Source organism: Bombus vancouverensis, chromosome 13, assembly GCF_051014615.1.
Source record: "Bombus vancouverensis nearcticus chromosome 13, iyBomVanc1_principal, whole genome shotgun sequence".
NCBI classification, from domain to species: Eukaryota; Metazoa; Arthropoda; class Insecta; order Hymenoptera; family Apidae; genus Bombus; species Bombus vancouverensis.
In genome coordinates, this window is record NC_134923.1 from 3151246 (window position 1) to 3212193 (window position 60948).

Genomic DNA, 60948 nt, shown 5'->3' on the forward strand with positions numbered 1-60948 from the left:
TGAAACATACTACATAAACAAAGCTACAAACATGTCAAATCCAAGTCAATCACTAAACGAAGAACAGGAGTGATCAGCTATAAATGAAATAGAAATGGAAACAATACAAAATAATGACGAAAATAAAAATAACAACCAACTAACCCACCAGGATGAAAGTTGGAAGGTGGCAATTTACAACAAAAAACGTAAAATAACACCAAACACAAACGTTAGGAAAGCTATAGAAGCAGAAAAGCAACAATGGCTAAAAGAAATTAGTCTCCGAAAATCTTTCAGCGCACTGCCAGAAGAGAAAGAAACAGACCCAGGCGAAAAACCAATAACCCAGATCGCCAAACCACCACCTATTTACATAGAAACCCAAATAATAGACCCCCTCATTGAACTACTGAACAACAAGGCAGGAAAAGAAAATTACAGTATAAAACAATTAAAACTAGACCAAGTAAACTTTTAAAGAAATAATCGAGAGCAAAATCAACTGCAGCATCCCATTAAAGACACCTGAACACATCGAACAGGCAGTAACAACACTGACAGAAACTATCCAAGAAGTAGCATAGGCAACCACTATACCTGAACCAACCAACAGACAAACAAAAATAATTCCGCCAGACATACTTGAAAAAATTAGAGAAAGGAGAAAAGCGAAAGCAAAAACATAAAACACGAGAAAACAAAAAACATCAAAACGAATTTGCAAAGAGAATAAAAAAGAAAATTAAAGAGCAAAACAATAATGAATTTACGAAATTCATAGACACTCTATGCACACGAGAACTCCAAATACTCCCTATGGAAAGCCACGAAAGAAATAAAGAAGCCAATAAAACTAGGCCCAGCAATCAGAAAAGCAGACAAAATATGGGCAAGAAGTAACGAAGACCAAGCTGAAGAATTTTCCAACCACCTTCGCAACACATTTACACCACATAATATCAACAACAGCAACCCCAAATACATTACGGACCAGGATGCGCAAATCAGTAGTACCTCAACTGACAAACACTACACCGTAAAATCTCGAAAAACCTTCTGCCAAAAGCGATAAGTCTAATGACAATAATATTCAATGTAATACTAAGAATCCAATACTTTCCTAAACTATGGAAACTAGCACAGATCATAATGTTACATAAACCAGGCAAAGACCAATATCAAACTACATCTTACAGACCAATAACACTACTTCCTGTGTTTTCCAAAATACCTCCTCTTTTCTTGTACGTGGAGAAATCCACATGGACTATCCGTTGTTGCTAATAATCGGGTAACAGCAGAGTAGTGTCGGACTCCTACCGACTAAAACTCCACGATGACCATCCTACGCGTATGACAGGAGTGTTCCAGGAACCTCTTATGAATTAATTTCTGTTGCACCCCCTTCCTGCGTCCTCTTGTTTGAGCCAGTCCTAATAATTCCTGACTATTGAATTCGCGTTGGGGGGGGGGGGGGGGGGGGAATTGGCCCTACCGCTCTCGCTCCTTCTAGTCGTGGTCCGTTAGAACGGCGATGGAGCGGCTCTTGGTCGCCTGACTGCCATCCTCCTCCATAGTCTTATCCTACAAGGGTGAGAGTTTTTCTTTCTCTCTATTTCTGCTCGCTACTTGGTGAGCATAACTCGCTCGCAGAAGAGGCGGACGGCCTCGTATTCCTGTGACCCTCTCAACATCACTTCTACAATCGCTGAGGGGGTCAATCCTTCTCCTGCGGCGTGCCGTAGAGTGTAGCGGGACAGCTCCCACGCCGGACAGAGCACCAACGGGTGCTGAGCTGTGTCCCTGCCCTCTTCGCAGTGGTGACAAATGTCTGTCGTCTCCCGTCCGATTTTCCTCGGGTACTCGCCGAACACGCCGTGTCCAGTGAGCACCTGGGTCATCCTGTATGTGAGCGGGAGGCCGCGGCGGCTGCTCCATGTCTCCCAGTTTGGGAGGACCGCCTGCGCGCCTTGATGTTCGCCTCCCTCGTTGATCAGCTGTGACCGCCACTGGTCCCACGCTTCCTCCTCGGCGGTTCATAGGTCGTCTGGGGCCGCTTGCTCGGTCAGATGTTCTCCCGGATCCGATACTCTCCAGCGGGCGTATCTCCTTTCGAGCGCCAGCGCCCGAAGCTCCCACGGGGGGGAACGCGGCTAGAGCGGTCGCCGACGCGTGGGACACCGTCCAGTATCCCCTGATGATTCTGATGGCGGATACCCTGTGCAGCCTCCTCAGGAGCAGGATGCTGCGACGACTGGCCATCAGATCGTCCACCCATACCGGGGCCCCGTACATCACGCGGGACCGAATGACGCCCTCGTATAGTCGGCGCACCGCAACTCCCGCCCCGCCGATGTTCGGCAGCAGGCCGCACAAGGCATTGGCGGTCGCCGACACCTTCGGAATCAGGGAGTCGAAGTGCGGCTCGAACGTCCACTGGCTGTCGATGACGATACCCAGGTATTTCATCTGCGATCCCAGCCCGACGGTTTCACCTGCCATGTTTATGATCAGACCGGGCGGTGGGGTCCCTCGCCTTTTCTTGTCGTAAAATCAGATGACTTCCGACTTCGCAGGGAAGACCCTCAGGCCCAGTCTGCGTACAGCACGAGTCGCGCAGGCCGTTGCGATGTTACCGATGCACAGCGTCTCGTGGCACCTACGACCCCCTACCGGGACCAGAGCGTCGTCCGCATGCACACCATGGCCGCGCTCGGGGGCAGCGGACATAGCAGTACCTCGTCGTACACGATGTTCCACAGGATCGGTCCCAACACCGAGCCCTGCGGAACACCGCTCTTGACGGGCCGCCTTCCTTCCCCTTCCTTGCTGGAGTAGCATACCCACCTGTCGTCGAGGTATGCTCCGATCAGCCGGACGAGGTATTCTCATCTTTGGTTTCGGGTACTTTCCTGAGCAATAATTTTGCGCTTATACAGTACCCGGGCATCCCATAGGGCCATAGATGTTGGGGTTACGCCCAACCAGCGCACATGCACCTAGTGCCTTGCTACCTGGATCAGCTAAGCCTGGCAGGGGATGACGCTCGTCTCAGGTCGAGCGGGGCGCTTTCTAAACCCTTCCGTCTCTCCAGGACGGTTCCGGAGAAGGTGGGACGCTGCTCACCCGCCGAAGGCCATTCGGGGCAAGCCATTACTCCTTAAGTCGGCTCTCTTGCCAGCATCGTGGCCATCAACCACTGCCACTACGTGTCCAATCCCATAATTGGCCGAGCAGAGGGGTCGCTACTCCCTCCGGGCTTACACTCGACCCCCGTGGTACTATCCTAAGTCATTGATGGGACTATCGTGTCGATGTACGGCCACGTCACTGCCGGCCGGCGACCTGCTAACCGTGCTCGGCAGTGCCAGGTGGGATTCACGTAAGCGGAGGCCTCAAGATACAAAGTACCCGGGAACTTATCCCGACGGTCCCATCCTTGGCATCAGGATCGTGGGTGCGCTACTACCTAAGGCCACGTAGAGAGAGTGTAACTGTACTTAAACGCCTTACACTCCCGGCGACCTTCCCTGCGGTGTAAATAGAGGACTCTCGTAAGCGGGACGCTTGTCCCTACGGTCTTCCCTGGCTGCGGGAATGTGGGTTTGCCAGCCCCCATAGACTTACATAAGCAAGTCCTCCAGGGACGCTACTATCCTGTCCCACGGCATGGAGTTGCACGCGCTGACGATGTCCACAGAGACTGCCAGCGCCACGCCACTCCGGGAAACCATGTCCTCCGTAACAGCCCGCACGCGTCTGATCGCGTCAATCATCGAGCGTCCCTTCCTTGAGCCGTACTAGCTTTAGTGCCAACCCGGTACCCGCCCTGACATGTGTCGCTCCTGACGGGCGGTGACCACTCTCTCGAGGAGCTTGCCGACCTCGTCCAGCAGGCACATCGGCCGGTACGCCGACGGCGAAGTCGTCGGTCGGCCCTCTTTACGGAGTAAGGCCAGCCTCGCCGTCCGCCATGCCCGGGAGTAAGCTCCCTCTCTCAGGCATCTTGTGTAGAAGCGCCAAAGTTTGGTAGCCATGACCCCCATCACTGACCCCGAGATTCCGTCCGGACTCGGCTCCACGTCGCGGGAGGCCATTCTTCTGGTCATCTCTCCATTCTATCGGCCGTGTTGTTTCCCGCGACTGTTCTGCCGCACTGCCTTCTGGTGGGGGGGGGGAGTGTCCCGATGATCTGCAGCAGCAGCGCAAGTTCCATCTCCATCGTTGCCAGGCGAAGTTTCGTGCGAAGGCGTTCGTACGAAGTTTTCGCGTCACCGTCCTGTATGGCCTTCCCCATGGGCCAGACTTAAGTGCTTCAACTAGTTCAGATCTGGCACGGTCCTTCGTGTTCTTGATCTTCTTTCGTAACGAGCGCCGTAGCACGCGGTAGGCCCGGTAGAGCAAGGAGACTTCTTCTTCGTCGCGTCGTCGCCAGCAGCGGGCCCTCAGGTACCGTTTTCTGGCCCGGACGCATCTCGCCACCAGTAGACTGCTCTGCTTCGCAGCGTGCCCGGAATGACTCGTGGTATGGATGCCTCGCAAAATGCTGTCATTGCTCGACGTAGGTTCTCAGCCTCCTCTTCCACGCCTGTTTCGGTCGTCGTCGTCGAGGTCTCCCAGCTCCAAGCTGTCGCTATAGGGGCCGCCCGGAGTAGATCTTCGTTCCTCTCCTTTACTTCCCATCTTGGCGCTGGGCGCGCGCATCCTCTTCTCGGCGGGCCGCGACCACCGCCCGCCCTCGCCGTTCCAGGTGTGTCTTTCACCTCCATAAATATGTAGAGGCCACTCTCCAGCCTGAAATCTGCCTGAGTGCATTGGGGGAGACCCATGTGTTTACGACGGAGCTCCCTCTCCACGCCACGCAGGTACTGGTCGAGCACCTGTTCACCGACAGGAGTCGAAGTACCGCGGCCCAGTCTGACAGCGCGCGGCCGCGCGCATTGGTCCTGGGGTTTCCCCATTTGGTGGAGTGCGCGTTGTGGTCTCCCAGGACGAGCACTTGCCGTGGAAGTCGTCGCCTGACGCAGTCGCCAACCCCCTCCAGGGACTCCTCGAACGCTGCCCATCCGCTGTCGGGTGACACGTACACACCCACCATCCCTGCCCACTCGACCGCGACGTATCCGTTGCCGTGCTCCAGCGGGACTCCGCGAGCGAACGCCCCCGGAGTTGATGTCCAGGTAACAACAACCATTTCGTCCTTATCTCCGGCCCATTCCGAAGCATCCAGAACTCTGTATGGTTCGGCCACCACCGCTAGTGTGACCGTGCTCTCCCAGATGGTTTGGTAGAGCAGGTCTTGCGCTCGTCTTGACTTTTCCAAGTTAGTCCGGGGATGCGCATTTTTTCAATCACGTAGTGTCATCGTTTCCATGGCTTCCTCCGTGCCAGCTTTCTTGTTCACAGGCTTAAGGTCGCCTTGCGACGGCGAGCCTTTTTCGTTGCCACTCGTGGCTGTGGATCCGCGGGTGGTTCCTCTTGTTCCTTTCTTCGGGAGGGGGGGGGCGCAGGCGTCTTAGGACCAATACTATACACAATATACACGGCCAACATACTAACAACTACCAATAACAAAATACTGGCATTCGCGGAGGACACAGCTGTACTAGTCAGGCACACTAACCCAGAAACAGCAGTCAAATTACTACAAGAACATATCACAAAAACAGAAAAGTGGCTGCAAGATAAACAAGTAAAAGCAAACCCCAATAAATGCAACCATATTACTTTTCACACTGCGAAAACAGACATCACCAAAGATCCTACTGAACGGCACGCACATACCGCAAACAAGGCAAGTGAAATAGCTACGACTCCACATAGATACACAACTCACATGGAAACAGCATACTAAATCAATAATAGACAAAATACAGACAACAAGGAGACAAATGCAATGGCTAACAAGTTGGAAATCTAAATTAAGCATAGAAAATAAATTAAAAATGTACAAAACGATCATATAACCAATCTGGACGTACGGAATACCACTATGGGGGACAGCAGCAATGAGCCATATAAACAAATTAGAGACAGTACAAGCTAAAATTCTTAGAACAATAGTAAACGCCCCATGGTACGTTAGAAACGAGGACATACGGAAGGACCTGGTAATACCAACGGTCAAAGAGGAAATTGGCAGATACGCAGGAAAATACAAAGTAAGAATAGGAACACACCCAAACCGGCTAGCTGCAAAAACGATCAACACCTCAAACATGGATAAAAAACTGAAAAGGAAACACCCAGCAGACCTCACAAAGGACACAACCTAACAAACACGAAGATGATATCCCGCTGTGGGTAGTGACCCACATGAAAATCAAACAGTTAAAAAATTCTACCAAATGTCCAAATTGGACAAATTGTGAATGAAAAGAATTAAGTAAAAAAAAAGTATTACTAAACTAACTCTTTGTTAAAACGTAAGATATTCACCGAGCGTAAAGACGCTATGTAACTCGCTAATGAGATGATGACGCAGAGGAAAACTATGATGGGGTGTGTGTAAGGACACGAGATCATCGGATTCGTCGAGGAAAGCCTTCGTTCGGAAAGTGAGGGAACTGGACGTTCCTGTTAATTGGATAATTTCTATGTTCTGGTGGTTGAAGAAGGATGCTAACCTTGACGTGGGTGGCGTCGTCCGTGAGAAAAATAGATTTCCCCTATCTTCCCTTAGTTGGGACAAAGACTTTGTCTGTTTGAAGGACTTTAGTTAACTAAATCTTAAAATTTGTAATTTGTCCTCTGGTTAGCTCAACATGTACTGTAGAGATGCATCGACATCTCGTAATCATTTTGCCCGAAGAATAGGGTCTGTGTGTGGCGAGCCACGAGACAGAAACCGTTGGAATGTTTACTGTCGAGTGTCGCTGCAACTATTTTTTTTTAAGGAGTGCTATACGATTACTCTACGCCTCTATTAGGTAAAAACGTTCATCCCGTAACCGCGGCTATGTTCGGCGACTAGTTGTCGCCCCGAGCCTAAGCTCACCATTACAAAATCTCGGATAATTATAATCAAGTTAAATTATACAGGCTAAAGTATTGGGGATTTTCCGAAGAATTCCAAGGGGAAGGCCCCGGTGTCCTTTCATCTCCGACATATACAGGGTGGTTGGTAACTGGCGGTACAAGCGGAAAGGGGGTGATTCTACGCGAGAAAAGTCGAAAATATAAAATACAAATTTTTTTTAATTTTTTTTTTTTAATTTTTCCATTGAGACAACGATCTACAGTGAGATCCGTTATAACGTACCGCACGCGTACTGAGCGAAAATTCAAAGTTGATTTTCTCGAAAACAAACCCTCAAACGAAAAATTTTTATTCTATATTTTCGACTTTTTTTTCGCGTAGAATAACCCCCTTTCCGCTTGTACCACCAGTTACCAACCACCCTGCATATATTATATATGTATATATATAGAGAGAAATAATAATAATAAATAATAATACATATAAATAATAATAATAATAATAATAATAAAAATAATAATAAAAGAAAAAAACTATGTAAATACCATACAGTGTTAAAAGAGCACGTTAACAAATTTTTCAAATAAATTCATTGACAACTTTCTTCTCAATTTCGGGTAACTAGTCATTCTTAGTTATTGGGGATTCCATTAATAACTTAAGAAATAGTAATTTAACAACTTTATGACTTAATCCGATTTGACAGATGCGAGGAGCGGATTAGGACAGAATGTCATTTTCTAGATCAAATTTCCGTCAGTCATTTATTTCTTTCTTTTATTTTCAACTATTTGCATTCGTCGGCGTCAGTTTCAGTGGGCGTTCTATTAAACCAGCGTAAGAATTACAAATGCTCTAAATTTTATCGGTCGCGAATCTTTTTTCCATTACAGTGTAAGCAATGTTAAAAGATCTCTCACAATTCAAATATTAATAGACTTAGGCAAATACAGAAAACATGATTTTTCCGCAAAAAAAGGAAATGCTAAGAATAATTGGGAACTAAATCAAACTAGAATTTCTAATAGCAGTATTATGGACAAGCTTATGCATTATTTATATAATATATTTGAAAAGTGATTATTTGAATAACATGTTATCTTATTTAGCTATACATCATTTTGAACTAGTTGTGAATATGAAATGATCTTTTTCTACATTATTTCATTATTTTGTATTTGAATAAATTTTGATTTAAGTAATTTATTAAATAGTTTCTAATGCTTTTACATCAACATTTTACATTGCGGCAGAAATACAAGTTACATTACAGTGCCTCACGAACAGAAACAAATTTACCATAATATGGATATTTTTCAAGAACAATTCTGAGTATATTATTTTGAGAATCTGATATTGTAAAAATTCAAGTAGAAATTAGTACATCTAAATAAAATAGCAGATAATCTCACCACAACCTCCTTATGTCAGTTTCTACTTATGTTACTTTTTATATTATCTAAATGATTTAATTAATTTAAGTATGAAATCATTCCAAAATGATTTATTTGAATTTTACGCAAAATGAAGTTATAGTAAAATAATAGCAAAATAATTAATTATTTTACATTGTTACTTTTTATTTCATTCCAAATAAAATGTGCCTATGCCTGATTATGAATTTACATTACAGTTCTAATGCATTCGAATCTATAAATTATTATCTGGCCTATATGAGAATATATGTATAATTTATAGAATATATAAATCGTGAGAGTTACAGACATCCATAGAAATAGGGTAGTTGAAATTTCATTTTTTGCTAAACCATCCACTTTGATCGCTTTATTCACAAACTCTAAATTCATTAAACGATTCATTCCCAACCTAAAATCTCAATCGACCCGTAAATCCATTATTTGCCCCTTGTTACACGTTCCTTGTCCAAACTTGACTCACTCAACCTTTTTAGTTAACGGGACAAGATGGAACAAGAAAAGCAGCATTCGGAAAACAAACAACGAAGAAGCACGGAGCGGGAGCTAAATAACAGTGGCGAGAACTTGGTCGAAGGTGGAAAAATTCGTGGCACGTCGGGAGCTGAGGATTCGATAAATTCATGGGCTTTCGAGGAGGGTAAATGACGAGGCGTGCCAACAGCGCGATGCTGGAATCGCTTGGAGCCGCGTGCGTGCTCGACCCAACGATAAATTAATTCTTGCCAGTGAACGACGCGATGCCTTTTGAACACACGCCAGTGGCTTGGATCGATTCGAACCACCCCTTTAAGGAAACGCTTTGAACTCACCTTCTCGGTAGGGTACTAGACCATGGAGTGGACAGGTGTCAGATGTACATACAGTGTAGGACAAAATAATAAGAGGCTTTACATACGATGAGCCACTCAGAAGAGACATTGATCAACTCCAAAATTGGAAAATAAAGAAAGATGATTATATTGTAAAAATTATTCTTTAAACTTATCTTGGACTTTACTATCTATTATTTATATCATCTCCTTACAATGAATTTATGGAAGTAAGTCATTTGTTTTTTACGGATCGAACATCAATCGTGTGAATATCTTAACATCAACCGGTTGGACAATGAGATTGAGAAATTGATTTGAAATGGAGTTGACCAGTTGGTCTTCTGAGAAACTTATATGTAAAAACGAACACAATACGTTTACACTATGTAAAAGTATCGCGCTAACTAATATTGTTAAACCAATTAAAAAAAAATCGTGTCAGACTTTGTTGCTTTTGGAAAGTGTTTGCCAGTGTTTTTAATGAAATTAATGATTACTTTTATTGAGACAGAAACATGATTACATGCGATAGATCATAATTGTGGAACCTGTTATGAATATGTTATGCGTGTTATAGGAGACACATTGTTTCATTAGTACTGTGATAAGATTCGACTATCGTGATTATATCAGTAATATTTGAAACAAATAAGAAAATGTTCATGAAAGATACAAGATAATATATGTATTAATAGTATAAATGTATATTTCACTGAGGTCACAAAAGTACTTAAATAATCAATTATCCACTATACATCATTATCTTTAACGCTTATTATATGTTTAAGATGGTTACTCGCGGTGCATAATAATTTTTCATTAAATAAATATTTGCACAAAATTCATATAATGTTACATAATATGATCATAACAGCCATACACCTCCATTTCCTCTCCATTTTTACTTTTCATTCATTTTCATTCATTTTATGAACATTTCATAAAAATTTCATTCTTTTTTCCTTCATATTCAAGTACTCTTTAATTCTTTCTTTTCTGTGCGAACGTTTACTTCGTTGCAATTCGACGTAAAACGGACGTGATCTGTAGAATTCATAAAACGCGTAAAACAATTGAACGAAAAAATGTCGAATCGTTTGATGGAAGTTCTTGAAAGCGATTTTCAGTATTCATATCATAATGGATGAATACACCGAACCACGAGATCTGATGAAAGTTTATGAAATGTCGTTCCGGAACGACTGTCAGGCGGAAATTGATAAATCCTTGCTGGTAATTGCTATACTTAATCGTTGCGTGTTTACTCCATCAAAGATCGATACCGAATAGTTTAATCAACGATAAATTTGTTCTAAGTAGATGTAATTTAATTTGCTTTACGTAATTAGAAAAGTTGAAGCAAGTAAAGTGTTGTGGTTTTACCAAACACGAAAAAAGTGGAAAAATTATCTTCTTTGTAGAAATGGAATCTAACGCAAATAAATATCTGTATATTAATATGAGAATTCATTAATAAAATAAATTTTAAATACTTATTGTTTTACTTTACTAAATGATTTTCTTTCATTTCGTAAATTTTGATTTTCTTTAATAACGATTATTGTGCATTAGAATTAACGAGATAAATAAATATTATAATATTATTTTCTAATATTTGAAATATTTATCTCCTCTTTCTGAGATTATTAGAAATATAATTTTAATTTTCATTACTTCTCTGGAGGCTATGAATTTATAAGAAATTTATAGATTGCTACAAGTTCAGTGTGTGCGCGCGCACGCGCGTATCATATAAATACTTGTCATTCGATGTTTGTTGTAAGATTTCAATAGGAAATATATTAGAATAATTAGAAAAAAATTATCTAATCCAGGGCTACACATAGCAAAAAATCTAAAATACACATATTGCCTATTTTCATTCATGGTTCGCACACGAAATTTCAAACATAATGGATAAGAATCAATTAATATTTGACAAAGAAAATAAAAACATGTTTCTAAAGGTCAAATTTGATATATATTATTTAAACAGCTACTTCTTATCAAAAATTTACAGGATATCATTTTTCCACAAAAAATTTCAACAAAATTTTTTCCTACGATGAACATTTTTCAAGATATTTAAAAGATATCCTTTAATTTTTAACTTCGAAAGTTGTTTCTATTTCTTTAATATCGATGCTTGTAAATAAAGAAAAGAAAGTACCATTTTATTATTCATTGAACTCTGTGAGTAACGACTAACGGAACATTTCTCTTTGAATTAGCTCTCAAACAAATTTTGCTAAAATAGGTACGTGTGGACTGACTATATCCTCTCGTTAGAACTGAGTTATGTGATATACTAAGACATTTAATTTTTAGTAACTTACACAATTGATAAAAAATGTAAAGTATGAAACTGTATTATATTGGGTCGCTATTGGAAAGTTTGTGTCCATTTTCGGTAGGTGGCTTAGGAGGACAGGTCTGAATATATCAGAATGATCGAGAACAAATGATATGTGTACATATTCTAAAAGGTGATATTTTAGGCATCTTTAGAAAACAGTTTGATTAGGATACATTAACTTTTGTTAGTTTTATACGTTCTTAAATATGGAAGAAAACAAATTGCACTATAGGCATTTGATGCCGGAAAGGCAAAAATGCCACAAAAGTAGCCACTTCAAAAGCCGGTATTCATCAGAAAGTTATGCTCTGTGTCTGGTGGGACCGGAAGGAAATCCTGTATTATGAGCTTCTACAAAATAACCAGATGATAAATTTGGAAAAGTATTGCTCGCAATTAGACGAATTAAAGACAGCAATTGAACGAAAACGTTCAGAACTGGCGAATCGAAAGGGTGTCGTGATTCATCAGAACAATGCATAGCTTCGTGTGTCTTTGACTACCCGACAAAAGCTATTGGAGCTTGGTTGGGATGTGCTACCACACCCACCGTATTCACCAGACATTGTACTCTCAGATTTTCACTTATTTAGGTCATTACAAAATTCACTTAATAGCAAAAACTTTAATTCTTTGAACGACGTAAAAAAATCAGTGAAAAGTTTTTCTTCGAAAAAGCTGAAAGGTTCTGCAAAGAAGGACTCATCAAGTTACGTGAAAGATAGAGAAAGGTTGTAGGGCAAAATAGTACCTATATAATTCAATAAATAAATATCGGAATTTAAATGTGCTGCAATTAAATTTTCTTTAAAAATCGGAACGAACTTTCCGAGCGAGCCAATAGAAGAGCTCGTTCTCAGAAATTCATGGATTGCATGTTCCTTTGTTTTCTATCACGAAACAGGAGGTATTGTATAATAAGTGAAGCAGGAAAATGAAGCGGAAGATTTCAAAAGAGAACATTATTGACAGTCACTGCTCACAGAGTTTAATAACTAATAAAATGATATTTTCTTCCTTTTCTTTTAACATTATAATGCTAACACATGATTGGCTATAATGTTCAATGCAAAAGAGTTTATTCGCCTGAAAATAATGGATCACCGATTCTGTTACCTTCGACTCTTTCGAAATTATTGCCTTACAAATTATAAACGATCGAGAATAAAACTTAACAACTTCCAGTTCTCAAAACACTATCAAACTGTATATTTTGATAGAAAAAGAACATTTTAAACAATCTTTATTATTTTATATTATCTATGAATTTCATTTAGAGTTTATAAAGCCTAAACGATATAGATATTAATGGACTGTTAATGTAATTGCATAGGGTTGTGATTTTCGGAATACAAGAGGTGTATAGGGTGTCAGATTCATTTTATAAAACATTGTTAGGATATTCTGTAAGTAAAGATAAAAATAAAACGTTATAAACTTACACAGACTTTATGAAAAAGTTATAGTAAAAATACGCAATACTATCGGGCTTACTTTTTGTCCAATAAAACGTTGAGGTGTTGAAATATTTTTCTATATGTAAATTTCTGGTGGCGTAATATCTGGTGATCTTAGATACCAAAAAATCAAACCACCTCGACCTTTATCGTTGAGATTTATTCCGTTATAACTCAAAACCAATCTGTTAAAACAAATTTATTGTCATTTCGTATTTTTATTATAACTTTTTAATAAACCTCTTATGAGTCTATTTTAACATGACATTTTCTTCTTATTTTTATTTATAGAATATATTGACGTCATTTTGCGGGTAAAGAACACCTTGTAACGACTTAGGAAGTGAGCATAACGTTATTCGTAAAAGATAGGAAATGTTCACGCGCTTGTGAATTTATGTTATCGTCAAGATATGCAAATTCGTGTAACTTAAAAATTCGCAATGCGTTAAATATGTAAACTATACGCGTATCAAATATATAATAGCCATAAAAATACGTAAAATATTTTTTTCACAACATATTCCGGCTTATCTAAGTATTTATTTATATTCTTGTATATCTCTGCATAATTTTACGTAATTAAGCATATTTTAACGCACTACACATGGTTTGCTATATAGAATAAATTTTACAAAGAACCTATAAAAACCACTATCTTTTAACCATCCTACACAATAGGTGTTAAATCAAATCACATAAACTATGGTTTATCTTGATATGATATGGTTTATCTACTGTGATTAACTTATACATAGTTTTCTGTGCAGCTAATCTTAAGATTGCGATATTTTTAAAACGATTATAGGTAGAAACAAATGTTGAAGAAAAATTTAATGCTTCGAAATCAGCGTATCATAATAGTAATTATACATATATATGAATATATGAGCAATATGTGATATATGAATGAAGGATCATTGAACCATATCAATCAACAAATATCTTCATCTTCTATAAGTAATGAGGTACATATGCCAAAAATTACTAGTTTAAAATTTATTTAAAAAATTTATTAATAAAAAATATTTTATTAAAATTGATATAATAAAAATTGAAAAATTTATTACGACTTGTAATTTACGAAATTATTCTAGCACACTATGTTAGCAAATGTAAAGATGACAACAAATGGTTCAATTATCCTTCATTCCACGTTAGGCACGTTATTATCTTCTTTAGATTGTTGTATGGAAGATTTACTTTTATTTGTCACTACACCGAAATAATTCAATAAATTTCAAATTGTAATAACTTTTAAATTAACAATTTTAAGATACCTTATGTGTAGGTACCCTGATACCTGTTTTGCAGAGGAAATAAAAATGCATCAATCCAGTATATGTAAGAATATAATATCTATTGTATGTAGGAGGTCATGTTGTTTTTTTTAAATATTACGATGGACAAAAATACAAAAAATGTTCCAACAAAAATGTTTTATCATCAATCTTGTTATGCACGGGAATTTACTAGTATGAATTATTTGTAACTTATGGCTTTTTAAATTTCATTAGTAACAGTATTAGCTTAATTTTGCAAAAGGATACTGTACGCTTACCCATATTAATATTCGAACATGCACACTACGTCTGTATTTGTTGTTTTGTAGAATTGTACAATTAAACATTATTGTTAAAAAAAACATTATTTACCTAATTAAGCTACGATATATGAGTTATATCCTCGTAGAGCAGCAATACGATATTTAACTTATCCTCTCTTATACAAAGCAATAAATACAAAGATAATGCTATATCTGAATATTAACGTGAGTAAATGTACATACGTGAAACATTTAGTTTCATCCTATAATATTCCATGTCTCCATCTATTCGTGGGTACAATAGAGGGATAAAATAAAAAAAATATACATATCGGGCAGATCAAGCTGTCATATTTCTCTAGAATAAACGAGGTTCTTGAATAATTAGAGTCTATGAAAGAACAAAGAACCGTTTGGTAAGAAGCAAACGTCCTAGTCTACATATACGTGTCTTCATGCAAGTTTGCCGCCGCTTTCACGGGAAGTTCAACATTCTTAATTACATGGGCTGTAGAACTTTAAAGACGCCGTCGGAGGTAAGCCTATCCTCCATAGTTCGCCGAGAATCCTAATTCTCAGGTAGACACAATGATCGCGTTCGCGGCATTAATTTTATAGGGGAACTTTCGTAATTTGACGCAACAACGTCGGTGAGAATGCGATAGTATCATCATGCTACCACCATCCTCGAAACTTAATATTACACTCCGTATAAGTAATACCAAAATTTGTCATTAAGCGGGATCCTCAGCTTTCGTTTCACTTGGATTACGTACTATCGATTTATCGTATTTGAATTAGATTATTTTACAAGGTGAAACTTTCATCTTGAAATGGTATTTGATCTTCCGTAGACCGATTCACGATCCAAAGTCTGAACAAAATCTTACATTTAATTTTCTTTGAAAAAAATTTTTACTTCTTAACAATTTTACTTAACAAAATTTCAACAAAAAAGGAAAGGATTAATAATAGCAGTATGTAGTCAACATTACCTATATGTCACATATTAATATATTTAGAATATTGAATTGTTGATTATACATTAGGTTTAGTAGCTTGTATTTCGAACAATCGTAAACGAAAGGTTTTCTTAAATTTTTATAGAAATGCTGAATATCCGAAAAGACAGGCAGACATTATATCTTACATATAAACGTAAAGAACTGAGCCTAGAAAAATTCACAAACCGTTAGCGAAGATGAATGGATTACAGTTGAGGAAAAAAAGTGGGTCACACATGTAAGTAGTAAACAGAAGGAAAACAAAAGAAAAGTAGAGTATTCACGACACGTAAAGAAATGCTGACTTTGCGTCTGCCGATTACTTCTGCTTGGCTGAACACGGCCCGGAGCGTGGACACCGGTTAAAGAGCGATATAACCGATACATTTTTCAAGGGGATATGCTGTTTCCCGTTACGGAGCTGGAAAATGTTTCAGATGTAACTCTTTAACACGATGGCAGTCATGTGAATTTTTTAGATTTGCTTCCTCGCTTGTTCTTACATCACATACTGCAATGTTACTATTGGATTGGCAACTAGGTGATTGCAGATTTTGTCATTAGGAGGTATTGACAAAGTCCGCAATCACTTAGTTACCAACCTAATACAATGGTACAAGTTCATCCACTTCCAAATATAAAAAATTTAAAGAGTGAAACATACAACCTTTTAAAATAACTTAGTGTAAATAATAAACTGAATAATTAAGAGTTATTTATTTATAATATAATTTCATTATTATTTAAATTTTAAACGATAATTCTAGATTAAAATAACACAATTTGTGTAAACACATCAAGGAATTAAAAATTATCATTTAGTATTATTCTAAAATAATAACTTAAGCGACTTAAAAACATTTATTCATGATATGATTCCAGTGTAATTTGAATACTTATGAAATAATTATGAGGTAATCATTATAGTTCTATTTACACAAACCTGTCTTCAACTAAGAGAACATTGTCCAATAGAATTCCTCGTATTTATCATTTTTTTCTTTTTATATTTGCGTGTAAAATTTATTTCTTTAGTTTGCTGGTATTGCAATGATTATATCAGTTACTAACAATATCAAGTTTACCTTAATTTTAAGTCGTGTACTAGATTCATATTCGTGAACCAGGTCTATACGAATTTTTAAAGTGTTGAAGATTCAAAGAAATTATTATAATGATGCATATTCGAATAATTCTATAAATGTGAAATGCATGCTAAATGTAAGGAAAATATCTTCTTTCTGCCACGTTTCCTGTATTTTTGAACAGTACAATTAATTACAGAACGAATATAAATGCTTGTGCGGTAATGCGAAATTGAAATAAATTAGGAGCGTTAATGAGATTAATGATAATGTAGAAACAAAGCAAATTGAAAGAATTAATTAAAGCTCGGCCATAAATAAAATTCGAAGTGAAAGTCATAGAAGATTTGAATGTATTTATAAAAAGTAACAGCAGATAATTAATTTAAGAAAATGCATCTTGTTTCTTTTCTGAATATTTTAAATATTTTTAAATAGCAACTTCAGTACTGTTCAATAATATACTGTCCTGATATTTATTCTCTTTCTTTGTCAAAATTGAAATATAGAATAATAATTTAGAATAATTAATTTTCTATTATTGCAATGATGAAAAAGGTTGATAATAATATATTTTGTTTCATTCGTTTCAGATCCAACGGTGTAAAATTTCATATCTGCTCGCAAAAGAATTTTTCAAGGTGAGTCAAAAATGCAATTTAATTCGAAGTTTTTTATTTCAAATAATAGGATTATTTTACATTTTGATTTTTAAAGAAGTTAAATTAATTAATTAGGGGAACGAAACAAAATATCGAAAGCAATGAAACAAATCGATTATTTACTATAGGAAGCATTCTGTAACAGATTGCAGAAACCACAGAGCGTCTATTAAAATGTAATAAGATAATAATATAATTAAGGATAATAATGTACTCTAGACTTTGATCAAACAAAGTAATAAAAATAATTAATTTGCATTTCAGATATTAACGGAATATTAATCAATAATTCAAAAACAAGATGATATGTTAAGTAATTAACGTTTATACGTCATTTTGGACCGATTCAATCGACAAAATTAAAATTTGAATAGTTTAAAACCAAAAACGATGTGTGGTGATAGATCTATTTAGTATCTCGTTTGTGTTAAACTATATTAATATCTTAGCCGAAATTTGGTAAAGAAGTCGGTGAATAAATTAAAGTTTTTAAACCTTCAAGTTTTTGCATACTTTTTATATTTTACGCTTAAAGGAATGAGGATTGTGCTATAGTGTACTTATACTACATATGTACTACGCGTGTACTACATACTTAAAAATGAAAGGCCTATTTAATATAAGATTGATTATCGAACGGTAATGTTCCTTCATTTCTATTTTATGATTAATGCAACAAAACTTGACTTTTGTTAGTTCGAGAAAGATTGTTAGTTCATTTGGATCTATTAATAGATTGGTGAAAATTTTTATTCTTATTAAAGAATACAATTATTTGCAGATTTTGACTTTTAAAGGGAAATAATTGGTTTTCGTATGTCGTTTAAAATAACAGTAGGTTATTTCCTAGCTTTTATTTCTAAGGTATAAGAAAAGGAATATCAGAAACCTGGAAAGTGTAGTATTTCTAGCATCAAACAATTTCTTCTTATTTCATCAATCTTGAAAGAAATAGAGACACGAGAACAAAGAAACTTTGAACAGCAAACTCGTTATTAATAAAGGAAAAAGATTATACACTGTCGGCGTGTAGCATGAAATGTCTTGGATTAATGAAAGAAAATTTGAATATATTTTAGAAATACAACTGTATTAGAATGATTCATTAAATGCTTAAAAGTATAATAAGCTGAAAGACAATTGTAAGAGTTATCCTTTTTACTCTCGAAATCGATATTGTGTAAAGGGGAAATGTAAACTGTGTCCGATAAAACATAATATATAACATAACATACTATAACATAATATAAATATATAACAGCTTAAAATATAATACATTAGGTCTCTCTCACGAAGCCATTATAATTAATATCACACAAGAAATCATTTTTCTCAGAGAGTTAAAAGAATCGACCTTGAAAGGATTAAATAGCAAAGGCATAATAAAAATTCACGTAATAATGCTTCAAAGTATAATTAAATTTCACTTTATTTAAAATAACAACTAAGTTTTAAAACAATAATAAAGCATTAATTTTTTTTAGATTTTGAAAAGTTTAATATTTTACTTATATTGGAAAAAAGTCGAATAGAAAATAAAAAGGATAGAAAAGGCGTGTATATGAGAGAAATAGAAGGCTATTGAAAGAAACATAAAAGGAATGGGACGTAAAAATTTGGAGTCATGTTGCAATCAAAGTTCTATGTGCCATTGCAAGCAATATTGATTTACCATTCGTACCATTCTATGAGTATAAATATATTTATGGTTTGGATAAAGTCATCTATTGCATTCAATGTCTTTGTCAGCAAATTTATACTTATCCCGCAACTTATAGATTAATAAATTCAATTTTCAAATTATATACAGTTTAAATTAATCACAGTTTCTGGTACTTGCAATTTGTATTATAAATTCAATCTTTATAAGCTATACTATATCATAAGTAATACTATACTTTTTATAAATAACAATAATAACAAAAATTAATCTATTAATTGTACGATTAAAGTCACCAGCCATTATTTTAAACGAAACATTTTCCAATTTATATTTCCTTTTTACAAAAATAGCTTCATTCTCAGTTCTTTTTACTCGCTTATACATTTCGAAGAGACTGACGGAACATATAGATTTCGACGTAAAACTTGCGTCTCATATCGTCAATTACAGGCGTTGGGGGTAAATATAAAAGGGGCGCTTAATGAAATCGTTCCGCGACTCGAACGATCGCCTTCGCTATGTTATTTTTGTCAAAAGGTTGCACGAGGATTCGTTGCATCTGTTTGCAATATATCAGATCCGAAACAAAATACGTCCGCGAATCTTCTTTGGCGTCTTTTTGGACGACGGCCAACAAACGCAAGCCATTCCATTCGATACAGAGCCCGATAAGTGTTCTCGTTATTGAGACCGTACGACTGACAAACTCGAGACCAGGAATCGAGAATATCATAATTCGAAACTAACCGCTGAATACGTAGTTGAATCTACTATTATTTGAAATATTTGTACTACCTGATTGTTGCTAGACTGTGGGTTATTATGTATTTACAGAAAATTTAAAAGCACAACAACACATAGAATGCATATACAATAGTATGGAAAATATATAAGGTGTACGATATAAGGATCAGCATTTTTGTAGATACTTTTTTTTGTCCTATGAAGCGTTCAAGAGCCACATTAATCACTTCATAAGTTGAAAAGTACAGAAAAATAATGATGTTACAAACATTATTTTGTAAATTCATCTTGTCATTCATTATTATTTGTGTCACCCTTTTTTCACAGTGTTTATGAAAATAAGTTATTTGTCTCTTGAAAATTAAACATTAATCGTGTATTTGTATAGTGAAATTAAGAAATTAACAAAAGGTTAAGCTGATCAGTTTGACTCTTGAGAGCCTAACAAAAAATTTTTGCAATTCTAAATAATGCGCTGAACAAAAGAACGAAACTGAAAGATGAAAATGAAAGCCGAGTTTATTATCAATTACAATATGTTAATCTTGGACGAGAAGTTCGAGAATTTGTCAGAAATATTTTTTACGGATTGTTTAATTTACTAGTTTTCGATAAAATTATTGTATCGAATAGAAAATCATTTTCGTTTATTTTCTTGTATTACAATTTACAATGTCGGTACTTTCTGTTATTATCATTATTTCGTAGTATTGGCGTCGCAATTAATTTTTCTTTTCGATTAAAAAGCAAAAACTGAACGAGGATACGCTGAAACGAACCGTATAATTTGAATAAATTCGATGAAGAAATCCAACGATGGCAAATTACAATTACAAGCAAACAAGCAAATAATTGCTTGCAAGGTTTACGATTCAGCGGCGTTCAAAGTAACGGTATGTAGTTCCCTCAGTTTGAAACATTTTACGATTCGAAGTGTAGAAACTAGAGAAAATACAATAAAAATGAGGGGAATTGTTTACGTCATGTGTATTATCAACACTTCCACAGTATTTCTGCTACTTCTTGCTAGTTTATGCGCAAATGCTTTTAACACTTTACCGAATTTATTGCCGAAAGTTTCGTAAAGGTAAGATTGAGTTAATATATCTTTTTGTGCCAAAGGAGGCAGATAAGTAATTTAGGCCGCCACTAATTATATGTCCTTCTGGATGAAAGTTCAGTAAAATTTAGTGAAAAAGAAAGGAATAGAAAGAGATAGATATATTTTTTATTAAAATTGTATAAATACTGTTACAACGAAAGGAAGCACAAATAAAGAAAAAATTGAGTAATTTGGATCATAGAAAATAGAGAAATATTATTTTAATTAATATTCTACATTGAAATTGTTTCAAGCGTTTATAAAAAGTATAAGAATGGTAGAATCATATATTTTTAGCAATTTTTACGAAATAAAAAAATTAAATTATCGTTGGCCACGAGTAAGTAAATTGGAAGTGTAAAAGGCATGAAAAAATAATCCGAAAGAGTCAAGTTAAACAGTAACGTCTTTGCGGTTTATTTGAACCAATAATTACTATGTGTCCATTATACATACTTTTTTATAAACCAATCATCAGACTACGAATGTTTATGCATTTATAGGAAATCCGAAGATGCAGTAATACATATAATATATAAATATGTATAAAAATATCCGAAGTATAGTACTCATAATAATATCTAATGGGTGAAATAAATCTATTGAGTTCCGTTTCCTCAATTGTGTTCCTAAAACTATAAAACTGCATAAAAATCCGCAATCCATTATACAGAAATCCATTTCTATTTGCTTTAACTACAAAATGTCTTTAAAGATAGTTAAAAACACGTAATTTCTTGACCGAATCTGAATAAAGTACAAAAAAGGCGGGTTATCACCTCGTTCAAGATTCAAAATACGAAATACGACTAAAAGAAATCCTAATTGTAATAAAAATTAGAGAAAAACTATCAGGTTCTCGCTAGTTCTCTGTTAGACTCGATACGAAAGTTTTCTTGGATTTCTATTAGACTTTTGCCAGTGTTATCTTTAGCCACGATGGCACAGAATAGGCCTGTTAACCAGCATATGGCGGCAGAAAGCCACATGACTTTCGTGCCACCTAGGGAAATGATCATTTCGTCGAAAGTCAGCGTGGCCATCAGCGAGATTAACCATCCGAAAGCAACTGCAACGGAGACCACTGGTGTCTTCAGTTGTTCCGGAAGCGTGTCGCCTAACAGAGACCAGGAAATTGGTCCAAGACCTAGATTGAAGGAGGCAAAGATCAGAGTGATCCATGTGGGCGACATCCAGAAGTAAATGTCGTCATTTTCGGGGTCAGCATCGCGTAGGCTAAAGAACCAACCTGGAATAGACAGAAGAAAGGGTGTAAAAAGTAACGAGATATCGATTGGTAATTTAATGTTGATTGTAGATTGCTTGTTACGGTTCGTTCAATCAGGCTGAGCTAAATTAAATACATTTGATCGCTTTATATAACACAACTGTATATATACAAAAAGCAATTTATGTACACATAGTCTTATCTTCCACTGAACCGTTTCTTTACCACAACTTACATTTAATTTTTATGGTATTAATATTTTGTAATCATATGAAATTTAATATATAAAATTTAATATATGGTCGTAATTAATCAGTATATAAACCATATAAGAAATATAACGGTGTACAAATATATTTCTTAATCGCTGTATATACTGGCGGACAAAGGAAAGTTTGAAATTGACACGGTATAAATTTTAGTAATTTTTGTACTAAAAATTTGTTACCATATTGGGAACAGTCATCCATTTTACAGTAGGTACGTATTATATTTATTCATTAGCCATATTAAATATAAATTCATATTGTAAAATCATGGTGTTTATTTATACTTCCTGTTTTATAAACTTTCTTTTTTCCGCCATTATAGTATGCATAGTGTGGCAGAGCGCGTGATGCAATTAACCAAGAGATTATTTTAGATGTAAAAGTAAGTGGAAAATCTGAAATAAAAATGGTTCATTCGTTTTAAGATTTCAAACTGGAAAACTTGTCAAATACGTATGAGCTTTGTCGGATTTGATTGAACGCAATTCCACAATCGCAAAGAGGTTACTCTATGTGCAAAAATAATAAATCGAAGACAGAGAATAAAATTTTAGTATTTAAGTCTCATTTTCAAGAAAATCGAGCTCGAAAATTCTTCAAATACTAATTTCTATAAAGCGTGGCCAAGCTCGATTTTTCGAAAATAAAGCATCAACCAAAAAGAGTTTGTTCTACATTTTCTATTTATTTTTGAATGTACAATAATCCTTCTCCGATTATAACATATATCCTGTCATATCCTGTATGACACATCGTGAATTTAAAAAATGTATATAATACCAATACGTGTTTTAAATACTAAAATCTAGCTTGTTGATTGTTTTTTGTTGAATCGTATTGACAAGTTAAATTGAAAAGAAGTATCATTTAATTGCTTCATGATTTGCTATACTGTGAACATATTCTAAACTTATGATATACGTGTATTACAAGTATTTCTTTAAAATCAATGGCTTTCCTCCTACATGGATCTAAATTGTTGATTGTTGTTTATCGAGCGTTTATAAGTCTTCAATTAAGTGCAAATAATATTTCCATAATAAAACCAATATTTCATTTTTTATTTTTATAAAATTAATGGGCTTTTCCTTATATTGATTGTTGGGTATATTTATTATCTATTGAAATATGCAGGATGATGCCAGACAGTTGGTACAAATGGGCGACTCTACGTGAAAAAAGAAGTCGAAAATACTCGAAAATATAGAATACAATTTTTTCATATATTGTTTCGTCTTCAAGAAAATAGAGTTTGAAGATTTAACGAATAAACTTAAATTTGGCTAATTTCGGACTGAACAGGAGTAAATAATCAACATAATATTGTTGACTTATTTTTGTACGTAAATTCATCCACCTACTCGGTTGTACCACCGTCTGACATAATCCTGTACGTTTGGATTACGGAATTTGGAAATATGGTGATGTATAATGATTGAATTAAATGTAGACAACGTCGAATAAAAGATATTCCTTTTTGGAAAGAATGAATATTTTTATCCTGATTTTAAATTGTTGTAAGTTCTTTAACACGTTAATGAGTTGCGGTGAGGGTAAAAAATACAATATATGGCTATCCAAAGAATATTTTTTTTAAATGGATGTTTTCATCAGCATGTAGGTGTTTGATGGTATACTTTGTATACTTGAATTGTGTGTAAAGAATGGTCAATTAATCTTACAAAATTAATACAAATATTTAAGATTTTCGAAAATAATGTAATATTTTGTTTTCTAAATTTGTAATTGTGTTTAAGCAAAAAATTCTATTGTTTCCGATATTTAATTACAAAAGAGTACAACCTTGAACCATCACTTTAAATACCATTCCTGTTAAGAATTATTTTCATCTATTTAAATATTCTGAACAAATTTTATAGCATACACAAAATAAGAGCATAACACAAAAGGATGAAAACGTATAATAAATATATAATAGATACAAAAACAACACAGAATACAGTTGTTGTTCTATGTCAAAGAGTTGAAATACGTTTTTTTTTTTAATTTTCTATGAACGATTGAATCAACAATCGATACACGGTCTATTTTGATTTCTTAATACGCATTGTGTAGCTTGCTCCGGAAGTATTGCAGAAGAGGTCGTATTTTAAGCTGGACCGAAGCCAGCCAGCATCATAGATGCGACCATTGAACGAGTCAGTTTTTCTTAAGAAATTCCATCAGCTATGAATAAATAAAATCACACGGAACAATATTTATCAGTTGTATATTTATACCAAATAGACTAAAATGATTTAAACGAAATTGTACATGTACGTAATAAGCATCGATTATTCAAGGCAACTAATTAAATCACGCATCGGTCTAATTAATTTAGAACAAGTAATAATTATAGAATCGATCGGTGAAAATAACGTAGTGTGAAATTATAATTCATTCAAACTTATATTATTCAGAGTTCCATTCGTGTTTTGACATATATCGAAAATTTCTGAATTATTCAATGAAAAGAATGATATATTTGATTCAGTAATTTTAGATGATTCTTTCAGTTCGACATTTATTTACGATATAATATCATATTGATAAAGCGTAATGGCATCCAATGAAAATAAAACTAATACGTAAAATACCGTCGAAAATTCTACATCAAGGAGTAAGTATATACTGTGCAATAATTCATGGCACAGGTAAAGTTACGGAAATTCTATGCTTCAAAATAAGAATAGTAAGAATAATTAGAATATCAAAAATGACAAAATTGCGTTGGATGTTACGTTTTTGACAAAATCATGTTTCAAAGGCAATGTCACTTTACTACAGACAAATAAATAGATATCTTTTCTGAATCTCTCTCGAGTCAAAAATAAGAAGAAACAAATAAAAAATATACAGGGCATATAACTTTATCACCTGAAATATTTCCGTTGTAATACAACATTTGAAAAAATGTTTTCTAGAAAAGTTGCATAGTTTGACAGGCAGCAATGTATAGTAAAAATAGTTTTATTGTGTTGAAAAAAATTAATGAGAAAAAAAGATCAACTTAGTTTTTTTTAAATAGAATGTTACATTTCGTTTATTTGTAAATGATAGCCATTTTGAAGACAAATTCAACAACTTATGTGTAACACTAAGTACTTTAGTGTCAGCGAATGTTATATATCCAATTTATATTTAATTCCATATACATATAGTTTCTATTTAACTTGTGGCAGCAACGGTAGTCAGCAGTGGCAGTTCTACTACTTTAGGAGCGAGAAGGTTATACCAAAATGAAGTACATATTTATGAAACGCCGACTTTAATGCAATGTGCGTGGTGTGGCGAATATCTTTGTTTCAAATTCAAATAATTTTATGCGGAATATGATTACTGTAACAATTACAAAGAATGATTTTTATTATTTTTGTCGTTTGCTACCTACGTAACTCTTTGGTATGTAAAAATATACAAAAATAAAATGCAAATATTTATTCATTTCATTAATGGAATTGTTATTACTGTTATAATTAAACTTAATATTAATAATTTTCATGTAAATGAACTTCACGAAGTCATTTACAGATATGAAGAGAGAGCAGATAGAAGAGGGTAGATAGAAGTATTTCAGCATGTATAGCAAGAAAAATTTTTGTTAGGAGATGTTGGGGGAGATTAACTCGAAAATAATGGATGTTTCAAAATCTTTTTTTTTAATTTAGTAAATAGAAGAAAACAATGTAATTCCTGTTTAAACTCTCTTTAACTATCTTTCACCGTTTTTCAGATATTTCTCGAAAGATCGAAAGAAATTCAGAATTTCCTTTTTTGTAAAATACCTTAAGAATGGTGAAAGATATCTAAGGAGAGTTTAAGCAATTATTTTATTGTGTTTACTAAATTAAACGTAAGTAGTAAATTTCAAGTTACTTCAATAATTTATCTTATGTATAAAGATAATAAAAATATTATTTATCTAAGTGAAATAACAATTAAAATTAATTAATTACAACAAAAGAAGAATCAAAGTCCCGAAAAATTATCCCTCTGAATGAAATATCATGAATAAAATTACAATTATAAAGTAGTGCTAGTAGATTATGATATTTCGAGTAGCATGAATTACAAAACGCTGTTCTATCAAGGATATTTCCGATTTCGCTACATTATGCATTTGAGAATGGTATTTACCTAGCAGTATAAGGAACAATCCCATGAGAAGGGAGGAGAGGGTGAGGAGAATTCGTCGTCCAAGTACGTCGACGAGGAACGCAGCCAAGAGAGATACCAATATTTGAACGGTACCGACGACCAACGTCTGTTCGCTTCCGGTTAGTTCACCGGAACCGCTGGTGTCGAAGAGGATCAGGGCGTAGAAAATCATCATATTGACGCCACACAAGTGTTGGGCCAGGATTACTCCAAAGCAAGTTGCGATGGAACGAAGTACTCGGCGATTTCTTACCAACTTCAAGCTAAACTGATATATCGAAAAAATCAGGTAATAATTACTTAGTAATTAAGCACAGAATTTGGAAACAATTCAAATCTTAGCGTCGGAAATAGCGATTGGTGTTATGTTCGAGTATGTTTGGATATTAATTAACATGAATAAAATGATTCATTATTATTGACTGAATTGAAATTAAAAGATTGCAAAAAATATATGAATAACTGATCTAGGAATTTGGGAAAGCAAGATATTATAAAAATTGAGCCGCATAAATATATGGTTGATGTCTTATATAGATTAGAAAATCTTCAATTGTTTGAGATTAATATACAAAGTCAGTCTTAAAATATCAACTATTTGTGTGACATATCCAATAATCTAAGAAAAAAATATCTGACATAATAATTAATTAGCCGTGACTTGCATTTTCAATAAAAAGTTAAGATCAACCTGATTTTTTTAAATGGCACTGTGTATTTGCGAAATGGATAGGATTGTAGCTGACGCCAAGTGGAATTCATCGATCTACTACACTATGACTTTCATGTGACCTCGACTTCAGAAACTTTGGCTTAAATAAAATAATTTTCCATATTAGCGTCTCTAATCATTGAATTAAAGTTTCTGAAGTCAAGATCATGTGAAGGTCATAGCGCAGTACATCGTTGAATTCATCTTGGTGTTAGCTACAACTCTATCAAATCACAAATACATAGTACAATTTGCAAAAATCGAGATGACTGACTCTTTATTGGAAAAGGAAATTTTGGAAAACATTTTTTATTGTAACTTCTAACCAAGTCGAAGCTAATTAACTTTTCTTTCAGAGACATTTTTTTGTTAAATTATAGGAAATGCGATAAAAACCTGGTGTGTATTCTTTGACTGCCACATTGGTCATATATGACCGGCTATGGTTTCTTCTGTGACGTCATAGTGCTCATTAGTGGCCGGAGCGCTTGAACTTCTTACAATTGTAAAAATTGAATGAAAATCGAATATAACCGATAAACAGAAGATGCTTTGGAATAAAAAGTGTCCCATTGAACAATTAAACATTTTTATTAGAATATCAATAAAAAAAAAAATGAGAACAAATCTTGCATCTAGCAGTGCACTGTGTTAAAACACTTTAAATATAAATGTGGCTCATCAATACAATCTGGACAATAGGTGGTTACTTTTTTCCTCTGATTCTTAGCAATTTTTTATCCTAATTGGTTAACATTTTTTTATACCACTCTCTGCAAAATTTTCGTGCCAGGTACGCTTGCCCTTCTTTCTTCTGCATTTCGTGTCGCAATCCTTGCCAAATAAATATATTTGACGGCTCTGGTGAATGGCACTGTGTAAGGTGCACTGCGAGTGCCATTTTAAAAGCTGACACCTTGATTTTTGTTTTTGTTGCTTGTTTATACAGTCTCATTGCGTTTGAAATTGATGTATTCAACAATAACTCTAAAGCTAATTTTACATACCACTTGAGGATTTTTCTATATGATGTAGAATATGCTATCATTTGATCTGGTAAATTTATAGCACATTTTCCTCTGTTGTAATTTACCACTACCATTGGTTTATTACAAACATAATCTTTTTTGCGGACTTCTACAATATTATCCGAATGTTTCATCGAAATCGTAAAAATGTCACGCTTGTCTCTCCACCTTACTATTATATATAGAATGAACAAATACTGTTTACTAATATCTTCTAAACGTTATATCCTGGACGTTTTGCTTACGACTAAATAACGAATGCGAATGGTTTGTTGAAATAAACGAAGCCTTGTTATAATATGTAGCTATCAACTGTTACCAAGGCACCACGGTGGTCACCCGTGATCACCAATAAGATAAACGGTCCATTAGGGAAAAATGTTGTCTTACATTGTGAATTTATTATTATTTTGCCATTATATGCTTTGAATAATAAAAATATTCCCGTGGCATCCTGAGCGAAATATGTGATTTCGGCGTGGCAGTCAGAGTGACTGTATATCTTGTCAGAAATAAACAAGTGTTTGGTATATAATGTATATACAATAGTTAATCATGAAAGTATCTCACTTATCAAAGGAACTAAAAAGCTGCTGACGATAATTAATATCGTACTTATTGTATATATTTTCGACAATATTATGTATATTTACATATCAATACAATTATTATTAATATATGTATGAAAGCAATTGGACAAGCTAAAACATTTACCTCACAAAAACTTTACGATGAAACTACATCAGAAATGTTGTGTTGTAAAATATTTAATAGACTTTTACAATAAAAGTTATACATGTCCTGTCTTGCGGTTCCTTTAACGTATTAGGTTGTGATATTAAAAATTTGTACTTGTTTCAATTAACACCAAGGACATAGTAAGCACTATTGATATTGACCTACAATATATTAATTATAATATGAAGTTGCTTTGTATGAGTTCATGTAAATAGAACAGATGCAAGTAATATTTGTAACATTGTATTTTATATTCTTTTACTTCTTCGTTTTTAATATAAGTGATGATTAATATGCCAAACAAATTTGTACAACTGACGCTTTTATTATAATTTTCAATACTGTATATAGATTTTTAACTAATTGTATATACATTGTGATTTATGGAATCGCTAAAATAGTCGCAAATGTAATAAAGTCAAATAACAAAATATTTCTATCAAATAATGTTATTATATGTGTTAATAATATATTAAATTTTATTATTTCTAAAATAAAAAATTTAGATGAGGAACGGATTATGCCTATTTTCAACTTTCCACAAAAAATAGATCCCAATCTATTCCATTTGTTATTCCACAAAATGATTAGCTTACATAAGAAGAAATCGATTGTTTGTACCTTTTTCGAGCTAGTCGCAAGAATGAGACGCTTCGTTTCGCTGATTTCGTGCTGGACATCGTAAGTATCGCCGCGATACCATCTCAAGGACTTTTCTGCATTGATCTCGTCGTTCCTCGACAAATAGTAGAGCGGACTCTCAGGTAATAATTTTACTGGCGCGATCGAAAGACACGCGAGCCCACAAATTGCGCTGTACCTTTACGAGAAAAAGAATTAATTTACATGCAGTTCCCAGAGAAATCGAACCGCTCAGATCAACCTTCATTTAATAAAACATGTCCCGATTGAGAGGAAAAAATCTTGGATTGTTTGAAGGAGTAATTTGAAAGAAACAGGAAGAATTTATTTCTAATGTTTTTATTATTGTTCTTCTGAATATACAGTGGCTCGCAAAAGTATTTAAACATTGACAAAAACTTCTATGAATATATTACGTATGTTACACAAATCATTTTAAAATTTCACTAGCACTGTAATAAGATAGGACTATCATAATTATCGGTAAAATTTGAAACCAATGCGAACATGTATATTGAAGTTGTAAAATATTTATTAGAAGCGTACGCAATGCAGAAATTCTCGAAGTAGTTAAACAATCAATTATTCAATTAATTAATACGACACAATATTTAATGGAATCATCTGTAACACTTATTATGTGCTTAAGATGTCTGATGCATTTTCATGTGCTATACTAATTTTTTACTAAATATATGTTTGCAGTAAATATTTTATAACTTCTGTATACATTTTCAAATTTGAGCAATATACTTATGCTAGTTGTCTCATATTATAACGTTAAAAATGTTAAAAGTGTAGTTGCTAGTAACTGGAGATGTTGATGCAACTCTAAACCGACAATTAAAAAGAAACCTTAAAAATGTTTTATTTAAAACTCACAATTATATACATAAAAGTTTTGTATGTTAATTGTTCCAAATCTTTCTTGAGTCACTATATAAATTTGAACAAAATAGTTAGTGTAGTAGAATTATGGACACATTTCTAACAAAGTCACGTTTTAAGAAATGCGACATTGATTAATTAATTGATTCTTTCACAGGCAATTAGTATTTTAGTTTACAAAAATTATTATTACTGAAATATTTACTGTGCCAGATATATTGATTGTATTTCAACCAACAAAAAGACAATGTTAAAATGGATTGTTTGACGAATTAATCAATCCTAATAATTATTATCAGGAAACAGACAATTAACTACTCATTTTTAATAAAACGAGGTTAAGAAATTAGTTCTTCTTGTGCAATAACGTATATAAGTTTTTAACAAACCGATTTTGTTTAGTATTTTTAATATTTGAAATAATTGAAGAATAATTATTAACAGTTTTTTCTATTAATAGTATGCCAATTCTCTGATATTTATAATGAAATACAAAAATCTAGGTTAACTTCAACATGATTTCCTTGTTTATTTTCTCAATAAAAACAAGTTTCCGTAAAATAATTTATATATTTTTGTGATTTATAAATATCTTATATATTTTAACGAATCAGTTGATGTATAATATGTTATATTCCGAGCTAATAAAGTTATTCTTATGGTATTTTGCGACTAAATTGCATAAATCGTGAAAAATAATTTGCATGAATAAACTTTGAAACAAATAATAAAGAAAACAAGAAATCAATCAACATTTTTAAGCTCGTTCATCTTACAGTTATATATTTTTAAAGGTTTTTAAATATCAGATATTACGAAAATACTACACTTTCGAATCAACGTTGACCAGTAAAGCATAGCAAAATTCGCATAATCGTGCGTTATATAATCGTGCAATTTAAGCTTCGATTTAATTAAACTTTGTCAATTAAAATTGCGAATAAACTACTTAATTTTACTTATCGCAGTGTTAAATTGAGGCAAAATGAAATTGCATCAATGTTACACAACCAACTACGATGGAACGAGTTTTCATAAAATGGGCGAAAATAAACTTGTTGTAAAAAATATTGATATAAAAGGAATAAAATACTTTTGAATCATATAGTGTTACGTCGGGCGACACTCTACTTAAACCAGGCCACACACCGCGGGCAAGATGGGAACCAGATGTCCGCTCATCCTTACTGCGTACCCTCAGTAGTCTCAGGGACCCATCATAAATCGCATTAATTTGCTAGCTGAGGTCTTCAGACCGAACAAATATCTTTCTATCAAGGGCGGCTAAGACCCTTCCTAGTCCACCAACCTTCTTTTATCCCATCAGAAGCAATGTCTACTGCCCTCACTTTCCTAACCAAAAGTGTCATCAACAAATCCGATAATCCCGTGCGCTAGACACACACATCATTAGCTTTCCTCCGATACAGCATCGTCACTGTACTTTACTTATTCTTCATCGTTAGAATAGTCAACATGTCATTACCGGGATACTCTCCTTGAATACATACTCGACAGTGTACCCCATAAGTGTTGGAAATATAAAGTTTATAACCCTGTTAATCGCAGCGTTATACCACCTTAACCACCCCTATTATCTCAACGGAAATCAGGGGATCGATCTATTCGCGGCGTCGATTATTATAATTATAATCGTAACGGGAATTTACGACCCCGGTTAACGTGTTTCCTCGCGATTGCGTCTCCCTGCGATTGGTCGAAAATACATGGTCCTTCGAGCCGGATCACGTGCCAGTGAAAGGTGCACTTACCAGTGACCATACAGTGCCACGTGTTTACATCAAACCAGCAACGGAACCGTTATCACTCCATCGAAGTCAGTAACGTCAGGAACGTTATCTTCGAAGAGGCATAACCCATCGGTCGAGACACGCTTCCAGGCAGCGTCCCGCCGTAGCTGGACATTCAATAAGTAAAAGGTTAGAATAACTACAATCTAACTACATTAATGATCATGCCGACCCCAGCAAAGACCAACGGCATACGTAGAAAGCGCGATAGACTGTTCGAAGGCATCCCAAGGATCACAAGGGAAGCCATCGACAAATACGAGCAGTCCAACATGCAAGAGGTTGAATATTTAAAATCATACCATGCTTTACTTGTGAATGGTTTGGAACGATTTAACCTATTCCAATAAGAGTTAGATGAACTCGATCCAGATGAACAAACATCAAACAGTAACTAGAAGCGTTCAACGCTGCCGTTTCCCTAGACATTAGAATAAGGGAGCTCATGAATGGCAAGCGATCAGCTGCCCCGTCGACCCCCAAGCGCAGCAGTAACCCGTCTAATTATTTTCAGGGTCGTAACGACAATTTAAGTAAAACCAGCAACGCTATTCTAACTCTGCCGACGGAGAACATCGCATCGACTCGAACGTCGATCCCGTCGCACGATATGCAGAGCTTATCGCGTGACACTCACAACGTGTCACCTATACACGACCTGACGACAACCACGTTCACATCGTCAGCATCGCAACAATCTGATTCAACGCCACACAACGCCTTGAATCAGCCAATCGCTCAAGATTCTCTGGACCAGAAGGAACTGAATCCCGTCCAGGACAACAGCGGTCATACTCCGCCGACGGAAAATTTCGCGTCGAATCTAGCGCCGATACCGTCGTCTGACACGCAGATCTCGTTGCATGACACGTGCGACTCATTGCATGAAACTCGCAACTCATCGTCTTCACGCGCCTTGAAGACAACTCCGCACGATTCTCTGGACCGGCAGAGAGAGAAAACCTCACCAGGCGACAAGCCGTCGCAGACATTGATCTTTCCGAATCCGTTACAGAATGGGCGATGCTCTATAACTGTAATTCACAACGAAGAGAGTAACGTCAAGGACACCGAAGCCAATCTAGAATCGAAGCCTACGGCAGACTCTCCGAAATCCACGTTGATAGAATTATCTAGGAACAGGCGTTCCTCGATCAACAATTTGACGGTTAATAACTTGTCCTGCATAACGTCATATGTAACACCTGCCATAAACATCGTATCGGATATTCTCATTCATTCTCCGGGACATTACGTGAAGATTCCTCCTTCTCCATGGCCCAGAGGGGTCGCACCTGCGAGTGACCCGAATCGAAATAATATCTACATTATTGCCATCGTGACTAATCACTTAACTGATATCGATAGTTTTCAGAACACCCCTTCGGATCTCAACGATTGTCCACTGAGCCCACAGATCACTGCATCGGATAAGTCTCTGATTTTGCCTTTTGCGGATAATTGGACCACGCCGGTCCAACCACCAAGCATTATCAAGAAGACGCGATACGGATGGAGCCTTGCCCCCCAATCAACCATAGACTTTCTTCATGCCTCCACAACGCATCTACATGCGAATTTCACTTGCCGTTGTGAAATCGACGAGATGTATAACGACACCTTCTAGGCCGAGATGTTCCACGGTACTTTATGGGCCGAGGTAACCTATAAGGTAGACAACATATCCTGAACGCAACGGGCTTTCGGCCGTATCATCGAATTCACCCTAGCGACGACGGCCTCATCCAGACCACCACAATTCATCCGGCAACGAGCATCGTGGATCGAGGTGCCACGCAGCTCGCCCTACTATCGAGCCAACCCGATCCAGCAGAATGCGGACAACCAGCAATCAACAAAGAGTCGGGCGGCAGCTTCAATTAATTCTACCTTAGCATGAATTTTGATCGGTACCCTCTACGGGTAACGGGGGGAGGATGTCACGTCGGGCGGCACTCTACCTAGACCAGGTCACACACCGCAGGCAAGATGGGAACCAGATGTCCGTTCATCCTTACTGCGTACCCTCAATAGTCTCAAGGATCCATCATAAATCTCAGTAATTTGCTAGCTAAGGTCCTTCAGACAGAACAAATATCTCTTGTTTCTAAATCGCTTTCTAAAAATTATTGTCTACTACGGCTGACACGGGAAAGTTAGTTTTTTCTCACGTATGACACTTCACACTAGCAACTTTCTATCGAGGGCGGCTAAGACCCTTCCTAGTCCACCAACCTTCTTTTATCCAATCAGAAACAATGTCTACTGCCCTCACTTTCCTAACCAAAAGTGTCATCAACAAATCCGATAATCCCGTGCGCTAGACACACACATCATTAGCTTTCCTCCGATACAGCATCGTCACTGTACTTTACTTATTCTTCATCGTTAGAATAGTCAACATGTCATTACCGGGATACTCTCCTTGAATACATACTCGACAGTGTACCCCATAAGTGTTGGAAATATAAAGTTTATAACCCTGTTAATCGCAGCGTTATACCACCTTAACCACCCCTATTATCTCAACGGAAATCAGGGGATCGATCTATTCGCGGCGTCGATTATTATAATCGTAACGGGAATTTACGACTCCCGTTGGCGTGTTTCCTCGCGATTGCGTCTCCCCGCGATTGGTCGAAAATACATATAGCATTGCAGAGAATTAATTTTACCTCTGGCAATAAGTTTTCAATCAAACGTAACAATATTGAGCTAACTAAATCTACTGAAATTTGTGTATGAGAGATATAAAGTTTATGCATATGAAATATAAAATAGAACGATACAAAAATAAAACACATATGAAAGTTAACTCGGTGATGTGAAATAAAAAATCACGATTTTCATTTATCTTTCAACAGAAAATAGTAAATAAACAAAATATTATCGAGGAAAAGAGTAATTCTGAGTAAAGTTTTCGTTCGTGATATACAATAATCATTTGAAAACGTGCCAGTTTTTATTAAAAATTATTTTCTTCTTGATAATAAATGAAAATTTTGATTATTTGTTGTGTTGACCGATTAAAGTTCCCGCGCATTTTAGGTTTATAACATTAAATTTGATATTTTATATGCAAATTTTAGTATCTCTGGTTTACAATAAGTAGGTACTATCGCGTGTGATCGAAACTTTATTGCCAGGGATAGTACACTGTTGAAAAATTTGTGAATCAACATAGTGACACAAATGTAATAACAACCATGGATATAAAAAATTGCTGATAAATGAAATGTAACGATGTCATAAATTTAAAAAAAAAATTATGCTAATTATAAAAGTATCAAATTTTTTTTTATTACAGATAAAATATTGTGTAATATTCGTATACCTCCACACAGTTTCAACTTCAGTGATTGCGTGAGCTACGTAGAAAGCGTACATCACGCCACAGTTAATAAGAAGTTGAAAGAACGCGAGCAAACGCCCTCGAGTTTCTTTGCTTGCTATTTCGGCCACGTATATCGGCGTCAGAACACAGAATACACCGCCACAGATGCCACAAATAAATCTTCCAATAAGGAATAATACAACCTAGAAGCATAATTTTATTAATATTGCAAACGTAATATCCCAAAAAGTTTGAAAGAAAAATATTGTTTTGTTGTAAGTTATCTAAAAAGAATGATAAAACAAAGGATTTGATATACACATCTTCAGTGATATACAGGGTGGTTGGTAACTGGTGGTACAAGCGGAAAGAGGGTGATTCTACGCGAAAAAAGAAGTTGAAAATATAGAATAAGAATTTTTCGTTTGAGGCTTTGTTTTCGAGAAAATCGACTTTGAATTTTCGCTCGGTACGCGTGCACTTTGTCACGTCTCGTTATAACGGATCTCACTGTAGATCGTTATCTCGATGGAAAAATTAAAAAAAAAAAATTTTTTTTAATTTTTATTCTATATTTTCGACTTTTTTCGCGTAGAATCACCCCTTTTCCGCTTGTACCGTCAGTTACCAACCACCCTGTATATACTATTTATGTATGTATATATTATGAATATGTATTATTTATTTCGAAATCTTTTTGAAATGAGTAACCTTATGGAAGTAAAACATTTGTTTATTGAGAATTGAATATTATTCACGTACATATTGAATGAAATCAAGAAATTAAAAATGAGTTGAGTTTAATTTAGCTTCTAAGAGGCTGATATATGAGATATGTACAAAATATAGTTTCAGTTAAATAAACACAAGTACCTATCCATATGTTTGCCACTGCCTATGCAGTATTCCATTTTATATAATATAGTTTTTATTCTTTCTTATCACTAAATTATTGTTTTATGTATAGCAATTGCTTTTATTTTGAACAAATTAAAAAGTTATTTAATTCTTCAATTTAAGTTACTGTAAAATATGCAACTCGTATAGTTGGAATAATAATTAAGTACTGTAGTATCGTTATTCATTAAGAATAATTATAATTCACCATTGATATATACGTTACGTTGCTATGATTATGTTATTGTAAGTATACTGTTGACGCAATTGCGTTTTTGTTCTTGTGCATCCCGAAGAAATACTTTATGTTAGAATATAATATAAGATATTAATATGACATTAAACCTATTATTTTCCTCCTTTTATTTCATGTAAATATACACGTGTACGTAATTTTTTAAATATTATATTTGATATCTCTCAATTTCTTTTTCCTTATTAAAAATGAAAATAAATAAATTGTGTTACATTTCAAAAATATGTATCCTAATGTGTCAAAGAATTCGCAGAGCTAACGTTTTTTTATAATATTTTATATATTATTTGTTAGCAAATTATTGTGCAAGAGAACGTAGAAAATGGAATTTACAAAATAGAATCTTACATACATATTTACACAGAATATCTTTAATTTATAGTATAAACAGTATCGGTAGGTTCTACAAGAATGACTCGAAATAGTACGAAAATCAGGAATTGCTAAATTGCGTTGAAAGCTTCACTTTCAAGAAAATTGAGTTCGAAAATTTCGAGTACACGTGAATGTGCCAAATTTTTTACTAGATGAAAGTGAGCAATCGGCAAGAAGTTATTTTACATGTGAAAATAAAAAAAAAACATAGAATAAAATTGTTTTATTTGGAGCTATATTTTGGAAAAAAATTGTACACGTCCCTGACAAAGTTTTGCGTTACTTGACAAAATCGATTTTTTCGAAAACGAAACGAGACGAAAAAATGTCATTTTACATTTTCGACTTTTTTTTCGATTTGTAGCATAATCTGCCAATTGTCTACTCCCATCCAGTGAAGAATTATTCAAATACAGATACATTTGACAAGTCTCCAAAATATATCTTTTATTTCATTGATTTTCATCTTATTTTAAACTATAGAATTTCCTTAACTATATTCGCGTCATAAATTGTGGGCCACTCTGTAGATATTTTCTTTTTAAAACATATCTTTTCAGCTAAAATTTAGCAGGTAGATTTCATTATGAACTCTTAACTTTTATAAAACTCGGAAAATTTTAAAACACACTAGTCTTCTGCTATCCGAATATTCTGAAATCCGAACAGAACGTCTGCTAGTGAAAGATGGTTCTCTCTGTTACAATAATTATTATTATATGTAAAACTATAACCGCAAGTGAAAATGATAAGAATTCACGTTGAAGATTTATGTACAAGCTACTAAAAAACTATTGGAAATTAAATATTAAAGTAAACTGGCAACTTCTTTGACTTCTATCTTTGATCCTTATCTTTGATCTCTATCTTTGATCTCTGTGTCTATTTGAACAAGTGAAATTTAATATCAGAAAAGTGATTGTTCTTTTAGGCTACGGTTATATCGGATGTGCCTAATTCGCCGTCCGTATACGATCGTATATATACGAGCGAACCAAAGTTCAATATAAATGAAAATGGTTGTACTGCAATATCTGTACAATGTACACATTGGTCTTCCGATCAATTTGGTTTTCTCGCCCGACTTCTTGCGACTAAGGGTAGGTGACTTAGATTTTTCGAACGAACGACTATTTTATTTATTAAGTGTTCCTTTAATTTCATGACGTAGAATATAAAAATATGTTTCATCTGATTAATTCTACAATTTTTAGAACAAGCTACAATAGTTTTCTTCTAAATTTCTTCTTCTTTCTTATAAAGAAATCATTTTATTTTTTTTTGTTTTAATTTTCTATTTATTGATACGAATTTTTAATAAGAGCTTATCTAAGAAACAGTAAGAATTTGCTAAATCCATGTCCATTTCGTACAATGTGTATCACAAAACTGATCGACTGAATACGCATCTAGTATAATAATATATATTATACTATATATCATATGTAATAGGGTAAGCTTTATTGCACTTTTGAATTGAGATCATCGCACACTAACCTTCTGTCCACGATGGCTGATCATTAGAATCCATGTGAGAAGAAGAACCGGCATCGTCCAGAACATGATCTTCGTTCTAGGGACTCGTCCTGCAATAAACATCATCGATATCGCTCCTATACAGATGCCACCATTTAAAATGCCCCCGATCAATCCGATTTCAGTTACAGTGGCATCGAAATAATTCCTCAGTACAACACTAGCCTTTGAATTCCAACCTAGTGAGATGCCAAGCGCAAAACCGCCCAGGGACGCTGAAATTTTACCAAAAAACACAATGTTCAACTCTCTCATTCCCCCTTTTCTCTTTTCTTTCGTCCTTCAAGTTTTCTTTCCTTTCTTCCATTTGTTTTTCCGTTCATCGCGCTAATTATGTGTTTTGCGGTTAATTTACTCGCAAATCTTGACGAGTACCACACTCGTAGAAGAAAAATGTGTCTTTTTATCATTTTTAATTTTTCTAGAGTCGAGGAGAAAAGGGAAAATTGGATGACGAGCACAGTGGGTCAGACTATTTCAACGTGCTATGTTTTGTGCACGCGTTTTCCTTTGTTGACAAAGTCGGTTGTATCTGACGGACGTTAGGTGGTTAAGCATATACAGATGTTCTCATGCATATGTTAAGTTTATGCGTGATGAGCAGATTGCGGATGTTTATGTATTTATGCAAAATTTATTAAAATTATATAAATGTCACGAAATGCATGTAATGTGAAAAATATATGGAATATTTAAAGTAAATTATTCATACTAATAATTGTTATTAAATGAAGCGAATATTTATTTAGGTGCTATTATTTTAGTTAAATCTACAAGAATATGAATTTGCATAATCGTCTGCAGTATAGTAACGAACTTGGAAGTCGTCTGGTATATGTATGATAATGAGCTATTTAGTTAGTATGAGTTAAACTGTGAAATATGGAATTTCTTGTATTAAATGTTAGAACAGACGATTCAATTAAGAAAACCGATTTATTAGTGGAAGATAAAGGGACATCTTATTCTTTATATAGCTTTTTTTACCAGAAAGCTTCAAAAGAAAATACGGACAGCATTTTACAAATATTTACATTACTATTCATATTGTAACACACAATAGTAGATTTCAAGGAAATGAAAAATCAAAAATGTAATTTGAACCACGAATAAAAAAGTTATATTGTACAAGTTGAAAAATATTATAAAATAAAATGCACAATAAGATATTGCAATAAAATAATTATGCGTTTAATATAAGATCTTTATGAATTTCTCTAGCAAGACCAAATATTTAGTTTTTAAAAATGATCTTTCCTTATTCTTCAATCTGATGAATCGTTTTACAAGTTACAGATTCTGTTATTTGAAATTCACAGACATGTGTCCATAGAAGCTTCTATATAAAGGTATAATATACAAAGTACCACAATTGTGATAAGTAAACAAATGAGGTATATCAAAATATATGCCAACACGTAGTTAGGTACCATATTGTTTGGATTCTTAAAATATCTATTTAAAAATAAGAAAGAACTTAATTCTGATAATACATAATTTAATCATTTGTTCGTATCGTTATTTTTTCGTTTATTCCAAAATATTTAATACAACTGTCAGTCAGAATATTTAAAAATCTAAGTTTACTAACAAGTACATACAATCAAAAATTGAAGAAAACAATACTTCCAACTTGTTTTATAATTTTTATAAGAAATATAAAAGCTATAAATAGTTAATAATACAAATAAATCTAGATGGAGAATTAACAACTGACATTTGTATTGTGAAATTTAAAAAATTATTTATTGTTTCGACAAATCAAATCAAAAACTAACTTCCAATGATTTAAAACAAATTTCTTACAATTTTAATAGATGATCGAAAGCTTCTTCAATTTAAAAGATTGTTGTATTAGGAATTTGAATTTGACAAAGATGAAAAAGAGGTTAGCTCACCTACGAAGGCTCCGAGATATTGGTTTAATTTTCGGATCTCGACCACGTTGTCGTTGATCGATGCGGTGGTCATGGCCTGTTGAGAATGATATTTCTTTTTAAATAATTTTGCGTCGTCGACGATGGAAAAACAAGTCGGCTCTATGAAATGAGATCGTAGTCGAGCCAAGTTCCGATTTCGACGTGGCACAATATCGACTTGGGATCTCGTAAAATCAATCGTAGTCGCCGTTCGTTTTCTGAAACAAAACATAAATCGTGTTATGCCATTTGATCGAAGATTTAATCAGGGTTATATAGTCGTGAGCAGCAGTTTCTTCCGAAATATTTCAATAGTTCTTTTTCTTTTAACAGCAGTATTTATTCACCATTTATACTTCATTAGTATATTAATATTTCGTCAATACTTTTTTAGAGAAAGATCTATTTTTTCTAATTATAGTCACTCAAATGAGGTTAGACTCCATTAAGGGTAATTGTTGATTTTCGAAAAATTAAACTGCTAACATACATATGTACATACATAGAAGTTCATGGAAACTTACAAATTATAATATAGTATAACATATTTCTTATATTTGTTAGATTGATTTGTTATGTTTTAGTATTTCCGTCATTGTCCTTCATTGTATTTTTTTCAATTTTTCTGGAAGGCAAAAGTATAAGCCTTTTCTTATATCGTCATCGACATTTCAATAAATTTTATGAAATTCTTCATTTAACATATCTTTAATTTCTTCCGCAGGATATTTATTGCTTGTGGAAATTTCTATAAATAATTTTATATGTTCTTTACAATTATTCTTTTGTATTCTTTATGGGTATATATTATATTATATTATATGTATATACTTTTCAAATCCATATATTTTTCTCATATACTTTTACATTATATATACATATATTATTTAATTATCTTATGATATATATGTATGTATAATATTATTTTTATATTACTTCCTCTTTGTTATACTATTTATGCATTTGAAAATATATTTATATTTGTTTACATCAAACTTCTATTTGAAAATTTCTTTCTATTATTGTTATATATTTATTGTTTATTATTCCTGAATAACAATTGTGTATACTAGTGGTATTGAACATGTGTAATAAAAAGATTCGATATTTACCCGATTATTTTGAAGATTTGTATAGGGAGATTCGTTTCGGCACTTTTTAATAATGGATTCGCAATACGGGACACTTCATTCGAAAACAAAACGGTTTCAGAGATAATTATAATGATCAACAGTCGTAAAATTTATCACGTGATACTCGCGCGTTTGTATTATACGCGTAACACGCGTATTAAAATTAACTGCGCGTACGCGTATAATTCATTAAAATTTATTTTGAAATTGATCGCCACTCCACAGTCCCACGTACGCGCGTGAGAACTCCATTAAAATTTATGTCAATGTCAAAACCCTACTCTACACAATTAACAAATACTACGCATTGCGTTGCTTGTGTGCTTTTACAATGCACGCGGAAAATTTATCGCTGACGATCGGATTTTTAAATTTTTAATCAAATCTGTTACAAATGATGCTAAACGAAAGACGTGCATTCAGTTAAAAGAGCGCTGGAACGTTTAATCTCGCATAATTATTTTATCAACTGTGGAAATATTATTTATAATGATATTAAATTTTAGTGAGTAAATTTATATTGTATTTGTTTGATTTATGACGTTTTACGTAGAGTGTTACGTTCAGATCTAAATAATATAAATGTAATTCTGCCAAGTCGCTCATGATCTTAGTAGTCAGTGCGACTATAAACCTGAAATAAAAAAAAAATTCTAAACAATGTCGTTCTTTGAGATAAATTTTTAAAAACGGTTTTAAGAAAAGGGCACTATTTATCTATTGTGATATACAGAACACGACAGGATATATTTGAACAAAAAGTACTCTACATAAAGAGGAAAGTCAAAAAACCAAAATAAAATTTTTTCATTCCGATCTTTATTTTCAAGAAAATTTGAATGTTCATTAAGTACATATTAATTTGATCAATGGCGATTAAATCCGAGCAAGCAACTGGACAAGGAGTATTCTGCATGATAAAATAAGTCGAAAATGTACAATACAATCCCCCTATTTAAGATCTCATTTCCTAGAGAATCAGCATACGCGTTGCCAATGAACTTTCGAATTTGACTTTAAATTAAACAATTGTATACTACATTTTTTTAACTATGTTTACATATAGAATAATCTCTTGCCTGACTATATCACGTACGTGATATAATCTTTATATATCTAGTATAGTATTTTGTATTATATATTGTTACTTATTTATTTCACATACGCGGGATCTTTACCTCAGTAGTACGCAAAGGTAGTACAAAAATGTAAAATACGTAGAAAACATAAGTGTATAAAAAAAGATGTTTAAACATAAGATTTATGAAACTTTATGAATGGAAATCCGTAATATATGAGTAGAACCAAAGAAAAAATTCAATACATTGCCAAATGTATTTACGACATTGCAGTTGTGATTAAATAGCAGTAAGATATAATCTTCACTCTACACAAGCATTTTTAATGCGTCCCTTATCAATACGTCTTTAGTTTTTATTAGTTTTTAATTTTGAAATTGTTTATATATGTTATTGGACAGTTCTATTCTCGGAAAGTGTCGATATAGCATTAGCAAAACATGTAATAAAGCATAAGAAGAATGCATTAATTTCCGAATTATTAAAATTAAATAAAACTATATACAAATGCTATGATACAAAATAATTAGTGAGAGAAAGATTAGTGAATGATTATTGTTAATACATTTCAGTCAAACGGCTATTAAAAACCATTTTCATTAAGTGTTAGTATACAAAATTACATAAAAAGAGGAAAAAGAGTTTTGTCATAATTCATTTGGTATATTTCTCACAGCTGCAACTATGTCTAAAAATTCACCTTCCTGCAACGTAGTGTATATAACTAGGATAAGTCATGTTTCTTCTCCGGTTGCAAATAGACAAAAATGTTAGAAATAAAAACCTTTAAAAATTGTTCGTTCTCTAAAATCACACTTTTTTTCCAAAGTACTTTACGGAAACTGTTACTAACAACACATATGTATCACGCAATTGAATATTATAATTTTGTACAACAATATTTTTTAACATACATAAATTATCCTTACATACCTGTATATCAATAGATATATATTATATCAATACAGGGTGTCTCAGTATTGATGGTACAACCGTGGAGGGGGTGATTGCACATGAAGAAATAAGTCAAAAATATGGAATACGTTTTTTACATTTGAGGCTTTGTTTTCGGGAAAATCGATATTGAATTTCCACCGACTACGCATGCACTTCACTAAGTCGTGGTTCAATGGAACACGATACAAACTATATTCGTAGGTTTATGAATAATAATAAAATATGTCATTCTTAAGATTTACTTATTTAATGGAAATTAAATTACATTTGGTACTGTAACTTGGTGTCCGCGATCACCGGATTTTTCACCCCTTGATTTTTATCTATGGGGTCATATTAAATCAACAGCTTATTCCGAAGACAACACAAGTCTTCCACAATTAAAAGCGAGGATCATTTTGGCCTACGAAGAGCGAAAAACCGAAAATACGTAGAAAAGCGTGCATGAAAATTTAATTCGGAGAACATACTTGTGTATGCAGTATGGTGGCCAGCATATTCAACAATTTCTCCATTAATAAAATAAATCTTAAGAATTACATGCTTTATTTTTACTCATAAATCAACGACATATAGTTTGTATTGTGATCGACGATAATAACCACGATAAGAGTAATCCAGGTTTAACCACGACATAGTCAAGTGCATGCATAGTCGGAGGAAATTCAAAGTCGACTTTCTCAAAAACGAAGCTTCAAATGAAAAAAATTTATTGCACATTTTCGATTTATTTTCTAATGTAGCTCCACATTTATACCATAAATACTGGGACACCGTATATATTATCAGTTAAGATGCTTGAAAAGTGATTACTTCGATTAAAATATTACAAGTAAATATCTTTACTAAAGGAGATGCTTAACTGCATTTTTATTGTGTTTGTTATTACTTTTTCATTGTTTTCATGGAGCTGAAGTTAATTCTTAATTATTGCTGTGCAATCTACTGTAATCTATGATTCAATGATTTAGGTTTTTTTAGAAAATAAAATGAATGTGAGTACTATCTTACTTTTTACAAAAAAAGTGCAAAAGACGCAAGATAGATAAACGTAATATGATCATTAAATTATTTACCTAATATTTTTTTATGAAGAATAATGAAAGGATTCGATTCATGCAGAAATAAAATATATTTTATTTGTTTTATAGTAATTACACGATACATATACAACTTTACATTTGTAAAAATATTCTGTCTAAATCATTCCTGTTTCTTCTAACAATATCCTACTGTTGTACTGTTCGCTGCGCTTAATCCGCTAAGGGGAGTCACACACGACAAAGAAAATGATTTTTATTTTATTAGTGATCCAGAAGATATAAATCTTTCTGAATAATTCGATGAAAACTTTTTAAATTCCGAGTACGAGAGGTACATAATCTTTAATTTTTTTAATTGATTTAAATAAATCTCTGCTCCATTTTCATCCATTTCTGTACATCGTTTTAGAATCTAAAATAACAAATCAAATACAACTTTTTACAATGATTTTTAACACATTATCAAAACTTATAAAAGAAAAGACTTTGGGAATCCAGATTGAAAAAATCAATGTTCATAATTTTTCAATAACACTTTATTCAAAATTCAAAATATAATTATTTTTCTAAAAAATTTAAACAAAGATTATGTTTCCAATTTATTCACTATTGCATATTAACCGAGTACTTAGCCAACGAAAATTTAATTAAAAGAGCTTCAGTGATTTGGAAGAAAATGGGTCATGTAGCAAGAAATTTTCCTATGTTAGCTGGTTATGTGTTCCCTTAACGTACGCCTCCCTAATGTTACATAAGATGAAAGCTTCGGTTTTTGCAAAAAAAAAAAAAAAAAAAAATGCACAGATGCAATCTTCTACGAAATATATTTATTTAATACAAATTATTTTATCTTATAGTAAAAACATCTCATTACGTTGATAAAGTGTTCAAGTTTTTAAAGAATTTATGATGTTTACTATCCTACGTTCATCTTAGAAACGCTTAAAACTCTAAAGGGTAGTTAGGTTATCGAGCTTTCTTCGTCCGCATAGAAACAGTTCATGCGACAGGAAATAGAAGCTTGGCAAGCAATTGGATTACTGATTACTCTGCGCAGCATTTCCGTGTACGGCCTATAGTTTACAAGCAATTAAGTGGGCCGCACAACAGTAAATGCAAACCCTTGATTATACTCCATTTATCAACGCTGTGCTCTTAACCAGAACCCATCAAGTCGTAGGTGTGCTCTCAATTGGCTCACTGGATGCAGAAGGATTACGCTTGCCGTCAGGATGGCCAATTATGTCGTCAGACTGACCACGTAGGTACTACGAACGTATCAACTCTGATTGAGACATGTCTGATAAAGACCGTTTTCTATCGATTTTCTCAAATTAGTTTGATCTTCAAATGCTGATTTTAGAATCTACAACCTGGGTACATTATTGTTATGGCATCTCATCTATTTGTTTAGTTTCTTTAGAAAGTAAATAATATGCATTCGTTAATTATTTAGTAATTTTCGGATTTTCTGATATCTTTATCTTCTTTTCCTTTCATTTTTAATTAGATTAAACCGCTGTGAGTTAATAATAGATTTATCTTTTGAAGTGAAGCGCAACAATTTGTCGCAAATCTATTAATTTCTAAGGATATTTCCGAATTTTCCTACGTTCCCTTTCTAATTTTTAAATTAGAAGAAATTGTTGCAAATTAACAGTAAAGCTATGTCGTTAATCTTCTATAATCAGAATTTTAATTGCTTAAGAAAGACAAAGATTGTAACACATTATAGTTTCTCAATTTAATCTGAAATTTGGAAATTCATAACCGTTATATCTCATTTAATTTTAATAAAATAACATAGTGCAGTAAACTAAAATGTAATAAATATAAATACATGAATATAAACATAAGGGTTATAAAGGGCTAATTAATATAACTAATTACATAGTATTTTAAAGCTCGGAAGCCTTTCATCATATAGAATCTAATAATAACAATGTAGTAATAATATTCCATTAATATGTTAATAATATTGCAATAGTAACTTGAACACATTATTGTATGTGTGTGCGTGTATACGTGCGAATATTATTTATATAATTTAAATATTATTCAATAAAATAATGTTTCATAAAAAATAATACAGTTTCTGACATATACCAGAAATTTTTATGGACACTGTATGAACAAATACACAAACATTTAAGATATTAAAAAATAACTCGAATAGGAAAGTGAATTCTATAATTAATAAGAAAATAAAAATCTTTTATTTACAAATAGTAGCAATCTGTTTTAGCACCAAATACATATTCAACCCGAAATTTAATGAACTTCAAAATACTAATAATTTTCCTTAGATTCAGTTCAACTTTATGAATTTAGTTTTCACAGTTTATAAACTCAACACTTCTCACAACATTAATTATGAAAGGAAAGACTAATTTTCCTTAAACAAATTCTGAAACTTTCCCAATCACTTATTTTTATTTTTATCGCAATTCACATTTTGTATATCATGAATAGAATAAAGTATATCCATATTATTCAAATACACAAGTGGAGCATAAATGTTCTTGCTCTTTTAACGTTCTAACTTATAAGTTGCTCTGTTCCATCCTGTTGTCGCTTTGAGCCATCAAATAAAGCCGTGTCGACCCAACCAATTTTCGTATCAGTGCCACTTCAAGATTATCGGTGCAAGAAGGCAATTTTATACCGGACGTCAGGCCATTTCTATGTTGTCTGCAAAGTCGCGCGACACCTGACGAAAAAGAACACTTTAGCCTTTAGGATTACTTTATCAATATATTCTTCAAGACAGACATCTGCTTAGATAACGAACGAGCTTCTCGATATTTTTGGCAAAGTAAATTCAATAAAAATATGTAAATAAGAAAAGTATATTCCGTATATGTTTATATAAGTTGTAAAATCTTTCTGTAATACCGTGCAACTTTACAACAGTATATATAGATTGCCAATCACAAGTATTAAAACATTCATTTGTTATGTTTATTCAAAGACTCTGACAAAATTTATTTTATTTAATATACTCTATTATAAGATACATATTGCGCAAATTATATATTAGATTTATAAACATGATAATTAGCCTCCAAATATAGCATTACAAAATATTTCTAAAATATAAAATTATTATAAGGGAAAAAAGACAAATGTTTCGCTATCTGAGAATTCACTTATTTTGATAATCATATCTTTCCATTAGTTGTTTCCAAATGTTGGTAAATTGAACGAAAATATTTACGTATTAAACCAAATTTCAAATGATTCCTACAAGATAGCCGTACGATTAAACATACATACATATATATATAATTTTGTATTTTTAATCGTGTGCCTATTATAAAATATATATAAATTATTATTCAATATAAATTATTATTATTATATTATTCATATAAATTATTGTTTAATTTGCGTAAAAGTTCAGGCACGGTAACTATTGTAGTAACGGTAAAGTGCTAGCTGAAATGTTAGCTGGTTATGGGACGCCTAGATGCCATGCAACGCCAATAAAGTACCTAAATACGTGCATTAACCTTAAATTCGTTTTGGTTGGTCAAGTCGGAATTTTTGGAGGTTGTTAGTGAATATTAATTTACCAATCTCCTTTTCCTGCTGACTGCACGGCCATCGATTTTCTATTCGACCGGGGATTTTATTATTTCACGTTCATATTTTATAACAAAAGTTTCAATTACTCGATTCAAGGTAGGACGAAAATAAAATTCTCTTCACGCAGGATGTGTCGAATCATTTCATAATCGAAGAGGACAATAAACAATTACGAACGATAGAGAACGAAACTAACAAACAATTCAATTTATTCGTTTAATGAATAGCTTTGCAATTTGTCGAAGAAGTTATTTAATTATTCTGCTACTTCTATTCTTCGTTCTGCTTTTTTATTTAAATATCTTGTTGTTGAGATAGTTTTGTAACGTACACAAATGTTCTTTTATATCTATTTTATCGAAGATTATTCCTTTGCATTTACAAATTTTCGATTTTTCGCATAATTTTTTAATACGTTTTTCTATCGAATTATATTTCGATAAAAATATTTGAATCTTTAACTCTATAGTTCTACGTCGAACACTATTCAATCTTTTCAATTGTGACATACAAATGTGTTGATCTCATAATGGTATATCAACCTAAATTTGTTACAAGATATGGAACTATAACAATACATTTTAATTACGAATAACATTTAAGAATAATCTGTTATTTCCAGATACATTCGTGATGCCTATTTACATTATGTAGGTATATTCGCTTATTGCGAACAACATTGACATAAATCTACAGTTCGAAACAAGGTTTAAGAATAAAGTTCAAAATTAAATTTAAAGTACAACGAACGTTTCAGCTGATGTTTCATACCTTAATAGGGTAGATGGAGTCGATCAGTCGTTTTTTGTTCCCAATGGCAATGAAGAACGCGGCACAATAATTTTATAACGAAACAAACTATTACGCTGTCTAAAGGTGAAATAAAGGTACAAAATCACAACTTTCGATTAACTCAATTATAAACTTCAACTACACGATTCGAATTATAACATGAATTGTATACATGAGTCATATATATTGTATAGAGCTATATTAGAGCAATTATATCTGTTACGACCGTTCGCGGAGAGACGCGGTCGCGAGGAAAACGCGTCAGCGAGAGGTGTAAATTCTCGCTACGATTCGGTGAATCGACGCCGCGAAGTAGTCGTTCCCCTGTTTCGATTAAGATAACAGAGGTGGTTGAATGAATATGACACAGTAGTAAGTTATATTTCACCGTTTATTCCACAACTTATAACGAGGATAGTTACACTGGTGCGTATGTACGAGATGAATGAGTGACTGATCTGCGGGTGTGTATACCCGCTCGAAGGATGTTGACCGTTCGAAGGATGTAAAATCAGTACCGTCTTGGGAGACGATGATGTGTCGGAGGAAAGCTAAGGATGGGTGTGTCTAGCGCACGGAACCATCGGATTTGTTGGTGCCGATGTTATTTAGGAGAGTGAGGGAATAGGCTTCGTTTCTAATTGGTTAAACGAAGGGTCTCAACCGCCCTCGAGGGAAAGTGGTTAGTGGGAGGACAGTTGCGGCGTACGTGCGAAAAACCAACTTTCCTTAGTTAAGCCGTGGTAAACAATAGTCTCGAGAAATTCCTCGGAAACAGATGTTTGTTTGAAGGACCTTAGCAGGCAAGTGACTCGGGTTTATGACGGATGCTTAAGGCTATTGAGGGTACGCCGTACGGAAGAGCGGACATCTGGTGTCCGTCTGGCCCGCGGTGTGTGACCTGGGCCAGGCAGAGAGTCGCCCGGCGTAACAAAGGGAGATTCTATTCTTCCCGAGTTTTCAAGATCCTCGATGATTTTTCAATAATGATGCCATATTATCATCATCGCATTAGTGTGGTTGATAAAAAACGGATTGTATACATGTACATGTTGCTCCTGAAATGACCTTGAGTAAAAATTTCATGATAATTTGGAATTAATGAATTCATGTAAGATATCGAGCATTTTCTCATTTTTGCCCAAAATTCTTATTGTTTTATAAAAAAGGTTTGATATCAACTTCATCATTTTCAAGAACCCAATAAATTATGTTCTTAAGAATGAACTTCGTTTCATGACACTTTTGGTGTTATTAATTCTAACGTTTATAAAGATCATACAAATCGAAGCATAATCCTTATCGAGGCAATCGAACATTTCTCTGCCTTATTTGTCTCACTATCGTCGACTATCGTAACTAATAGTCGAGAAGAAAAGATTGAAATGATGCTAATTTATGGAGACGTTGGTAGGAATTCTGTGGATGCACAACGGCTTTACCAATGCTCCAACTATGATCGTACGTGCCAGATCATCATTCCATTGTGCCATATATGAAAATGTCTCGGAAATAATGGAGATCACTTCGAATATATCTTGTATAACAATACAAATTTGGGGAACAAATAAGAAAATGTTCGATTTCTTACTTCCCTTTAAATTATCATGAAACTTCTACTCAAGGTTATTCTACAATCAACTTCTATATTTGTGAAATTTTTTTTTATTAGCTACGGCAATACCATGGTAAAAATATGCCATTATTATTTAAAAATCATCGATAACCTTGAAAACTCTAAAAAAATGATCTTAATGCAAAATAATTACGATATTCGCTGTTTGAAACCAACAAGTTTTCCTCGTACATTTTTTTGTATCTGCACAAATAACGAAGATATAAAAGTGTACAAGATAAACTGAACATTTTATATACTACTCTATAATTTTTCATTCTCTTGCATTGCCAATAACCTATGTAAAATTGCAAAAATAAAAATAAAAATAAAAATAAAGAAATACAAGAAAAATCGACAGTTAGATTCCGCGCTTATTTTTATCAATATTCTTCGGTCGTTTATTCGTCGAAGCGAAAAGCATCGTCGAAACAATAGCTGTCGACCAGTCACGTTCATTGTCGACGTTATTTGTCAGCATAACGAATATCATCGATGTCGATAGAGCAGATATCTCTCAACTGATGCTAGCTGTCACGCGATTTGCCGGCGTAACGACGCGTTTGCGAGGGACACCTGTCGTCGGCATGTACTTGCTTGCAAAACTATTCCTGTGGACAAACCGCGAAACGGGCATCCGCATTATGCTCTTTTATTACCGCTGTCCTCGTTATGTTTTGTCCGATGCACTAGAATGATTATAAACTCGTTGATTGCCCTGGTTGATCCTGATTCGACATTGAATTCGGCTACTTTTCGTTTCCGAACCGTTTTCCTGTTTGTAATCTAGAATATGAGACGTGTTGGGTATTTGAGAGAAAATGTTTGACGTAGTTTTGAAGCAAGCCCTAATCGTTTCGAGCAATGAATTTATGAAGGTATAAATCTACATAATTCAAAAAATTTATAACGATTGTGTAAGACAATAAGTATGGAGCTTTATGAAGTGAAAGATTCGAACACTCACCGCAAAGATTAAATTCCAAAGAGGAAAAACGTGAGGACGTAATGGGACAATTATCGAAGAGAGAGGTTATGAAATTCGTTACAGTTCATAAGAATAATTCAATAGCGATATGATTTTCTCATTAACCTTCCTGCGGCAGATGTCTCTGGCTGATGATCAAAAGCTATTACGCTCGTGTAGATGACACAACGTCGAAAGAATCTCCATCCTATGACGTCCATTAAATTAACATGTTACTGGAAGTTATAAATGAATTTGTCATCTGTTCTCTGTCGGGACATTTTGTCAGACGAATTATTATTTCTTTATATCAGCGAATTATGTCATCTTTGATAATTTATACACTATCGCCTAAAAGATTGGATTCGTTTACAATATTTATGATTTATAAAAATAAATAATTTATGAAAAGAGAACAAAGAATAATGTAATTCACCATGTCTTTGATATATTTATTAAAGATCTTTCCATTGTATCCACTGTATCGTCATGTTCGTATTTTATTTCCGCAAGCCCTTATTTTATTACTTTATTCTTCAATTGATATATGTAACTCATGCACAATAATTTACTTAATAATATTAGTAAATTGACACGCTGTAAACTGTAAATTATAGATTTCTCTTTCACGATCTTGCAATGTTACATTATGTTTATAAACATAAGGAAAAAGTAAACAAGAAAATGATGAAGAGATAATTATAGGTTAACCCTTATAATCTACTGGTTCAAACACCAATGACAGAATTTAGATTGAAATAGACAAAAAATCTCCAATCCTGTGTAGAATTTGAATCTGATTTATAGAATCATATATATATATAAACGTTAGTACAATGGGTAAAAGACTGATAGGTTTTCGATAATACTCAATAATATAATAGGAGAATTAATAATACGAATGCTAAAAGAAATTAAGGCAATGATCGAAAGCGAGACATAGATGGGAGATAGATTGTATTTTGTTAAACATAGTTGGTCAGATTGTTATTATATTGAGTAATATAATACTTTCGTCTACAGTTTTAAATTATCATAATTTTGCAAAGTTTTAATTATTTTCTAATAATTTTTTCTGATTATATTTAATTATCTTTAAGTATTCTAACATGTACTTATGAATAGGGATATATCAATCTCGAGTAATTTCAATTACAAGACTTTTCAGTGCCAAATTATTCTAAAACATTTTAACTTATAAGAGAAAATTAGCATGAATACAATGTAGATCCCAGACTTAATAGAAGATTTGAGGAAAGCTAATCTACCTAAATAGATGTAGATTTCGCTCAAAGTGAAGTCCTTGCATGGAATTTAAAGTGAATACTGCATAAACTGTATAAACGTAAATCAAACTGAACTAAGATAATATATATGAGCTGAAACTAGATGAAATTAAACAATGAATGATAAACTCGAAACATCTTTGATCACATAATCGACATTTAACCCTAATTCAATTTAATTCAGTATTATCCTTCTGTATTATTTGATTTAGTACTATATAGCAAAATTCATAATCGAAATATATCGATTGCAAAAACAATTTCTCATAATTTGTTGCGAGCCTAATTGAATTTAAACAAAGCATTGTGTTATGGATTGTAGAAAATTTCCAATTTACCATAATTGTACTGATTTTCAATCTTATTTTATGCACGAGAGTAATAGATATAACAATTAATAATGTAGAAATACTGTTTGGAAAGTTTTAAAGAACAGGGGCCATGTAAAGCATATTTATATGTATATTCAGAAATTCAAAAAAAATAGCTAAATTACATTACTGCACAAAAAATGTCATTCGGAGATTCAGTATTATTAGTATTATAATTTGCTTAAAAATAAAAATAAAAATTTATTTGAAGCAACATCATATGATTCGCTACAGTGACTTGAAGTGACTTGAATTATTTTTGTTATAAGCCTTCCAGTTATATTCGATCATCGATTCATTGAGCATTCACTTAAGAGAGAATATCAGGTCATTTTATGAGTTTTATTTCCGTTAATATTTCCACCTAAAATTATTCCTTGTTTATCCCTAATTTATAAAATTTATGTGATTTAAAATTTGTACATAATTCCCTTCTTGAAAATTCGAGTTATCTTCACGTGTTCTTATAGCCAAAGATTTCGGTTATTACCTTTCTCTACTGCCAATCTTCTCAAAATTAGCTTCTATTAAATATTAAATCTTCAAGATGAAATGCTAGTGACAAACATATAATAAATAAATAAATATTAATAGAGAAATAATGACAAAATAATCCAATACGTTCACAGAAAATATGCAGCGCAGAAAAGGTGGTTCACAGTTAATTCAATTACAACGAAAAATCGAACAGAGCCAACTACAGCGAGCCAAAAACCGCATCTCCTGTAAAAGGAAACCTTGGATACGGATTTATTCGCAAGTCAGCATTTCCCTTCGACGTTCCAACTCGACGACCTCCATCAATCGAGCCTCAGAATGTGAATGTACAACCTTTTCCTCTTCTGCGCGTGCATATTTACATTCCACGTGAAAATTTAAGAAGGCGGACCACTGTAAAGCACGCGATCGTCTGACGCAGAGTCGATTCAACAGCTGCGCTCGCGCAGAAATTTATGTGGCCGAGAAAAATATCCGTGGAAAGGAGGGAAGCGACATTTGGATGGCTCGAAATAAACGGTGAAAAGAGGGTTCCTGTTGCGTGGCAGCTGCTGCGGCCGTCGACTTGAATGAGGAAGTTTCGCCTTTTCCCGCGACCATTCACCAATTCTCACTGTGGTTTTCCAATATAAAATCGAGATAAGATAATCGGAAGTACAATTTGCCAGCGAATTTTATCATGACAGATTAATCTAGCATTTAAAATTTCATTAGGAAAAAAATGCCCTTTCTCAAGAAGAAAATAAAGTAGGGCCTCGATTATCCGAACTGATTACTGATAAAAAAATTGTATAATCAAATTTTTTGGATAATCAACCGACTAAATGCGTTTCATATTGAAAATAATATAGATCATTTACTGCATCTTATTACGTACATATGTACTTACATATGTATATCTTAATCATTCTCTTCTTGATCTTCTAATCTGTCTTTTTAATCTCTCTAAAGTGACAAAATATAAATGTTTTGTTTAAATCAGTAGTTCTGTGGGATTAACTTTCTTGCTATTTTACACCAATTACTGTTGTTATGAATGCTTCTGATTTATGTCCATCGTTGTTTTTGCTACTGTGAAATTTCCTTTTTATTCGTTAAATAGTTTCTTTGTAACTGACATATCTAACGATGAATTGGAAACGATAACCTAATTGATATAGTTAAGCATATTTAAAATATCTATTTTATTTTACTGTTCGATATTGTTCGGATAATCGAATATTCAAGTAAGAGATGTTTGAATGTTCAAACGTTAAAACAGTTAAAAACTGTTCGGTAAATCGAGATTCTATTCTAATAATACTGAATTTCTTCTTAACCACTAATGCTGTCAGCTAAATACAATACATGACAAAAACTCAATTTTCTTACTCGAATTCTTAAACATCTGATATCCATATATTTGCAGCGCTTTCGTGCGAGCAGCATTCCGAATTATTGATTTTTTCTCGGTTGAAAGCCGCAAAAGTACACTTCACCGTTAGTCTATAAATTGTCGTTTTCTATTCTCGCGAGTACATGAATATTCACGAGCGGCTCGCGGTAGCTTTTTGCTCGGGAAACTTTTTTCCTGACCATGATGCGGCAGACTAGAGGCCTGTTGACACTAATAAATATGTCAGCTGTTGATTAGGATTATACAGTCGTTTCTTTGTTGTCACGGCCGATTTTAGTGACCCGAAATGTAATTGTTCGATGATGCAACGAACGGTACGGCGATTGCTTTTTTCCCGATCCAATAGTTTTATCGTGGTCTCAGCTGTGATAATTATACTCATAATATCGTTAGAGAAAATATCGTGGTCACGCACGATAATGCATGGATGCTGTTGCGTAGTCGACACCATTAATTGTTTCTTACTTTTTATTAATAATTTGATATAAAATTACAGAAATACATTATGAGGTCAATTCCGAACATTCATTCATTTTCCATTACTTCTTCTCATCTCGAAATAAACTCTTGTATGCTTAATAAAATTTCTGCATTTTAGGATCTGATCAAAATTTTCTGATAAAAATTTTACATGTAGAACTCGCAAATCTATCGAATTAATATTTTTAGTTGTCACTGTTGCTTTATCTCTTTCATGAAATTCGCGACACTACAGCAACATACTTTTATCATTCTACTAACCTGCTTGCAATTTGCACTTATTAAAAATTAAATACTAATTAAGAAAATAAGTAATTAAAATAGAATGTGGTTTCGACAGATAGAAAATAGTTCTTCATTGAAAGTTGATTATGAAATAAGGATAAGACTTATGTAGCTACGTAAAACATATTACACTTCCTATAATACTTGATTCCATTGCATGCTATGTCTATTCCTAGATTATGACTATCTATATAAATGTATATTTTGATGGAAAGTTGATAATGATGTGAAACTAAGGACTTTTTGGATTAAATCGCACTAATATCATATATTGTTGTTGTTTTTTTTTAATTGCTCAAACTATAAGTTACAAATTACGTATCGGTATGAATACATTTTCTGCACAATAAGAACAATAGCACAAATGAAACTTCACAAGTAAATTTTATAAATTACGAATTAACTGACTATTTCAGGTTACTACAACGATAATCATAAACAATTATTGAATAATTATAGATTAGTTAGATAGATAGAGACAAATTAAAACTTATGTATTATAGAATTATATTGCTTGTAACTTGCAAAATCGTAACAATTACTTGTACAAAAATTCTATAAGCCACGACAATTCAAAGGTTGCAGAACCTTCTTGATGTAATATTCATTATTAGGATAATATTATTAGTTTAACTTCTAACTTATAGGATTCTAGAGATTATTTATGTAACAGAATTTTATAATCCTAAAATTGTTGCAGCTTATAGAATTTTATTATAGAAACAGTTGTTACTATTCCACAAAGCACAGGTTAAACCACTAATATTATTAGCGAACTGCAGATTTTTAAGCAAAATGATAATAAAAATATCACTTACTTCTATTAAATATATTAATAAAAATAATATTACTTAAAAAATGAAACTTCAATAGAGATTTATCTCATCTACTAAATATTACAACGTATACTTTGATTTTGATACCTTACATATTTTTTTATGGTACATACATTCTGCAAATTTTTGCATCTTCAAAGTTTCCATAAATGTATAAATATCCATAGTCTGATTATGGCGCAAGATTATAACTTGTTTCACTGTGAAACAAGAAATGTTTGAGACTTGTACAATTTGAATACATAATTCGTATTCTCAGAATTTTCATACACAGTATTACTGCTGATGTAAATACACCAATACTAGTGAATCCTTTATATTTTAAGCACATAAACATTCGCAGTCTAATTATATGTCGTAATTTTTGAAAAAAGTTTGCAACAAAATACAGTCCTTTTATCAACAATGTCGATCAAAAGTCATTATTCACTGAGCCACGATATCTCTTCCTTTCGAGATTGAAGCGACTAGCAAAGGACGATAGCATTGCAACGAGCAATTTCTGAAAGTTGGCAATCGGCCGTTGCATCGTGCCAAAACGAAACATCAATACGCTCGAGTTTCGTGGCGATATATCGAACGGCGTTTTTCTACTCGCGTTCTTTCCAGTTACCCTGGATTTAGAAGATTTAAAGGTTGCTTGAGTTATAACATCTCGTTTGCAAATTGTTTGTTCAACATTTTATAAAAGAACGAGAGCAACGTATGGAAAGTATATTTCAATTATTGTTGTGACGTAGTTGGATATTACTTTATTTTGTTAGATGTTCAAAATATGAGCCAGGGACGTCAAAACATCTTTACACACAGTAAGTGAACGAAAAAATGTACAAAATATATGAAATATTCAAAATATAATATTTATTATAATATTGATAATATTAATAATAGATGAGAAAATAATTTTTGACATAGGTTCCATTTTTTTAATTATTTATAAAAATATGAATTTAAGTAAATATTCGCAGTCTGCTTATGGTATTTCAGCAGTCACCAATAATGTGTACAAAGTATATTAAATTACATGTTTTCAAAACGATGATGGATAGAGCATAATGTAAACATTACCTAAGCAGTTCGGACATCCATTTTATCACAACTATATTATTTTTTGTGGAGGTTAAAATCTGCTGTTTATAATGAAATTTCTGCAACACTAGGTAATACGAAAGAACGAATTTAAAATATATGCGTTGCAGTATGAACTGCGGGAGTGCCATAAGATTGCAGGCAGAAATGTGTGAATGTGATTGCATGTGTGAACATCGGACAGAATAAGGTAATTTAAATTTACATGTATTGTAAAAAATAAGTCTTAATATGCAACAAAATTTAAGTTAAAGTTCTTTATTGACAAGACTTCTTGAATTTCTGGTAATTGAAAGCTTATACAAAAATTTATAGTTTTTTACAATTTCTGCTAGAAGCACCGAATCGTGTAATTATCAATTTAGTAATATTTCAATATGTCTTATTGCATAAATTCATTATAATTTTACAATTACATTAAAATATGATGATTCGATTCTACAAAAATTCGTCAACCATATCTTTGAACCTTTTTTTTTTTGTACATGGAAAAATCCTCATGGACACTCCGCTGTTCTAATAATCGCGTAACAGCAGCGTAGTGTCGGACTCGTACCGACTAAAACTCCACGATGACCATCCTACGCGTATGACAGGAGTATTCCAGGAACCTCTTATGAATTAACTTCTGTTGCACCCCCTTCCCGCGGCCTCTTGTTCGAGCCAGTCTTAATAATTCCTGACTATTGAATTGGTGTCAGGGGGGCGGGAATTGCCCCTAGTGGTGTCTCTCCTTCCAGTCGTAGTCCGTTGGGACAGCGATGGAGCGACTCTAGGTCGTCTGACTGCCATCCTCCTCCATCGTCTTATCCTACAAAGGTGAGGGATTTTCTTTCTCTCCCTTTCTGCTCACTCCTTCGCGAGCATAACTCGCTCGCAGAAGAAGCGGACGGCCTCGTAATCTTGTGACCCTCTCAACATCGCTTTAACAATCGCTGAGGGGGTCAATCTTTCCCCTATGGCGTGCCGCAGAGTGTAGCGGGGCAGCTCCCACGCCGGACAGAGCTCTAGCGTGTGTTGCGTTGTGTCCCTGCCCTCTCCGCAGTGGTGACAAATGTCCGCCGTCTCCCGTCCGATTTTCCTCAGGTACTTGCCGAACACGCCGCGTCCAGTGAGCACCTGGGTCATTCTGTATGTGAGTGGGAGGCCGCAGCGGCTTCTCCATGTCTCCCAGTTTGGGAGGACCGCCTTCGCGCCTCGATGTTCGCCTCCCTCGTTGATCAGCTGGGATCGCCACTGATCCCACGCGTCCTTCTCGGCGGTTCCTAAGTCGTTTGGGGCCGCCTGCTCGGTCAGATATTCTCCCGGATCCCATACTCTCCAGCGGGCGTATCTCCTTTTGAGCGCCAGCGCCCGAAGCTCCCACGGGGGGGGGGGGGGCCTAGAGCGGTCGCCGACGCGTGGGACGCCGTCCGGTATCCCCTGATGATTCTGATGCCAGTTACCCTGTGCAGCCTCCTGAGGAGCAGGATGCTGCGACGACTCGTCATAAGATCGTCCGCCCATACCGGGGCACCGTATATTACTCGGGACCGAACGACGCCCTCGTATAGTCGGCGCACCGCAACTCGAGCCCCGCCGATATTCGGCAGCAGGCCACACAAGGCAATTGCAGCCGCCGACACCTTCGGAATAAGGGAGTCGAAGTGCGTCTCGAACGTCCACTGGCTGTCGATGACGAGACCCATGTATTTCATCTGCGATCTCACCCCGACGGTTTCGCCTGCCGTGTTTATGCTTAGGCCGGGCGGTGGAGTCCCTCGCCTTTTCTCGTCGTAAAACCAGATGGCCTTCGCAAGGGAGACCCTCACGCCCAGGCCGTTGCGATTTCGCCGATGCGCAGCGTCTCGTGCCAACCACGACCCCTGACTTGGACCAGAGTGTCGTCTGCATAGCACACCAATGCCGTGCCTGGAGGCAGCGGGCAACGCAGTACCTTGCCGTACGCAACGTTCCACAGGATCGGTCCCAACACCGAGCCCTGCGGAACGCCGCAATATACGGGTCGCCTTTTCTGCCCTTCCTTGCTGGCGTAGCGTACCTACCTGTCGTCGAGGTAGGCTCGGATCAGCCGGACGAGGTATTCTCATCTTTGTTTTCGGATGCTTTCCTTAGCGATAATTTGCACTTATACAGTACCCGGGCACCCCATAGTGCCATAGGATTTGGGGTTACGCCCAACCAGCGCACATGCACCTAGTGCCTTGCTACCTGGATCAGCTAAGCCTGGCAGGGGATGACGCTCGTCTCAGGTCGAGCGGGGCGCTTTCTAAACCCTTCCGTCTCTCCAGGACGGTTCCGGAGAAGGTGGGACGCTGCTCACCCGCCGAAGGCCATTCGGGGCAAGCCATTACTCCTTAAGTCGGCTCTCTTGCCAGCATCGTGGCCATCAACCACTGCCACTACGAGTCCAATCCCATAATTGGCCGAGCAGAGGGGTCGCTACTCCCTCCGGGCTTACACTCGACCCCCGTGGTACTATCCTAAGTCATTGGTGGGACTATCGTGTCGATGTACGGCCACGTCACTGCCGGCCGGCGACCTGCTAACCGTGCTCGGCAGTGCCAGATGGGATTCACGTAAGCGGGGGCCTCAAGATACAAAGTATCCGGGAACTTATCTCGGCGGTCCCATCCTTGGCATCAGGCTCGTGGGTGCGCTACTACCCAAGGCCACGTAGAGAGACTGTAACTGCACTTAAACGCCTTACACTCCCGGCGACCTTCCCTGCGTTGTACATACAGGACTCACGTAAGCGGGACGCTAGCCCGATGGTCCTCCATGGCTACGAGAACGTGGGTTTGCTATACCCCATAGATTTACATAAGCAAGTCCTCCCTGCGGGAAGTCGGACGAGGTAGCTGGGAACCTCGAAGTGCTCCAGGGCCGCCACTATCCTGTCCCATGGCAT

General features: G+C 34.4%; 1 protein-coding gene across 1 annotated transcript; it reads right to left on the reverse strand.

Moving 5' to 3' along the window:
- Nucleotides 1-21578: 21578 nt before the first annotated feature.
- LOC117161861 (facilitated trehalose transporter Tret1) lies at nucleotides 21579-41820 on the reverse strand. The gene is made up of 7 exons (XM_033343599.2): nucleotides 41735-41820; nucleotides 40602-40840; nucleotides 38665-38918; nucleotides 35640-35842; nucleotides 29586-29784; nucleotides 26466-26754; nucleotides 21579-22080 (listed from the first exon to the last, which is right to left on the reverse strand). Exons 2-7 carry the CDS (start codon nucleotides 40672-40674, stop codon nucleotides 21683-21685), a joined length of 1416 nt encoding a protein of 471 aa, XP_033199490.1. The 5' UTR covers nucleotides 40675-40840; nucleotides 41735-41820; the 3' UTR covers nucleotides 21579-21682.
- Nucleotides 41821-60948: the final 19128 nt, after the last annotated feature.

What these genes read in the sequence shown, in the direction of transcription:
- LOC117161861 (XM_033343599.2), bottom strand. Translation starts at nt 40,674, where the DNA reads ATGACCACCGCATCGATCAACGACAACGTGGTCGAGATCCGAAAATTA. An exon ending in ATATCTCGGAGCCTTCGTAG is followed by an intron (nt 38,919 to 40,601) that starts GTGAGCTAACCT and finishes GTAAAATTTCAG; the next exon opens with CGTCCCTGGGCGGTTTTGCG. An exon ending in TCAGCCATCGTGGACAGAAG is followed by an intron (nt 35,843 to 38,664) that starts GTTAGTGTGCGA and finishes TTATGCTTCTAG; the next exon opens with GTTGTATTATTCCTTATTGG.